General features: G+C 40.4%; 3 protein-coding genes across 6 annotated transcripts; all 3 read left to right on the forward strand.

Annotated features, from left to right (window-relative positions):
* Nucleotides 1-14159: 14159 nt before the first annotated feature.
* Nucleotides 14160-15605, forward strand: s100a11 (S100 calcium binding protein A11). Its single transcript, XM_034160846.1, has 3 exons — nt 14160-14319; nt 14388-14529; nt 15249-15605. The coding sequence occupies exons 2-3, from the start codon at nt 14404-14406 to the stop codon at nt 15387-15389; spliced, it is 267 nt and encodes an 88-aa protein (XP_034016737.1). The 5' UTR covers nt 14160-14319; nt 14388-14403; the 3' UTR covers nt 15390-15605.
* A 12668-nt stretch (nt 15606-28273) lies between these two features.
* Nucleotides 28274-44481, forward strand: s100u (S100 calcium binding protein U). Of its 2 annotated transcripts, none has more exons than XM_034160490.1 (3): nt 28274-28430; nt 34744-34874; nt 39209-44481. In XM_034160490.1, exons 2-3 carry the CDS (start codon nt 34755-34757, stop codon nt 39704-39706), a joined length of 618 nt encoding a protein of 205 aa, XP_034016381.1. In that variant the 5' UTR covers nt 28274-28430; nt 34744-34754; the 3' UTR covers nt 39707-44481. The 2 variants fall into 2 exon arrangements, with proteins under 2 accessions (XP_034016381.1, XP_034016382.1); XM_034160491.1 differs by lacking the exon at nt 28274-28430 and adding an exon at nt 29294-29318.
* Nucleotides 44482-44590: 109 nt separating this feature from the next.
* s100s (S100 calcium binding protein S) lies at nt 44591-49603 on the forward strand. Of its 3 annotated transcripts, none has more exons than XM_034161006.1 (4): nt 44591-44736; nt 47230-47276; nt 47607-47760; nt 47874-49603. In XM_034161006.1, the coding sequence occupies exons 2-4, from the start codon at nt 47263-47265 to the stop codon at nt 48066-48068; spliced, it is 363 nt and encodes a 120-aa protein (XP_034016897.1). In that variant the 5' UTR covers nt 44591-44736; nt 47230-47262; the 3' UTR covers nt 48069-49603. The 3 variants fall into 3 exon arrangements, with proteins under 3 accessions (XP_034016897.1, XP_034016898.1, XP_034016899.1); XM_034161008.1 differs by having other exon boundaries at nt 44645-44736; nt 47230-47280; XM_034161007.1 differs by lacking the exon at nt 47230-47276.
* The last annotated feature ends 14829 nt before the right edge of the window (nt 49604-64432 follow it).

Here is a 64432-nt window from a genome sequence, read left to right on the forward strand (position 1 = left end):
ACATTCGCTGGCGTTTGGCACGTTGGAGAGGTGTTCTCTTCACGGATGATGCGAAGGAGATGTGTTGCACTGCATGAGGCAAATGGTGGTCACACCAGATACTGACTGGTATCCCCCCCAATAAAACAAAACTGCACCTTTCAGAGTGGCCTTTTATTGTGGGCAGTCTAAGGCACACCTGTGCACTAATCATGGTGTCTAATCAGCATCTTGGTATGGCACACCTGTGAGGTGGGATGGATTATCTCAGCAAAGGAGAAGTGCTCACTATCACAGATTTAGACTGGTTTGTGAACAATATTTGAGGGAAATGGTGATATTGTGTATGTGGAAAAAGTTTTAGATCTTTGAGTTCATCTCATACAAAATGGGAGCAAAACCAAAAGTGTTGCGTTTATATTTTTGTTGAGTATATATATATACACACAGTAGTGTGGCATTCACTCAGTGAGTTCGCCAATTTTGTGGAACAAACAGGTGTGAATCAGGTGTCCCCTATTTAAGGATGAAGTCAGCACCTGTTGAACATGCTTTTATCTTTGAAAGCCTGAGGAAAATGGGACATTGAAGACATTGTTCAGAAAAACAGCGTAGTTTGATTAAAAAAGTTGATTGGAGAGGGGAAAACTTATACGCAGGTGCAAAAAATTATAGGCTGTTCATCTACAATGATCTCCAATGCTTTAAAATGGACAAAAAACCAGAGACGTGTGGAAGAAAACGGAAAACAACCATCAAAATGGATAGAAGAATAACCAGAATGGCAAAGGCTCACCCATTGATCAGTTCCAGGATGATCAAAGACAGTCTGGAGTTACCTGTAAGTGCTGTGACAGTTAGAAGATGCCTGTGTGAAGCTAATTTATTTGCAAGAATCCCCCACAAAGTCCCTCTGTTAAATAAAAGACGTGCAGAAGAGGTTACAATTTGCCAAAGAACGCATCAACTGGCCTAAAGAGAAATGGAGGAATATTTTGTGGACTGATGACAGTAAAATTGTTCTTTTTGGGTCCAAGGGCCACAGACAGCTTGTGAGACGACCCCCAAACTCTGAATTCAAGCCACAGTTCACAGTGAAGACAGTGAAGCATGGTGGTGCAAGCATCATGATATGGGCATGTTTCTCCTACTATGGCGTTGGGCCTATATCGCATACCAGGTATCATGGATCAGTTTGGATATGTCAAAATACTTAAAGAGGTCATGTTGCCTTATGCTGAAGAGGACATGCCCTTGAAATGGGTGTTTCAACAAAACAATGACCCCAAGCACACTAGTAAACGAGGAAAATCTTGGTTCCAAACCAACAAAATTAATGCCTCACAGATGTGAAGAAATCATGAAAAACTGTGGTTATACAACTAAATACTAGTTTAGTGATTCACAGGATTCATTAAAAAAAACAGTTTGAACATAATAGTTTTGAGTTTGTAGCGTCAACAGCAGATGCTACTATTATTGTGAACACCCCCTTTTCTACTTTTTTTTTTACTAATAGCCCAATTTCATAGCCTTAAGAGTGTGCATATCATGAATGCTTGGTCTTGTTGGATTTGTGAGAATCTACTGAATCTACTGGTACCATGTTTCCCATGTAACAATAAGAAATATACTCAAAATACTGTATGTATATATATATATATATATTTTTTTTTTTTTTTTTTTTTTTTTTACACAGTTATCCTTTACTGACCGAGTTTCATTCATGAAGTCAGTGGTGTGGGTGCACATCTCAGCTTCGGTCTTGTCAAACAATTTCAATCACTAATGACAAGTATTTTAACTAGATATTTTCCCCTGCTAGACTATATAATATAAAACCAGACATAAGTGAAAAGTTAATGGTCCGTATCCTCGGACGACAGGCATTGCAGGCAACATACACCTGTTTATTGACCAAATGTCACGGACAAAGTGACAAGAATAACCAAAGCCACTTACTGATGAAAGGAATTGTTGTCTCCCTTCTTCTTCTGTTTGTGGCTTTGCCAACATGCACAGCTTTCCAGCATAGGTCTTGACGAGACTAATAACACTATGTAACAAATTTTTATTTTTGTTTTGTTCCTGGGTACACAGTGTGTTTTCCTAACCTGATATGCCTTAAATAAATAGAAAATAGCTGTTATTCACAGCAGTTATCACAGAAGCAAAGTTTTCAAGAATATTCTCGATTCACCTTCACTACTACTGGGTAGTCTTCTAGAATATTCTTTAACTGCTAGAACTGTCCAGAATTTTCTAGAAGTTTCCAGAATTATCTAGAAATTTCAAGAAACTTTTAGAACTTTCTAGAACGTTTAAAAAAATAAAATCGAAGTTTGTGCTGAATGTAGTCATTTTTCCATAGACTTTAGACATAAGCAGTTGAAATATAACACTTAGAAGCCAGGAACAAAAATTGTGTTACATAGTGTTGATCGTCTATGTGCGCTCCCTACTGTGTTTCCCGGATCCAAAATGGCGACCACGCCTCCTTGCCGGGACACGACTCAGTGCAATTGTGGACTCCAGTACTCATCAGTGGCGGGTACAGTTCCACTAATCCACTAACCACTAATTATCAAAGATAATGTTTTCATTATCGGATTAGCTTTTCAGATAACTGAAAACCATTGTTGGACCAATTATCTTCTGATAAGTTTTGGTCTGATAATTTTTGTTTCTGTTAAATGTTTAGTAGTAGATGTGCAATTCTACCTTCTGCAAACAGAGGAGAGCTGGCTCTAGAAGAAACCGCTCTATCTCCTGCAGGCAAAGGAGAACTGGTCACAGAAAAGAAAAAAGCTCTTTTTTTTTTGGACCCCATACTGATACACCGGCAATATCACCCAAGTCATCTGGAGGCATACAGTTTTAACTTATGGTTAAAATTTTAACCAAACTAATTTTGGACAAGTTATTTAAATTAACGTCACATGTGAAGTTTTATGAAGTTTTACCACCAATTATACTTGACTTGAGGGTGCAGGAGCAGAGCGTGCACATTGTGGATCTGCTAAGGCACGTCTGAATAACCCACTCTTTATTTATTAAAAAATTATCTGCACACAGCTTTTCGACCAGGGCCCGGTTTCATAAAGCAGTCTAATCTTTCAGTCAACTAAACTTACTTAGTAAACTACAGTTAGTTGTCCAACATTATCCATCTAATCACTGCTAAACTTGTAGATTAGCCATCTTATGTGAGTGGATGGTTTTCATGGGCATAACAGCTCATGCATGCCATTGCCAAGAGACAGCTCCAATGCGCAACAGTTTTGTTGACTTCCAGGTTGTTTGTTGTTGTGAACTGTCCTGCCTTTGTTTCGTTAACTGGCTTTATTAACATTTACGGACACATACAAACTGCTTAGCACTAAGCCAAGCAGTTTCGCGCTTCAGTTTCTTCTTCACATCTTTCAAGCCTTTTTGTGCACACAACACTGCTCCGCCTAACAGTGACGCCCAGTGGCTAATGTGAAAACAGTCACAAACACATCATAACAGTCGTCGTCTGCTGCATCCATGGCCAAAAGTGAAGGAAGCTCTCTTTTTGAAGGAATATGAGTGACATAGGGGTGCTTTTGAGTGTTCCATCAAGTGTTGGTATCTATAGCCACCAATTTTTGAGGTACAGCACTCAAGTTTTGTTGACTAAAATAAGATTAGCCTCCTCTGTACCAGGCTAAAAACTTTAGTCGCATAATGCGAAACTTTAGCTGACTAAGCACTTTGTGCAATGACTAATGTTAGAGCCATTTTTTCTATGTTTTAAGGAATATGTACATTTATGTAGTTAGAGTTTATATTTAGAATTAATACTTTACAGAATTTAAGTTAATTTAGGAACATAAGAATTATTGCATGCATATTTAGGAATATAAGAATTTATTTAGTATGTAAAGTTTTACATAGATACTAGATACTGTGGCACAATTTGATTGGCTGCTGATTTTATATAAAACCGTCAGGACGCATGAAGAATGTCGGAACAGAAGCTGCGAGCCATAGAAGCATCACAGTCTTTTGACCGTCACATAGCTTAGAGATAATTATGTAGATAGGAGTTAAGATTTCACCTTTTGTTCTGTATGAGTTTAAGTTCCAGTAAAGAAAGACATCAAACTTAAGTTTTGGATTCAAGACTTTTATTTCTGTTGTTGTGTCACGTCTGAAAGTACTTCGAGGCTCAAGGCTAGTGAGTCACCTGCACTCACATAAACGTCAAAAGACTCGCCCAAAACCACGAGGGTTGCCGAGCCACTACGGAGCTAAGCTAACGAGCTTGGAGGAAGAAATAAGAAGCTGGATGCTGCTAGCTCAGTAAGAAGACAGAATGAATTGAAATCGCCTTCAAGGTTTGAGAGGAACTGAAGCATTAAAAGAAACACCTCGACTGCACTGCTGGCTGAAACAAGCTATCCCAGGGTCAGGTCTGATATTCTCTCCTCATTTCCGTTAGCCTGCTATGCTAGTTAGCCCGCTAGCTACCCTGCTAAACTGACTTTGGAAAACTTCCGTAAATGCCCAAAGCAGGATTTCCAGCACAGAGTCATTCATGTTTATGCCAAACGATCTCACCCAAGCAGTAACTCTTTTCACAAGTGTCTGTGAATGTATTGGAAGAGTTTCGAAGCTGTGAGGAATTTGGATAATTGTCACAGTTAATGTGTGAAGATTTATGAATGACACAAGATGGCTGAAACAAATGCAGATGCGCTTAATGACCAGAAGGGGGCTCCAAAGATCACGGAATGGGCTGTGGAGGAGAAAATGAGATTAAAAGATGAGAGAAGGCGAAAGTTGGCACAGCTAACAAAGATAGGAAATGAGATAGAAACATTGAAACAAGATGAAAGCAATGTTGAAAGCTTACAATGGGACATTCTGCCCAAGCTGGAAAGATGTTTTAGAGAGTATAAACGTCCTAATGAAGAATTATGTGAGCTTATGAGTGAAGATGAACAAAATACTGATCAGGAGACATTTCAAAGTAGATGTGAAGAATTAAAGGCATTCATAAATGAACTGTACAAGTGGATTGAAAATGTGAAAACACATTATCATGAGGAGGAAGATGATGTTAGACCACAGGATAGCGTTTCCGTGGCTCACTCAGGAGTCCTGCATCTCACTGATCTAACATCAGCTCAGCGCATTTGAAACTCAAAGCAGAGCATGAAGCACTGCTAGCAAAAGCAGCAGCCCTTGAAAAAAAAGAGCTTGAGCAAGAAGAAGCGCGCTTGAGAACAAGAAAGGAAGAGTTGCGAATTGAAACTGACCTTGCCGCTTCACATGCCAAATTAAAAATTTATGAGGAACATGAAGATGCTCAGGAGTCTATGGATGATTTACTGAACCCAGTAACAAGGCTTAAAGCTGAACCTAAGTATGTGACTGAACGCAAAGAGAAGTTTACTAGCCATGACTATGGACATATTGGAGCTGCAAAGCTACTGCATGATGTCAAGCCTAAATCAGCTGCGCCAGTTGTTTCTTCACAGAGAGAACAAGCATCATACAGGCAAATGACCGACAACTCTCAGAATGCTGATTTCGTTGATGACCTGTATCGAGTGCCACAGCGTCAAAATCAAGTGACTGAAATGCTCATCAAACAACAGTCTGACTCAGCTGCCTCACAGAGACATACCAGTATTCACAGGAGATCCTCTGATGTACAGGTCTTTCATAAGAGCTTTTGAGCACACTATCGACTGCAAGACAGACAGTCAACAAGATCGCTTATACTACCTTAAACAGTTTACGAGTGGGGAACCCCTTGAACTCATTCGCAGTTGTGAGCATATGAGACCAGACAAGGCTTACAGAGAAGCCAGAGCATTACTCGACCGTCATTGTGGCGACGAACTGACAATTGCCAATGCTTATATCAAGAAAGCAATGGACTGGCTGCAGATAAAGCCAGATGACAGGAAAGGACTAAAAAACTTCGCCTTGTTCCTGATTGTATGTAGTAATACAGTGTGTGACGTGGACTACATGGATGAGATGAATAATCCAACCAATATGAAGAACATCTTGTCCAAGCTTCCATTTAAGCTGAAAGAAATGGAAAGGTCATGCCTACGACATTTATGAGAGAATGAGGAAATGAGCCAGATTCCCCGACTTGGTGGACTTTGTGTATCACCAAGCCAAAGTTGTCAGTGACCCACTGTTTGGTGATATCCTGGATGCCACCTCAGGTAAACAGGTAGACACAAAGAAGAAGTCCAACTCAGGGAAAAGAGTCAAAACGAAGCAGCTTCACTGTAAACGTGACTGCTACTGAGAAGAGCGCCACCAAAGGCCAAGCAGAGAGGAAAGCAATTAAGTCAGCCAATGCTTTCCAAAGTCCCTGTTTGCTCTGCAAGAAGAACCATGCACTCAACGTGTGCAACAAGATGAAAGATAAGCCTCTGAACGATAGAATTGACTTCTTGAAGTCACAAGGGCTTTGTTTTAGCTGTCTTACAGCAGGCCACCTGTCTAAGGACTGTAAGAAAAAGAGCTCATGCCCTGATTGTTCCTTTAAGCATCCTGCTATCCTGCACGTTGTGAAGGAAGATCCCACACCAGAAAAGAACAGTGCAGATGACAGCTCACCGAGTACGGCTGAAGTAACGAATGCTTTCGTGTCAGCAGGATGTGGAAGAGGTGACCAAACTGGGGCCGGGAACAATGCGTGTATTCTTCCCATCGCACCTGTGCAGATAAGACGCAAGAAGGGCTCAAGTGTAACCAAAACGTATGCGTTCCTGGATCAAGGAAGCGACGCGACTTTCTGTACTGAGGACTTGGCAAAGAAACTGAACATCCGAGGAAGAAAGACGGAGTACATTCTTAACACCATGTCACAGAAACAGAAAGTGAGCAGCTATATCTTAACAGATCTGGAGGTGTGTGGATTAGATGGACAAGACTACATCAGGCTGCTCAATGTGTATACGCACCCAGACATACCTGCAAAGAGAACCAACAGACCACAGAAGAAAGATTTGGAGAAGTGGTCTTACCTGAGCCGAGTCCACCTTCCAAAACTGGAATCAGAGATCGGCCTTCTCATCGGTTCCAACGCTCACAAGGCTATGGAGCCATGGGAGATTATTAACAGCCGAAACGACGGACCGTACGCCGTGAAAACTGCTTTAGGGTGGATAGTCAATGGACCCATCAGCAGATGCCAAGAGAAAGAACCTGATGATGCTGAGAGACAGAGTTTTTTAGTAAATCGCATCTCTGTTTTGAGCATAGAAGACATGTTGATGAGGCACTATGAAGCTGATTTCCCAGAACGCTGGTGTGAGGACAAGCAAGAGCCATCACAACATGACAAGCAGTTTATGCACACTGTGACGACATCAGCACATCTGACCGATGGCCATTACACCATCAAGCTGCTTCTGAAGGAAGACTCTGTGAAGATGCCATGCAACCGTGGTATAGCTGAGCAACGGCTCAACTCCTTGAAGCAGAAATTTAACAGAAATGCAGACTTCTTTCAAGAGTACAACAGCTTCATGAACAACATTCTGGAGAAAGGCTACGCCAGCTGAGTCGCAGTGATGGAAGAGTGTGGTTCATCCCGCACCATGGGGTGGACCACCTGAAAAAGAAAAAGTTGAGGGTTGTGTTCGACTGCACGGCAACATACCAAGGAGTGTCGCTGAATGACAGACTGCTACAAGGGCCGGACCTTACAAACACACTAATCGGAGTGCTGCTGAGGTTCAGGCAGGAGCCTGTCGCACTGATGGCGGACATCGAATCCATGTTCTACCAAGTACGGGTTCCAGTTGAAGACGCAGATCTGTTGCGCTTCCTTTGGTGGCCAGGCGGCAATCTGAATGAACCAGTGGAAGAGTACAGGATGTGCGTGCACCTGTTCGGAGCCACGTCATCCCCCAGTTGTGCTTCGTATGTGCTCAGGAGAACGGCACAAGATGCAGCTGCAACTACTTCACCAGAAGCCACAGAGACAGTCCTTAACAACTTCTATGTGGATGACTGTTTGAAATCAGTTGCCACTGAAGAGGAAGCTGTGCATCTTGTGAAGGAACTGACGGAGTTGTGTGCCAGTGGAGGGTTCCACTTGACCAAGTGGGTAAGCAACAGTAGGGCCTTGCTGTGCTCCATCCCTGGCGACGAAAGAGCAGCTGAAGTTAAAGATCTGGACTTGCAGCAGGACGAACTACCAGTCGAACGAGCGTTAGGCGTGCCGTGGTGCACAAGTTCGGATAGCTTCAAGTTCAAGATCAGCTGCCTGACAAGCCATGCACAAGACGAGGCATCCTTTCAGTTGTTAGCTCGGTGTATGACCCAATGGGTTTTTTGGCGCCACTGCTCCTACCCATCAAGCTCATTCTGAGAAACCTTTGCAAAGAGAAAACAGGCTGGGATGAGGAAATCTCAGAGAAGCCACAACGAACATGGAAGAAGTGACTAGCGGACCTTGACAAGCTGTCAGAACTCAGCGTGAGCAGATGTTTCAAGTCCAGCTCATTCGGACTCACCAAGGTTGCACAAATCCACCATTTTTCAGACTCAAGTCAAGATGGATACGGGGTTGTGTCATACCTCCTGTTGACGAATGAGCAAGAAGAGAAATGCGTTCGCTTCTTGATGGGGAAAGTCCCGAGTTGCTCTGCTCAAGCAGGTTACGATCCCAAGAATGGAGTTGACAGCTGCAGTGTCTCAGTCAAGGTTGACCGGATGCTGAAAGAACTTCAAGTTCCCTTGACAGATTCCATTTTCTGGAGAGATAGTACGACTGTACTAAGGTACATTGAAAATGACGCTCTTCGTTTCAAGACGTTTGTGGCTAATCACGTCTCTTTCATAGAGAAGCTACCACAAGAGCTCAGTGGAAGTATGTCAACACCTCTCAAAACCCAGCTGATCAAGCTTCAAGAGGCTTAAAGATTGAGAGCTTCATGTCAAGCGACAACTGGTTTCAAGGGCCTTGCTTCCTGAGCGAACCTAACAACTGGCCAGAGCAACCTGAACAGTCTACTTACCTGTCAGAAAGTGATGAAGAGGTGAAGACATCAGCTGCTGTATCGTGCACAAATCCATTAGTCAACAACACAGATCCAGTAAACCAGCTTGTGGAGCATTACTCCAGCTGGTACAGACTAAAGAAGGCAACCGCTTGGATTCTGCGCCTAAAAGAGATACTACAGTACCTGAGTGAGAAAAAAGAATTAGAGAAAGCTGTGAAAGAGTCGGAACATGACACAGTGAAACACAAACCAATAGTTGAAGAACAAATGAACACCTGTAAGAAGAACCTGGAAAAGAGATTGCTCACAGTTGAGTTATCTAGAGCAGAAATGGAGCTGATCAAATACAGCCAGAGACAAACCTATGCTGAAGAAATAAAAGTTCTACAGCAAGGAAACAAGAATGTGAAAAGAACCAGCCCAATTTTCAAATTGGATCCATACTTGCAAGATGGTGTTTTGAGAGTAGGGGGCCGTCTGAACAGATCAGCGATGCCTGAGGAGGCCAAGCATCCTGTCCTTCTGTCTAAACAACACAGAATAGCCTACCTTATTCTCCATCATATCCACCTACAAACCGGATGCGGCGGCAGAAATCTTGTCCTGGCAAGACTAAGACAACAGTATTGGATACCTAGAGCCAATGCAGCAGTGAGAACCGTGATCAGAGTGCAACCTCTGCAAAAGACTGCATGCAAAGGCTGGGGAACAGAAAATGGCAGACTTGCCACAAGACCGACTGCTACCAGACAAACCGCCTTTTACCAACACAGGCATGGATTACTTTGGTCCTTTTGAGATAAAAAGAGGACGGGCCAAGGTCAAACGCTACGGAGTGCTCTTCACATGCTTGACAGTCAGAGCAGTGCATATAGAAGTTGCATACTCCCTCGACACAGACTCATGTATTAATGCTCTACGTCGTTTCTGAGCCAGACGAGGCCAAGTGTCAATCATCCGTTCCGACAACGGCACTAATCTAGTCGGTGCAGAGAGAGAGTTAAGACAATCCTTGAAAGAATTGGACCAGTCTCGCATCAATGAAGCTATGATGCAGAAGGGAGTGCAGTAGATGTTCAACCCGCCCGCTGCATCTCATCACGGCGGCATTTGGGAACGTCAAATTCGTACCGTGAGAAAAGTTCTGCGTTTTGTCGTGAGACAACAATCGCTAGACGATGGACTACAGACTTTTCTGTGCGAAGTTGAGAGCAACATTAATGGGAGATCAATTACCACCAACACAGATGACCCCAACAACCTCGAGCCGTTGACCCCAAATCATCTACTCTTGATGAAGACGCAGCCCAGCATGCCACCTGGTGTGTTTGTTAAAGACGATGTCTATGCGCGGCGCTGCTGGAGACAGATCCAGTATATGACAGATTTATTCTGGAGGAGGTGGACCCAGGAATATCTGCCACTTCTGCAAGAGCGGCAAAAATGGCTTAGATCGAAAAGAAGCTTCAAGGTTGGAGACGTCGTCCTTGTTACTGATCCATCACTGGCCAGGAATTGCTGGATGCTGGGCAGAATCACCAAGGTCATGCCAGACTCCAGAGGGGTAGTCAGAAGTGCTGAAGTCCAGACGAAGACCAGCACCATCCAGAGACCAATAACCAAACTTTGTTTATTGCAGGGAAAAGAATGAAGAAAGAAGAGACTTATCTGATTAGACATATACATACTTATGTAGAACTTATCTGTAGTTTATGAAGATCACACTTACCTGAAACCTGAAAAGACAAGAAATTTAATGATAACTGTGTAAGATATGCAGTAAAGAAGGGTAATGGCTCTGAGTTTAAGTGTAAGTTGATAATTGATATGCTAAGGCCTAGTCAGTTAGGGGCCGGGATATGTTAGAGCCATTTTTTCTATGTTTTAAGGAATATGTACATTTATGTAGTTAGAGTTTATATTTAGAATTAATACTTTACAGAATTTAAGTTAATTTAGGAACATAAGAATTATTGCATGCATATTTAGGAATATAAGAATTTATTTAGTATGTAAAGTTTTACATAGATACTAGATACTGTGGTGCAATTTGATTGGCTGCTGATTTTATATAAAACCGTCAGGACGCATGAAGAATGTCAGAACAGAAGCCGCGAGCCATAGAAGCATCAGTCTTTTGACCGTCACATAGCTTAGAGATAATTATGTAGATAGGAGTTAAGATTTCACCTTTTGTTCTGTATGAGTTTAAGTTCCAATAAAGAAAGACATCAAACTTAAGTTTTGGATTCAAGACTTTTATTTCTGTTGTTGTGTCGTGTCTGAAAGTACTTCGAGGCTCAAGGCTAGTGAGTCACCTGCACTCACAACTAACATAAAAAAAATTAGTCAACTAACTGAGTTTGACTAAACAAGATTAGACTGCTTTATGAAACCGGGCCCTGGTGTTTGCTGGTCTATGGAAGGATCACTTTCTGCTTTCTTGTGGTGGCAGTCTGCCACCACGCTTCATTTCAAGACCAACATGCCTACTGGCGCACAGTTGAGCGTAAGCAAAGAATGTGGGTGCTAGTTGTGAAAATCAGAACTGAACTGATCAGAAACTAGCAACGAGGCTTGCATGTGCTTTGCTGTGTGCTGCTTTGCACCAGATGTAAGATGGAGCCCTTTGTTTGATATTTGCAGAACTACCTGAGCAAATTTAAATATTTGTATCCTGATTATGGTGTGAGCCGGAACGTCCGCATTCACAGGCTTCAACCACTGAAAGTATGTTGTGAAATGTGAACCAACCAGTGCAGCAGTCAGTGAGTGACCTGATAAGATGACGAGCAGGAATGTAAGCAATGACTGAGAACATCACATAAGCGCAGAGAAATGTCATCTGTCAAACATGTGGCTGTGCGCACGTATAACCAAAGCACAAAGTATTTCAGGATGTTTTTGTTTCTCTTTTACTATTATCCTTCCTGGAAGGGAGGTGAAGGGATCATAGTGGGTTGTTTGTTTTTACTTACCTTTGGTTCTTCATGTTAAACATTATTAAAGTCACACAAATCTGAGTTCAAGTTCATATAGAAACAAGGGGAGGTGGTGTGACAAGTAACATCTCCTTTCAATTTAGAACAAAAATGTTGTACAACCCCAGTTCCAATGATGTTGGGAAGTTGTGTAAAATGTAAATAAAAACAAAATACAGTGATTTGCAAATCCTCTTCTACCTATATTCAGTTGAATACACCACAAAGACAAGATATTTAATGTTCAAACTGATAAACTTCATAGACCCAAAAATTGTTTTTAGGTTTGGAGTTCAGAGTCTGTGGACAATAAGAGTCAAGAGGTTTACGGTTGATCTTCGCCATTTTTTGATTTCTTCTACCATTTTTCCTTTTATATAATTATGTTAGTATTTTTGCTTTATGATGTCATACGTTTTTGGTATGGATAGAAGCAACATCACCTTCTGTTTTAGCACAGACGGCAACCACCCAGGCAGACAACCGGTCCATTCCCACTTCTCAGAAGTAACCATCTATCCACAGCAACCAGGCGAAAAATGGGTGTCCCCTTGGCCTTCTCCAGCTGCTGGAGTCTTTGACACGATGCACCTGCGTGCTGGATCATGTGGCTGGAGAACGTGACAAAACCTTTTTTCGCCACTGCAAATTACTGATGGCTAACTCAAAACTTCACCAGGACATTTTGAAACCTTTGTGACATCCACGTTTCGAAACACTGTAAAGGAGCACGCATCATAACGAAAACATCGGAAGCTGCACAACATGGGGCCTCCATAAGTCATCAACTTTTTTAAAATCAGTATTCTGAAATGGCTCAGTTGATGTGTGCCCTCTAGTGTTGAAACACGTTAAAGCACAAGTGAATGAAGTGTTTTTGAATTTCATATTTAAAAGCTACCAGTCAGCACAGTGTTTGGAAAAATCATTTGTGTAAATTTGATGAAAAAATGATTGATTTGGTAATGTGTTTAAAAAATGGAATTACTTATCAAAATATACCTGTTAATTAAATCTTTGCAAAGTAACAATTTGTTCCAGCAATAATCATAAAATATTAAGTTGGTAATCTTAAAATATAACGCAATGCTAAAATACCCTCAGCTGTATGAACATTGTATTTATAATTTGCAGTTAATTAATTTTTAAGATCCTATTGTCTTATAATTTGTACATGTTCAAGTCAAATCATCATTTGTTCATGTTGTGCAAATCAAGGAATATTCGTAGATCACCCTCTGTGCATTTGCAGTTATTAATGAGACAAATTTAACTCCACAGGATGTTAGGTTTGAGTTAGCGAAAGTTAGCATGCAAGCTAACAGCCGAAAAATACCTTGTAAATAACTCCAGAAGTGTTGTCAGGTTACAAAAACAGTGTTTTTGGTTTTAGAAGTGTTTATTTCCCACTAGATTGTACATAATATACAAGAAAGCTGTTAGTAAGTAGCAACAACGGGAAGTAACGTCTCCATGCTAACCTCTGCGAAATAGCTTGTAAATCATTCCAAGGTGTTATTAGGTTCCAAAAACAGCCATGTTTTAGTTTTAGAAATTTTTTTTTTTTTTTTTTTTTTTGCTAGCTTTTACATATTTCTGAAGAGACCAGCGACTGATGTCATGGTGCAGCTCAACTCTGATTGGCTGTCACTCGCGTCACTCAAAAACAAAATGGATCAAATTGAAACAGAATGTGACATTTTAACCTCTTAAATTAGGTCAAGGTTAGCCATCTTTGAACTTGTCCAAGGTCTGTGTCCCAAGAACGTTCACTGTGACTTTCAACAGTCAGGACTGGATTTATGCTGAGCACAGACAGACAGACAGACGGATGGACAGATGAAAAGACTTCTCAATACCTGATGGCCATATTTGATGGCCCTGGGTAAAAATGTACATAAACTAAAATACTTACATTTTTGAGAATAGAACTTAAAAGTAAAGGTTCCAGATTTTTTTCCTCTCCCATCTGCACTGTTTGTGTCGACTAACATCATTTCTCGAGTCGTGTTTTGTATAAACTAATTACTGCTTCGTCAAGCTTGATTCAGTCACTTGATTAGGACGTCCTGACAAAGAGGCTGCATGTAAATCTGTAAACACGACGACTTTTCTGCTACATCATCACTGCAAATTTGCCCTCTGGAGGTCAGGGCGTCGTTTTTGAAGCGGTGTGTGTGTGTGTGCGATGTGAGAATCGGGCTGAGATCAGCATAGGTCGCTGGATGAGGGAGACGTGGGTCCCTGATGCTTTTCCCGCTGATGTCGGCATCGGTGGGCGATGAACACTGGGGGTATATTAGCAGGTGATTGGCACCGTGGAGGAAGCTGGTTCTGGAGCAACACGACAGGTGAGACCCCGGCCTCTCTGTTCTACTGGAAGTAGATGTGTGATGTGGAGATATTTGTTTGATTCCAGGTAATTTCTCAGCATCATGGAAGCTGCCATCGACACCTTGATCCAACACTTCAAAGACTATGCTGGAAGAGATGGATCCTCCACCCTGAACAGAAACGAATTCCACCAACTGGTGGCCGAGCAGCTTTCTAACTTTATGAAGGTATGGCCACAAACGTCCCCTTCAATGCTGCAGCTCCTTTACTGTGAACTTTATGTCTACAAAGGGCGGCAAGCTGCTTTAAACACTTAAGATATGTTACATTTTGATGGAGGGTTTTGAAATCACTGATCTTTCAACATAAGGAAACGTGACCTTTGTTTCTTTATTTATGTGGAATAATAATTTCAAGGTAAAATTTGTCTTCTGTTACCGGACACATTAATCAAGTAGTTTTTTTTTTTTTTTTTATTCATGCCACTTTACCATAAAACATATTTAAATATTAATTAAACCCCAGAATTTTTTTAACAATCTAATGTTTGATTTTTGTTGTTGTTGTTTCTGGAGTGAATAAGCACGAAATCCTATTTGAAAATGGTGAAACATTCCTAAAATAATACAAATTATATTATTTCACTTAAACTGAAATGAAGGTTTATTTACATTTAAAGTCATTTTAAACTTCATATATACTAACTGAATGGGAAAGTCTGTCCAAACTTTCTGCTTGCTTATTTATGAAATTATATATTTATTTAGAGTTATTATTTTCAAAGGTTTTAGGCACACTGAAAGCACTTCAAAGTGTGACCTGGAAAGCGTTGATCATTACTTGAGTGGGCTTTAGTACTGCAGTCGGCCATTAGATGTCAGCGCAGTCTTACAAAGCAGTGATTTTGCAGCTCACAGTGACTTTGGGGCCTCTTCTCTGTGCACAGCCACAGGATGCCAAAGATCCCGGAGTGGCAGATCGCCTCATGAACTCGCTGGACCAAAACAACGACGGGGAGCTGACCTTCTCTGAGTTCTGGCACCTGGTTGGGACACTCGCGAGTAAGCAAGGAGGTTTCAGTCAGTGAAGCCGTGCCTGGTTTTCTGTAAAGGTGTGGCTTTGAGTAGATTACACAGTACCAACGGGGCCAGATGAAACTGTCCGACTTTAAACTTGCGGGCACTGGATTTGTTGTATTGTGGTGGCGGTGCCAAATGTCTAACTGATTGGTTAACCATTTACTGAATGTGAAGGACTCTGTTTGAATTAAAATTTCCATTGTCTTGGACCGTCGGTCACCAGCGCTGTGTCTCCTGTCATTCATTGACCACATTATATGAGGTCGAGCAATTCACATTTGAGAAGGAGTGCTTGATTTCGATAGCGGCCTGTAATTCTATATGCATTACTGCTCCTTCAGTGACACCATCCAGACCATATCTTGTTCCATAGAGCTTCATAACGTCTGGACAAAGCTGCCTGTCTGAGCGTTACGCAGCTGTGATGACAACATGTAGCCCTGTCCTTACTCTCTCTTATTAATGAGGACACATACAACCAAACTGAACACACCCCACTGTGTTTGGAACAACTTTCAAGGTCATTTCAGGGGCGTATGTAGAATTTTCACTTCTGGGCAGGGGGGGGGGGGGGGCTCCTGCAATCATCTGATTTCTTTCTAATCCTGTGCACTCATTGATAATTAAGGATTATTGCATATCTCATGTAATGACCCTAAAGAATGACATATAGTAGAGTATTTTCCTGCGTGATTACTTCTGCGGATGTGATCCCATAGCTCAGGAATCTCCTGTCACACTGCAAATAATTTGAAACCAAAATGAAGACAAACTGCCTTGTGACAGTCCAGGGTGTACCCCGCCTCGTGCCCTATGACTGCTGAGATAGGCTCCAGCCCCCCATGACCCTTGATTGGAATAAGCAGGTATAGAAAACAGATGGATGGATTATTTACAAACTACAAGTCATAAACTGAAGGATTTCCATGCTAACAGCCAAACACAACATAATTTATCGCCTTCCCTGGAAATGGCTGTTTTGACCTTTGATGAAATGTTTACTAGCCATTCAGTATATTTATTTTAACATGTGTAGGACATCAGTTTAACAGAATAGTTATCTTTTAACTCATGGTGACGTAACAGTAGGGGAACGGGTTCAGATGTTGGGAATAATTTAACACCAAATACAAGTGTGTACAACCCATCCAAAACTCTGCTAATGTGGCTGCTCATGCACAGGCTACGTCGAAATCCAAATTTTTTGTTTGTTGTATAGTGCTTTAAATCATTAAAGCGTGTATGCATTTTAATTATAGGAGAATGTGTGTGTATGTGTGTGTGCAAACCTAGAACAGACTTGTTCTCCATTTGCCTTCTCTTACCACCAAAAGCAAGGTTTTTAGGTTTCTGACATGAAGAAACTGGACCACATTAGCAACTGAGCCGTCTGTTCTCCTGACAAATTTGTGACAAAACATGAGAAAAAGTAATGCACAAAGGTGTATCCATATTCGTGCATATTTCTGAGCCGCAATTGAATGAATGAATAAGTTTTATTCAGCACGCACATAAACAAAATACCAACATAAGAATCTCTTACTAACAAAACAAATCAAAAGAACAGAAGAAAATACAATAACTCAAATGATTTCCCAACTGGGTGCGGCCGAAAGGGCTGAAGCAAAAGCTTATAACCCCCCCTCACACACACACACACACACCAGTTACTATACACATTTAAATGCACTCAGAACAAGGTAACAATCAGAAAAATAACATAACAGACGAAAACAATCACTGATATGATGTGCAAATAAACAAAAAGAACCACAAAAACAGCCTAATATAGCGTACTACAACCCCTGGCAAAAATTATGGAATCACTGGCCTCGGAGGATGTTCATTCAGTTGTTTAATTTTGTAGAAAAAAAGCAGATCACAGACATGTCACAAAACTAAAGTCATTTCAAATGGCAACTTTCTGGCTTTAAGAAACACTATAAGAAATCAAGAAAAAAGATTGTGGCAGTCAGTAACTTACTTTTTTAGACCAAGCAGAGGAAAAAAATATGGAATCACTCAATTCTGAGGAAAAAATTATGGAATCACCCTGTAAATTTTCATCCCCAAAACTAACACCTGCATCAAATCAGATCTGCTCGTTGATATTGACCCTACGCCATGACATTGACCCTATGTCTTTTTGCAAGGAATGTTTTCACAGTTTTTGCTCTATGGCAAGATGCATTATCATCTTGAAAAATGATTTCATCATCCCCAAACAGCCTTTCAATTGTCCAAAATATCAATGTAAACTTGTGCATTTATTGATGATGTAATGACAGCCATCTCCCCAGTGCCTTTACCTGACATGCAGCCCCATATCATCAATGACTGTGGAAATGTACATGTTCTCTTCAGGCAGTCAGCTTTATAAATCCCATTGGAACGGCACCAAACAAAAGTTCCAGCATCATCACCTTGCCCAATGCAGATTTGAGATTCATCACTGAATATGACTTTCATCCAGTCATCCACAGTCCACGATTGCTTTTCCTTAGCCCATTGTAACCTTGTTTTTTTCTGTTTAGGTGTTAATGATGGCTTTCGTTTAGCTTTTCTGTATGTAAATCCCATTTCCTTTAGGCGGTTTCTTACAGTTCGGTGACAGACGTTGACTCCAGTTTCCTCACATTCGTTCCTCATTTGTTTTGTTGTGCATTTTTCGATTTTTGAGACATATTGCTTTAAGTTTTCTGTCTTGACGCTTTGATGTCTTCCTTAGTCTACCAGTATGTTTGCCTTTAACAACCTTCCCATGTTGTTTGTATTTGGTCCAGAGTTTAGACACAGCTGACTGAACAACCAACATCTTTTGCAACATTGCGTGATGATTTACCCTCTTTTAAGAGTTTGATAATCCTCTCCTTTGTTTCAATTGACATCTCTCGTGTTGGAGCCATGATTCATGTCAGTCCACTTGGTGCAACAGCTCTCCAAGGTGTGATCACTCCTTTTTAGATGCAGACTAACGAGCAGATCTGATATGATGCAGGTGTTAGTTTTGGGGATGAAAATTTACAGGGTGATTCCATAATTTATTCCTCAGAATTGAGTGATTCCATATTTTTTTCCTCTGCTTGGTCTAAAAAAGTAACCGTTACTGACTGCCACAATCTTTTTTTCTTGATTTCTTATAGTGTTTCTTAAAGCCAGAAAGTTGCCATTTGAAATGACTTTAGTTTTGTGTCATGTCTGTGATCTGCTTTTTTTCTACAAAATTAAACAACTGAATGAACATCCTCCGAGGCCGGTGATTCCATAATTTTTGCCAGGGGTTGTATAGTAAGAAATTACATTGTATTTATAAAGTCTTTAGATGCCTACCAATGTACCAGATGATTTAATACTATCAGAACAACTTCCAGATTCTCACTTCGTACAACTTTATGATGCCACAAGCTGCTTCAAACACTTAAGATATGTTACATTTTGATCAATGGTTTTGAAATCACTGATCTTTCGTTAGATAAGGAAACGTGACCTTTGTTCCAAATTACACATGCTCAGGTAAACCTGTGGGAGGAGTGACTAATGCCAAATGAATCAACAGGAATAAAGTGAGACAAAATTCAGCAGTCGTCATAGAGTCCAGACAGCTGAATGTGTCTTTGTCGAAACCCACTCAGCTGCCAGTAAAGAGCTTTTCCAGGCCGTGTGACTGTGGACACTTACGGATCTCCAGTCGGCTCATGAACGTAGCAACATCAGCCAGTGAAGGAAATACAAAGGTGTAGCCTGTGTGTCCTTAACAACTAGGTGATTTTGGGGGGCACGGTGGATTAGCGGTTAGCACTGGTGCCTCCCAACAAGAATTTCCTGGGATCGCTTCCCACCTGGTCCTTCCTGTTTGGAGTTTGCGTGTTCTCCCCGCGTTTGCGTTGGTTCCCTCCGGGTGTGGGTTAGGTGAATTTGTGACTCTAAACTGACCATAGGTGGGACTGCGTTTGTCCATCGATATGTGTCCCTGCGACAGACTGACATCCTGTCCAGGGTGTACCCCGCCTCTTGCCCTATGACTGCTGGGATAGGCTCCGCATTTTCTATACCCACTTATTCCATTAAGGGTCCTTAATGGAATAAGTGGGTATAGAAAATGAATGAATGAATGAATTTATTTGGCACACACGGAGTCAAAATAACCAGGAAAACTCATAAATAAAACAATTTAACAACGTACCCGTGTGCCCGAAAGGTGTAGGCAGAAGCAAAAGCTTATAAATGCCCATCCCTTTAATAAAACAATAAAATAAAAATGTATACATATGTATATAAAAATATACATATACCCATGATAACAAATACAAAATATAAATTAATCACTGAAGTAAAATTTCAAAACACAAACATGCAAACAGCAATGCATCATGCACAAACCCCCAAACAAAAATCAATAAACCTAATTCAACATGCTATAACAAGTAATTCAATACTTTTTATAGAGCTTTTTAAAGCCAACCAAGTTACCAAATGATTTAATGATATCAAGGCACTTATTCCAAATATTAACACCTTTAAAACAAACACAGTGACTTTTTACAGTAGTTTGAATCTTTGATTTCTCAAATAATAATGTTCCTTACAAAATGAATGAATGAATATTGCACAGTTTGTTTCTTTCTATCTTGGTCTAACCTGTATTAGTTTGGCAAACTTAGGTCCAAAGAAGCATTGGTTAAATTTTGGTGGCAAACCATATCAAGGAGTATATCTTGCCTTTGATCCTGATCCTACTTTGGATATTTGATTGTGATCCTGATTACAACTATCCTTCCAACTTGCCATCTTCAGATTCAAAGATTGCAAGGAAAGTATAACCTCCTTGATTCTACTGGGCAGTCAAGGTCTAACATCGGTGATCAGGATCAATGTTTAGAATGAAAGATGGCAGTCAAAATATACCCTCCTTGACAGAAACTATTGGATAATTAGGGTCTAATTGCAATCATCATGATCAAAGCTCAGCTTCAAAGCTGGCAATGAAAACAGAACCTTGTGAAAGAAGCTATCAAGTAATCAGGGTCAAACTTCAATTATCAGGATAAATGTTACAGGTTCAAAGACGCCAATGAAAACATAACCTCCTTGACAAAATTTATCAAGCAATCGGGTCTAATTTTGGTCATTGGGATCCAAGTTCAATATCAAACATGGCAATGAAAACATAACCTCATGAAAGAAATCATCTGACAATCAGGGACAGTCATCAGGATCAATGTTCAGGTTGAAAGATGGAAATGAAAACATAACCTCTTTGGCAAAATTAATCAAACTGTAGCAGGATGAAAGTCCCGGGTCCCAACTGAAAAGACGTTCCTGCTAGCTTGGCTAACGGGGAGTTCCCCTTTGGCTGACCTGGTAGAGGAACGGTCTTTTGTGCGAGCCGCGTGGGTTCGATCCCCACCGTCGTCCCGGCCACGAAGGTCCTTCTGCTTCAATCTGGTGTCACGAACAGGATGTGGATCACAGAGTATGCTAACATGCACCTGTGACTTCGGGACGAAGTCAAAAATGGTGGGGAGATGTGTAGCAGGATGAAAGTCCCGGGTCCCAATTCAAAAGACGTTCCCGCTAGCTTGGCTAACGGGGAGTTCCCCTTTGGCTGACCTGGTAGAGTAACGGTCTTTTGTGCGAGCCGCGTGGGTTTGATCCCCACCATCGTCCCGGCCATGAAGGTCCTGCTGCTTCAAAACAATCAGGGTCTAAAATTTGATCATCAGGATCAAAGTTCAGCATCAAAGATATGACAATGAAAACATAAGCTCATGGCAGAAGCGATCAGCCAATCGGTTCTTGGGATCAATGTTCAGGTTCAAAGACAGCAATGCAGCACTACCAACCATCCCGCATTGGGCCGGACAGTCCTGTAATTTACCCACCGTGTCTTGTGTCCAATGTGGATGTGTGCAGGACTCCCATTAGCCCTGCAGTTGTGTGGGTACAGGCATGCCCCGGGCCCCCCATAGTTACTTTGTATCCTTGGCACTCGTGGCCATGCATGGGTGTGCCACACTGGTGTGTTCAAATGTTGGCAGGTATGGGCAATGAAAACATAACCTCCTTGACAAAATTCATCAGGCAATCAGGGTCTAATTTTGGTCATCAGGATCAAAGTTCAGCGTCAAAGATATGGCACTGAAAATATAACCTCATGGCAGAGGCAATCAGCCAATCAGGGTCTAACATCAGTCACCAGGATCAATGTTCAGGTTCAAAGATGACAATGAACACATAACCTCCTTGACAAAATTTATCAGGCACCCAGGGTCTAATTTGGGTCATCAGGATCAAAGTTCAGCGTCAAAGATATGGCACTGAAAATATAACCTCATGGCAGAGGCAATCAGCCAATCAGGGTCTAACATCAGTCACCAGGATCAATGTTTAGGTTCAAAGATGGCAATGAACACATAACCTCCTTGACAAAATTTATCAGGCACCCAGGGTCTAATTTTGGTCATCAGGATCCATATGTTCAAGTGAAAAGTTGGTAATGAAAACATAACCAGAAGCTATCAGGCAATCAAACTCAACCTTCAGTGATATGGATCAAAGTTCAGCAATCTGCATCAATAGTGTAGCAGATAAGTGAAACAATCCTGAAAATGGCGATAAAAGCATCAAATTCGGCAGAAATACTCCTCTTTTGAAAAAAACAAATTGGCCACTTGACTTTTCAATTGGTGGTCAGGGAGAGGTCAATTGAAGACTTACACAAAGGTCAAAATTAAAAGATGCTCCAATCATACTGAAAAATATTCCATATTATTTGCCTGATCATGAAGATTCCAAAAACATATAGTTTGGACTATCTGTGACTGAATTCTATGAAGTTATGGGATAAAAACAGCAAGAATGGCGACAAAGGTCAGTGTAATTTTGTACAGTGGTCAAAAGTTAAAGTTGCTCCAATTTTGGTAAAAAGTGATGCAAATTATTGGTTGAGCTAATAGGATTAATAAATGAAATAGTGTTGACAGTGTTGAATGTTTGGTCTCCAAAGTAAAGATCAAACAAGATCTACGTCTGTTGGATTCTATGACATGACATATCAATCAATCAATCAATCAACTTTTTTTTTATATAGCGCCAAATCACAACAAACAGTTGCCCCAAGGCGCTCTATATTGTAAGGCAAGGCCATACAATAATTATGAAAAACCCCAACGGTCAAAACGACCCCCTATGAGCAAGCACTTGGCTACAGTGGGAAGGAAAAACTCCCTTTTAACAGGAAGAAACCTCCAGCAGAACCAGGCTCAGGGAGGGGCAGTCTTCTGCTGAGACTGGTTGGGGCTGAGGGAAAGAACCAGGAAAAAGACATGCTGTGGAGGGGGGCAGAGATCGATCACTAATGATTAAATGCAGAGTGATGCATACGGAGCAAAAAGAGAAAGAAACAGTGCATCATGGGAACCCCCCCCCCACAGTCTACGTCTAAAGCAGCATAACCAAGGGATGGTCCAGGGTCACCTGATCCAGCCCTAACTATAAGCCTTAGCGAAAAGGAAAGTTTTAAGCCTAATCTTAAAAGTAGAGAGGGTGTCTGTCTCCCTGATCTGAATTGGGAGCTGGTTCCACAGGAGAGGAGCCTGAAAGCTGAAGGCTCTGCCTCCCATTCTACTCTTACAAACCCTAGGAACTACAAGTAAGCCTGCAGTCTGAGAGCGAAGCGCTCTAATGGGGTAATATGGTACTACGAGGTCCCTAAGATAAGATGGGACCTGATTATTCAAAACCTTATAAGTAAGAAGAAGAATTTTAAATTCTATTCTAGAATTAACAGGAAGCCAATGAAGAGAGGCCAACACGGGTGAGATATGCTCTCTCCTGCTAGTCCCCGTCAGTACTCTAGCTGCAGCATTCTGAACCAACTGAAGGCTTTTTAGGGAACTTTTAGGACAACCTGATAATAATGAATTACAATAGTCCAGCCTAGAGGAAATAAATGCATGAATTAGTTTTTCAGCATCACTCTGAGACAAGACCTTTCTGATTTTAGAGATATTGCGTAAATGCAAAAAAGCAGTCCTACATATTTGTTTAATATGCGCTTTGAATGACATATCCTGATCAAAAATGACTCCAAGATTTCTCACAGCATCACTAGAGGTCAGGGAAATGCCATCCAGAGTAAAGATCTGGTTAGACACCATGCCTCTAAGATTTGTGGGGCCAAGTACAATAACTTCAGTTTTATCTGAGTTTAAAAGCAGGAAATTAGAGGTCATCCATGTCTTTATGTCTGTAAGACAATCCTGCAGTTTAGCTAATTGGTGTGTATCCTCTGGCTTCATGGATAGATAAAGCTGGGTATCATCTGCGTAACAATGAAAATTTAAGCAATACCGTCTAATAATACTGCCTAAGGGAAGCATGTATAAAGTGAATAAAATTGGTCCTAGCACAGAACCTTGTGGAACTCCATAATTAACTTTAGTCTGTGAAGAAGATTCCCCATTTACATGAACAAACTGTAATCTATTAGACAAATATGATTCAAACCACCGCAGCGCAGTGCCTTTAATACCTATGACATGCTCTAATCTCTGTAATAAAATTTTATGGTCAACAGTATCAAAAGCAGCACTGAGGTCCAACAGAACAAGCACAGAGATAAGTCCACTGTCCGAAGCCATAAGAAGATCATTTGTAACCTTCACTAATGCTGTTTCTGTACTATGATGAATTCTAAAACCTGACTGAAACTCTTCAAATAGACCATTCCTCTGCAGGTGATCAGTTAGCTGTTTTACAACTACCCTCTCAAGAATCTTTGAGAGAAAAGGAAGGTTGGAGATTGGCCTATAATTAGCTAAGATAGCTGGGTCAAGTGATGGCTTTTTAAGTAATGGTTTAATTACTGCCACCTTAAAAGCCTGTGGTACATAGCCAACTAACAAAGATAGATTGATCATATTTAAGATTGAAGCATTAAATAATGGTAGGACTTCCTTGAGCAGCCTGGCAGGAATGGGGTCTAATAAACATGTTGATGGTTTGGATGAAGTAACTAATGAAAATAACTCAGACAGAACAATCGGAGAGAAAGAGTCTAACCAAATACCGGCATCACTGAAAGCAGCCAAAGATAACGATACATCTTTGGGATGGTTATGAGTAATTTTTTCTCTAATAGTCAAAATTTTGTTAGCAAAGAAAGTCATGAAGTCATTACTAGTTAAAGTTAATGGAATACTCAGCTCAATAGAGCTCTGACTCTTTGTCAGCCTGGCTACAGTGCTGAAAAGAAACCTGGGGTTGTTCTTATTTTCTTCAATTAGTGATGAGTAGAAAGATGTCCTAGCTTTACGGAGGGCTTTTTTATAGAGCAACAAACTCTTTTTCCAGGCTAAGTGAAGATCTTCTAAATTAGTGAGACGCCATTTCCTCTCCAACTTACGGGTTATCTGCTTTAAGCTACGAGTTTGTGAGTTATACCACGGAGTCAGACACTTCTGATTTAAAGCTCTCTTTTTCAGAGGAGCTACAGCATCCAAAGTTGTCTTCAATGAGGATGTAAAACTATTGACGAGATACTCTAACTCCCTTACAGAGTTTAGGTAGCTACTCTGCTCTGTGTTGGTATATGACATTAGAGAACATAAAGAAGGAATCATATCCTTAAACCTAGTTACAGCGCTTTCTGAAAGACTTCTAGTGTAATGAAACTTATTCCCCACTGCAGGGTAGTCCATCAGGGTAAATGTAAATGTTATTAAAAAATGATCAGACAGAAGGGAGTTTTCAGGGAATACTGTTAAGTCTTCTATTTCCATACCATAAGTCAGAACAAGATCTAAGATATGATTAAAGTGGTGGGTGGACTCATTTACTTTTTGAGCAAAGCCAATAGAGTCTAATAATAGATTAAATGCAGTGTTGAGGCTGTCATTCTCAGCATCTGTGTGGATGTTAAAATCGCCCACTATAATTATCTTATCTGAGCTAAGCACTAAGTCAGACAAAAGGTCTGAAAATTCACAGAGAAACTCACAGTAACGACCAGGTGGACGATAGATAATAACAAATAAAACTGGTTTTTGAGACTTCCAATTTGGATGGACAAGACTAAGAGACAAGCTTTCAAATGAATTAAAGCTCTGTCTAGGTTTTTGATTAATTAATAAGCTGGAATGGAAGATTGTTGCTAATCCTCCGCCACGGCCCGTGCTACGAGCATTCTGACAGTTAGTGTGACTCGGGGGTGTTGACTCATTTAAACTAACATATTCATCCTGCTGTAACCAGGTTTCTGTTAGGCAGAATAAATCAATACATTGATCAATTATTATATCATTTACCAACAGGGACTTAGAAGAGAGAGACCTAATGTTTAATAGACCACATTTAACTGTTTTAGTCTGTGGTGCAGTTGAAGGTGCTATATTATTTTTTCTTTTTGAATTTTTATGCTTAAATAGATTTTTGCTGGTTATTGGTGGTCTGGGAGCAGGCACCGTCTCTACGGGGATGGGGTAATGAGGGGATGGCAGGGGGAGAGAAGCTGCAGAGAGGTGTATAAGACCACAGTTCTGCCTCCTGGTCCCAACGCTGGACAGTCACAGTTTGGAGGATCCAAGAAAATTGGCCAGATTTCTAGAAATGAGAGCTGCTCCATCCAAAGTGGGATGGATGCCGTCTCTCCTAACAAGACCAGGTTTTCCCCAGAAGCTTTGCCAATTATCTATGAAGCCCACCTCATTTTTTGGACACCACTCAGACAGCCAGCAATTCAGGGAGAACATGCGGCTAAACATGTCACTCCTGGTCCGATTGGGGAGGGGCCCAGAGAAAACAACAGAGTCCGACGTTTTTGCAAAGTTACACACCGATTTAATGTTAATTTTAGTGACCTCCGATTGGCGTAACCGAGTGTCATTACTGCCGACGTGAATTACAATCTTACCAAATTTACGCTTAGCCTTAGCCAGCAATTTCAAATGTCCTTCGATGTCGCCTGCTCTGGCCCCCGGAAGACAATTGACAATGGTTGCTGGTGTCGCTAACTTCACATTTCTCAAAACAGAGTCGCCAATAACCAGAGTTTGATCCTCGGCGAGTGTATCATCGAGTGGGGAAAAACGGTTAGAGATGTGAACGGGTTGGCGGTGTACACGGGGCTTCTGTTTAGGGCTACGCTTCCTCCTCACAGTCACCAAGTCAGCCTGCTTTCCCGACTGCCCGGGATCTGCCAGGGGGGAACTAACGGCGGCTAAGCTACTTTGGTCCGCACCGACTACAGGGGCCTGGCTAGCTGTAGAATTTTCCACGGTGCGGAGCCGAGTCTCCAATTCACCCAGCCTGGCCTCCAAAGCTACGAATAAGCTGCACTTATTACAAGTACCGTTACTGCTAAAGGAGGCCGAGGAATAACTAAACATTTCACACCCAGAGCAGAAAAGTACGGGAGAGACAGGAGAAGCCGCCATGCTAAATCGGCTAAGAGCTAGTAGCTACGCAACCTAGCGGATTCCTAAAAACACACAAAGTGAATAATGTGTAAATAATTTAGAGGTGATTCAGCAGAAGGAGTGCCTTAATTAAGGCACCAGACAGGCCATGAAGCAGCACAGGCAACGCACGACAACAGCGAACGCACGACAACGGTGCTAAAATAAAATAAAAATCGACTAAACACGCTGTGGAGCAGCACAGGTAACGCACGACAACAGTGCTAAAAAAAAATAAAAACGAAAGCGTTAGCAAGCTAGTTAGCTTGCCAACGCTGATGAAAGTTAGCTGATAAAAGTGCTCCGTCGCGATGTTTCGACCGTTAGAGGTCTTCCTTAGGCGTTGGAGCACAGTGAAAAAGTAAAAAAAAGTAAAAAAGTCTTGAAAAAGACTGTTAGTTCAAAGTCCAAAGCAGCAGGTAGCAGTCTCTGTGTAAACAGTCCCAACAGAGAGCCAAAATTCTGATGCAACGTCTTCCTCCTTCCTCCGCCTAGAACTCATGTTACCCCGTAACGTGCTAAGTAAGTATGATACATGGTCCAAACTATTCCTTTTAAAAACCGTGTTAACTAGCAATTTGCATCACTTTTTACCAAAATTGGAGCAACTTTAACTTTTGACCCCTGTACAATATGAAACTGACCGTTGTCACCATTCTTGCTGTTTTTATCCTGTAACTCCATAGAATTCAGTCACAGATAGTCCAAACTATACCTTTTTGGAATCTTTATGATCGGGGAAATAATGTGGAATATTTTTCAATATGATTGGAGCATCTTTTAATTTTGACCTCTTTGTAATTCTTCAATTGACCCCAATTGACGGATTGAAAATTCAAGTGGCAAATCGTTTTGTTTTGTTTTTTCAAAAGAGGATTGTCTGAGGAGTATTTCTGCTGAATTTGATGCTTTTATCACCATTTGCAGGATTCCCCTCTAAATATTCTCTTATCTGCTGCACTACAAAGAAACTAAACTGTCAATTGAAGCTGTAATCAAACATCAGCTGTAACCACGCAGGAGTTATTTCTGGTGACGTTTGTTGGTGTACAGATGAGATTTTGTAAGATCTCGAATGATAAAAAACAAACTTGGCGGGTCTGTATCTGATTAAGTGAAATACTTTCGACAACCTATTGATCTTTGTTCGGATGAAGTCATCCCACCGGCCCGGTGTCTGTGCGCATGAAGCAGTTCCAAACCGCAAAGCCTGGATAGTTGACGTGAAACTGCGCAAATCACATATGACGCGCAACAGCTGTAATTATGAACCAAAGATAATTCCAATAAAAACCAAACACGAGTGTTTTAGTCGCGCTTTTGAGTCGCTTTTTCCTCTTTGTTATTTTTTCGAGCTGGGTCTTCTTCCACACTTCTCCCTCTGACTCTTCCAGGTACACGCCCTTTGACTTGTCAGGGTGGGGGGGGAACTTTTAAGGAAAGAAAAAAAAAAAACTCACAACTAAATCACGGAAGAGATTCAGTCCTGCTAGTTTGGCAACTTCTCTGGGTTGAAAGCGGCGCAGAAGAGCGCATAAAGGCAGATTTGCGCACTCTTCCAAAACTTCCTTTGTCCGGCAGACGCGGTATACGGTGAGTTTGAAAGCGCATTTGTGAATTCTTAAAAGAGTTTGTCCTCCGCGCGAGCGACTCGGGAGCTTTTTTTTTTTTTTTGGTGCCACGTTTCGATCCCGGAGTCCGAACCGTCTGACGGCACCAGGTCGCCTGCAGGAACCCCAACACTTTACTAAGCTGCAAACTTTCTGAAAACTCTCATGTGATACTGACAGTTATGGGGAAAAAAAAGTTTTTTCTTTTTCTTTTTCTCCCCACTTTCTTGATTTACTGGCCGTTTTGTGACGTTTGGACTCTTTCGCGCGTAAATGTTTTAACGTAAATCATCTGTCAATTAAATTAAATGAATAAAAATGGGGAGGGGGATTGTGGGCCTTGCACAGTTATTTAGTTATTTATTTATTGGGGGGGGGGATGAAAATCCTCCGTTTTAATTCGGATGGCCGGTGTTTGCCTTGTGGGTGAATTTTTGCGCAATCGTTTTCCAGGCTGGTTTGTGGCGTCAGTGACGCGCCACACACAGACTCCTGCTCTTTTTTTTCCTTTCTTTTTGTTACGTATTTGAGGTTAAACGACGTCGTGCGCGTCTCCTCAACCCGACTTGTTCCCCTCTTAATATTTTATTGCACACGAGCGGTAGTATTGTCATGACTTTGCGCACGAACCGGATCACATTCGCCTCTGTTTGGAAACGCAACTCCTTTTGGGGCTGCGGAGGGAAACGCGAAACCTCTGGTTGTAGGTCCCAGTGTTTGAATTATTTGTGTACTTTTTTTTTTTTTTTTGGCCCCGTGAAGTCTAAATATACGTTTGTCCGGCTCTGAGTGTGACACGATCTGACCCGAAATCTTTGGAGTCATTTGGTCGAAACTAGATCACGTGCTTGGATTTTGTCCGTTTGTCCAGGTAAACACAACAGGTCACCAAGTAAATAGTGGACGTGAAGGTGGACACGAAATGGACCGTCTAAATTTATTGGTTTTGCTTGTTTTTGATAGATTTGGAGGCTTTGAGGCCCCCACACATATGCAGGCGGGGGGTGTGTCACCATGAGAAGAGGAGAAAAAATAAAACGTCCCTTACTCTTTCAAACATGGGCGGCACTAGTTTTTGTTTTTTTTTATGGTGGGGCAGGTCAGGGCTATTTGGGGAAACACAGTTTGTAGTAAATATGCAAATTTGTAAGCCTTTATGACCACTGGTTTTTAATCTGTTTCTACCTAAACAGCATACACAAAAATAAAAGCATATTACTTGTTTACTTTACACCATCTGTGATATCTTTGTGGTGTTATTGTGAGGACTACTACACTAGAAAATGTGTTTTTGCTTTATTATTATCCTGGATGAGTATTGATTTGTGTTTTTTTATGTACATTTGTTATTGCTGCCAAATAAATCAAATTAAAAACTGCTACAAAACCTTGTAAATTTTAGGAAATCAAGTTGGCATCAGTTTTAGACATTCTCACGGTCAACAATGATGATTTTTAAAACAAACTCGGAAATGTTTAGGCAAATAGAGGTGTTTTATTTTAAGTTGGCATTTTCAAAATGGTCACTGAGGCATCAATAATTTATGGAGAAGGACTTTAAAACTTAGTGACATCACTGCAAATCAACAGACTGCTTTTACCTGCAGACTTGTGGTTGTTTTTTTTTTTTTGTTATTATTATTATTATTCTGGGACCATTAAAATCCAGGTTTTGACTTTTCACTTTATGTCATAACTGTTTGAATTTGGAGCCCCAACTGGAGAACTCAAACTCTGGAATTTCACAGCCAAATAAAGGTATTTTACTCTTCTGAAATAAAAAGTACTGCAAATATTACTAACACAGAGTGTACGTGTAGACTGATTTTGAAATTGCTCTCAGTGTTTGTGTCTGTGCACTCAGATTATTAACACCTACTACAGCTGCATATCTAATAAAGTCCTGAGCGAGTTTTTATACTGTGAGTGTAAATATTCCAGAATAGCAACCTTTTTTTATTGCATGCCTGAATACTACCAGTGATGACTCTTAGTCAAGCATCTTACACATCTCCCATGATGCCGGGGAACTGGAACATTTTGAGGTTGGAAATTGGAAATTTTGACATCCCATTTAATCTGGAATGCGGCATAATAATAGTGGTTCTTGCTAAATCACATAAACTGCACATACTAAGGATGACACTTGTGACAAGATCCAAATGCAAATACGGAAAACTTGTGGAAACTGTTCATGAAATTATACAGTTAATAACCAACTACACAGTCAGGATAAGTGCTGTTCAGGCTTTCAGAATGTTCTCAGTTTTTAATGGAGTTTTAATGAAGATACGATGATCTGACTTACTGAAGATGTTAAGAAGACCCCGCCCAGCTAACCTTCTGCTCTGGGTGACCTCCTGACCTAAATAATAAGTCATCTGGTGTCTGGCGGGTGCCTTGAAATCTCTTGTTGATCATCTCAAAGTTGTGGGTTCCTCTGACAAGTAATGTAGGACTGTTGCTATGGTGATGGTCTCCCCACCCACCCATTTTGACTATTGATGTGTTAAGTTTGGTTAGTTTGAGCAGATGTTCTGACACTGGTTATATCCCCTGCACCTACTTTGTTGGAGCACGTAGGGATTCATAAATGCACTTTATGGGTGGTTGATCCGTGTCCGATACATAGATAATATCTCACGGTTGCTGTGGACACCGTAGGTACTAAGGCACAGGATCATTCCGAGGCTGAAAGCAGGATTTTGAATTCTGGTGGTGGGCTTCGGCCAACTCAAACCCACTCATGAGTGCTGCCTATGAACAGAGGTTGTTTTAGAATGTAATGCAAAACAACATGATTTAATGGTTTACGGAAGTGGTAATTTGCCGTTATTGTATGAATTAATCCTTGTTTTTCTTTCTGCTCTTGTTTGCTGAAGGCTGTATTACCAACCAACCAGACGCTTCGTCATCACCTGCAGATCACTTTGACAGTTAACAATTTGGTATATAAATGGTCCGAATTACTGTATTTTTGTTGGAACCAATAGAAATGTCTTAATGTTGCTTGGTTTGGTATCTCCCCCCCAAAGAAAAACAATATAAATATATATTTAAAAAATCAGTTAATATTTATTTATTTGCAAAAAAAAAATGGTTATTTTTACATTTTAGCTGGTTTAAACCAGTATACTATTGACTTAGAGCAGTTTGAAAGTGGCAGTTTCGGTCTGTTTTGAAAAATTCACTTTAAAAGTACTTTAATTCAGTTTGATCTTTTGAATAGAACAGAAACAGATAAAACGGACTCTCTAATTTAGCCAAATAAAAAGCCGTTAGAAGTATCACCATTATTTTCGAACCACCTACAGTGGTGTTCATAAGGTGTTTTGTCTGTTTTTTAGATTATAAAACAAAAATAGTACAAAAAATTAATAAAATGCTTCTAAATATCTAATTAATATAAAGAGTCATGGGCATTATATCCAGTTTAATGGTTATTTATGTGTCTTTGGAGTGAAAATCTTTAATGGTTATCTATAGTGAACCTTTTGTTTTTGTTTATATAATAATGCGTTGTTGATCCGTCTATTATGTTGCTGTAAACCTACAAAGTAATCCCATTTTTCTTTATCAGAAAAGGTCAGTTGTTTTCTGTCATAATATTTTAATAATTCATTAAGACAAGAAACTAACTTTTTAAAAATTTGTATGTTTTAAATTTCTATTTTACTCTCCAACTAGTCAAGCAAAAAGCACATTTGAGCAGGAACACCGGGGCGTGTAAAGCTTCTGCACAAACAGAACCAGATCAAAATTAATTATCTGCTTTTGACTTGTTTAAACACGTACAAAGAGCTTTGAACCAGTTTAGCCAAAATAAAGAGAAAAGGGAACAAATTCTCACGAGCTCAAAATGTGCCGAGCCTTTCTTTCTCTGTGACCTTAAGCGTTTTCTGAAATAGTTGATTGTTTTATTGATAACTTGATCTCTCGTGCTTGTGTGTGCAGACTCATTTGTGCCGGAGTCATGGTCATTATTATGTCAGGCGGGTGAAATGTTAGAATTTATTGGAGCGACGCTGCGGTGACGGAGCTCGCCGTCTCTCGGTATAATGACAGGCATGTGTGGCAGCTGTCCTTCACTTGGAGTAGAGAAACCCGGCTGCTCAAGTGTGACGTGATCTGTAATTGAGATATTTAGCTGCCGCCGCCTGCCAGCGGCCGCTCAAACTTGCACATTGCAGAACTGACAGAACTGCATCCTGTTGTTGAAAGGAGGAGTGTATTTTCTCACCAGAGCAAGCTGGTGTTTACTTTGCTCCGTTTGAACGCTGAAGCTGACAGACGAGTACGATTGCCTCAGATGTGTCATCTCGCTGCTTTGGGGCAAACTAGCACCAGAGTTGGCCTGTATATTCCTGTTTAAAGTGATCTATGCATGTGGCAATGAGTAGAATTCCTGCAGGGACGCGTCACCTACTGATTTTTAACAATTGCTGGAAAGTCTCCAGAAGCTTCTTACAAGCATAAATCAAAATATCTGCTTAGACTCTTTACATATATAGCTGCTTGCATGTGCTGAGCAAAACTTCCAATGGAACAGGAAGAGTGAAAGGCATCAGAGGGGCGATGCATACCCGCAACACGCACATAATGCATGTTTTGGAGTGTAGTGATGCCGTCATGGTGACACTTACACCACATAAATACAAATGTTTAGCTGATCAGTATAAGGTTCGGATCATGTCTCTCACCCTAGTGGGTGTGGAGAAATCCTGGAAAAAGATTTCAGACTTGTATGCACGCTTGACCTTTGGCCAGCCTACTCCAAAAGTTAAGCATTTGGAGACACTCATCCAAGGAGAATTCCTCCCAAATTTGGCAAAAATCTGCTCACTCATTTCAAAGTTATTTTGTACACAGACAGACACACACAAGCAATTACACTATCCTGCACTGCTGCTGGTGTGCATGATAAATGTGACACAATCATGTGCAACACGTCTATATAACTTTTTTATGACTCCTTTATTGTTCATTGGAATTCTTAAGCATTTTTGTTTTTTGTGCCAAGAATTCTCTCCTGGGGGCAGCATGTTGGCTTAGTGGTTATCACTGTTGCCTCACAGCAAGAAGGTCGTGGGTTCAATCCCCACCTGGGCCCTTTCTGTGTGGAGTTTGCATGTTTGCGTGGGTTCTCTCCAGGTGCTCCAGCTTCCTCCCACATCCAAGGACATGCAGGTTAGGTGGACTGGAAACTTGAAATTGTCCGTAGGTGTGCGTGAGGGTGTGAATGTGTTTGTTTGTCTGTATGTGGCCCTGCGACAGACTGGCGTCCTGCCTCACGTCCTGTGACTGCTGGGATAGGTTCCAGCAGGTATCAAATTTGTGCGCAGCTCATTGGGCACAGATAAATGACCAAGGTTGCGGTTCACACTAAATTTTGGCACAAATTTCATTGTACAATTATGTCAAATGAAAGAGAAAGGATAGCTGTCATGCACTTTGGAATGTTGTGGAACCAAGTTGCATCAGAGCTCTATGTCGGTACGTTGACTCATTCAGGGTGTGGAGTCGATAGGGGGAATAGACGGCGCATATGACGACCATGTGTAAATACATTTAGTTCATCCAGATAAATGCTTTAAGTTTGTGGAAAAACTGCAACAATAACATTTATTATTTTCAGAAGTTTTGGCTCCACAATGGACAAACATACCCATTTGTACTGTGTAACATTTCTGCATTTTATGACAAAAGTCAGTTTATTAAAATTCTGCTCTTTAATCCCTCAGTAGAAACAGACTTTGGACCTGTGAACTGTATCTCCACAAAGTTTGGTATGAATCCATCAAAGGACATGAGAGGTGCAGCGAAACAGACAAACTTTGCCCAAATCGTACTATGATGGATATAATGTGTGAAGCCAGTGGTTTGACAACATGGGTATAAAATCGAGGATGGGACAGTGTTGGGCAACAAAAGTAAAGTCTTTGACAGACAGAGACATGTTTTCTGAGAGCAGACGTGGCTCGGTAATCCCTTTGGTAATCTGAAGCCCAGTGCCTCTGTACCTTTGGGAGATCAGATGACCGATCAAAGATCAGAATGCCCATTGTGCGTCACAGCTTGTCTCTCAATTAGACTCCCTCTCACCAGCTCACGTCACTGTCCGTCCCTTATTGCACCCTCACACTCAACACCTGAAATGACACACACCAGGAGTTTCTCCATTTCATTTTCCACTAGGGTTTCTCAGCATGTGTACATTTGTTGAATAATGATCGCAACGCCAGCAGTAAGTTTATGATTCCAGCAAGCTCTGACAAATTTCTTTCTCTCCTTCCCAGACGGAGGAGTCATGGAGGACGCCATTAAGACGGTGGCAACAGTGTTTGTGAAGTCATGCAAAGGAAAGGACGGTCTAACCGAATCCAATTTCCAGAACTTAGTCAAGAACCAACTCTCCAACATTATGACGGTCAGGAATTCTCAATGAACAGGATGATAGTCTTACATTTGTGCAATATGTGCTATGTATATCTGGGAACCAGTAGTGTGTGCTAGCTAATGGCTAGTTAGCAAAGCTAACATTATCATTAGGGGTCCAACCCCGGCGGAGTTGGGGACAGCGGTTGCAAAGCAGTGCTATTCCAAGTCCCAGCAAGGCTGGGAACTCTATGGTTTTTGTAAAGCCTGGTTCACACAGCAAGATTATAAAGTCAATAGGTTTTCGAAAGCTGAGACCTCACACATGGCGATTTAAAAAAAAAAAAAAATCATAGATATAACAGTTGTCGCATGGTAAAGACAACCCACCACACACGAACAGATTTCACTCACGAACATTCCCAGGTCAGACGGGAAATCTTGCGAAACCTCTCGAGATCAAACATGACTTCGGAGGAAACAATTTTGGATTCCCCTCCGTGCTTCCCTCACCTTGCTTTCTGATTAGCTACACGTCACATTCAATGTTAGGTTCAACAGGCTCGTTTGTGCACGGGGCACACCCCACACGCTGGGATATCGGAACAAAGACAATCCGACGTGTTGAATATTCACAAGGTGAGGTCTAACAGACTACAGCACTCTTAACACACCACACACTGAACGAATCTCATCAGATTATCTTCAGAGCCATCACCATAGTCGGGGCTTCCTTAAGATTGTCGGAAGGAGAAGAAATCGGCATCATTATCTTGCTGTGTGAACCAGGTATTAAGATTCCCACTAAATGCAATAATGCAGCCTAGAGCCCTAGACCATAAAAGGTGGAGAAATGCCATTTTCAGAACTGGTACAAAACCCATGAGCATAATTCAGACACATAAATTTAAACAAATCAGCCTCTAGGGGACGCTATAGCAGTATGTTTGCATTTTAATCTATAACTCCCAAATTGTATATCGCACATTAAAGTACCTTATATGGATGCATTCACTAGCTTGAGTTGAATCTCCTGAGTTTGGCCACGCCCATTTTCACCTGGTTAGTTTTTTTCACAAATTAGCAAAATATGCAAAACTGGCTTTTTGAAGCACAACCCGACCATTGCTCTGATCAGCATCAAACTTTGCACACTGAATCTGCTGGACCTCAGAAGCTTAATTTATTTAAATGAGTTTGATGGGCCTCAAACAACCTGAGAAATTAAGGATGAACTTCCTGTTACAAACATGTGACACAGGAAGTTGGACTTCCCTTCGTAACGGTAAGTCCAGACTGCACAAACCTCATGTGGCTGATGCAAAATAGTATGGCGAGGCAGCCTGATTAAAATAGGTTTCATTGGACACTAGGGGGCGCCATCAACCTCTACAGTTTGTCTCAAAATCGGCTAATCTGTGTTGTACTAAGTTGGACATGGGTAATCTTGGGACAGGTCTTACACACCAGGTCAAGGTAGGGCCTTAACAGATATGATAGTGTTTTGTTTTTGTTTTTTGTTTTTGCTTACAGGTGGGGCTATAATAAAGAAAAAATACATTTTTGACCAAAAGTCCAACACTGTACATCGTTCAATCAACATTCATACATCAACAGATTCTTTGGAGTGTGACATAATTTTGATCGTTACCACTCTTTGCAAGTGCTAATCTAGGGACAAGTTAGAGCTTAAGTTATTAAAAGGAGCATTATAGCTCAAAAGATGCCAACTTTATGAAGAACAGTCCACTAGGAGTCAAAAAGTATGACATATCTTTGCAACAGTGTGTCATATAAACATGGAACTTGCCACAAGGATACAGAAGAACATGCAAAGACAGTGTAAGAAATGTATTAAACGTGTGTCAACAGAAGAGACTATAAATGCAAAAAGAATAATCTGAAAGAAATGTGCACAGAATTGCACAAAATTTACGTGGTATGATCAAGGATCCTGTCTGAGTTGAACCCTACAGTTTGGTGATGATTGCATAAAGTGGGCATGTCTCATTATGCAAATTACTCTCAAATGCCTCCCCCCTCAAAATTTCCAAAATTCACCAAAAATAACCTTTTTGTCTTACAGTGCTGAAACCTTTTAAGCATATCCAGTGAATAAAGACTAAACTTTCATACACTTATACCTATGGTATATTTAATATCCATCATTCTATATTTTTCAAAATATGAAAAATCATATTGAAATTAATATTTTTCCGAAATAGTGATTAATTTCCTTTTACATTTGGTCCAACTTTAATATATATATATATATATATATATATATATATAATATATATTTAATATGAAAGGGGGGCTGGCCCACACCATATAGCTTAGCAAGCTGAAACTTTTAGGGGTGATAAAGATCTGTTCATGATACTCATATACCAAGAATTATATTTATTCACCTGCAGCTGGTGCTATAATAAAGAAGAATGCATTTTGGCTTTAAACTCCCACACTGCGTCAGTCAACAATCAAACCGTCAATCAAAATTCATGTGTTCTCACATTCTGTTATGTGTACTATTGGCTATGCCCATTTGTACCTTTGCATTTTAAAGCAAAATTGCATCAAATATAAAACCTACTTTTTCAGCCTCTGTTTTGGTCATGAGTGTCATATGGACATTCATGTGCTTACCTTAAGATGATTAAACCCAATAAACATGAAACATGGTACAATGACAGAAAATGAATGAAAAGCTGCCTGCCAAATTTCACAGTTGTCAGTCACAATTTGGTGCCAAAAGTGGGGAGTAATAATCTGAAATTAAATGCATAGAAATGAATGAAATTCATTTCTCAACAACTTACCCATGAAAGACCAGCAGTGTTGAAAGAATTTTTTTTTAAAAAGCATTCAGTATGAATAGTTTCAAATTACACAGACTGAGCACTGCAGATGCAATATTTGCTCTGAGTGCTCATGGAGAAGTGCAGAGAAAGCCAGAAGGAGTTGCATTGTTTGTTTGTGGAGTTAAAGAAAGCTTATGACTGAGTGCCAAGAGAAAAAGGTGTGGTATTGTATGAAGAAGTCTGGTGTGGCAGAGAAGTAGAGGAGAAAGGCGCAGGATATGTACAAGGACAGTCACCACGTAAGTCTGGTGTGCTTGAGGTTCCTTGTTATAACCAAAATTCCTGAGGAAGTTTTGTTTTTTTTTTCTTCTGACCACTGTTCCAATGTTCTTGCTCAGGGGATGGTTCAGGTTACACCTTATTCAGAAGAAGCACCTTTCAGTGACTGATATTGTGATTGTCATATTTAAAAACAATTCAGCTCAATCACCTTTGATCATTATATGCATCATAAAGACAATATTTCTATCAGTCTTGTTGCTGTTTGGTAGAACACTTGGTTGAACAGATATGAAGGCAAATTAGAGTTTGGATATTGCTAAATATAGACTGACAGATTGTATTATAGTGCAGTTAGTATCTGGATGCACAACACTTTAGCCACATGATTGGGGCAAAGGCTGTGATTCACTGTACATACTGGAAAAGTATGGACATCTTAGTTAAATTTGGTCCTCTTGGCGGCAAAGGTGGGCGCCATCGCCCATGTGGTTCTGGGGGTCATGCCCACATATTACAGCTGCATCGTTATGAGTCACATGGTCCTGTCAGGGGATCAGGAGGCGGTCCGTGTATAGGGCTTGGGTCCCGTGTATACCTGGCAGGTCTAGATTGCTGATTATCTTTTCAGCTGACTGAAAACCATTAGCAGACCCAAGTAGCTTGCACTAAGTTGAAGTTACGCTGACTTTGTCTTTAACCATCAAATGTTTATCACACTAAAATCATATGTTTGTCCCTGTTGAAGCTTATACATACACTAATCCAGTAAGTCAAATCAGCACATGGTGTGAATGCAAGGAGGTGAAGGAGCAGGAGGTCAACCCAGAGTAAATGCATTATTTAAATTCCTTTCCATGTGTATCTTCATTTCTTAATATTTCTTATTGCTACTATTTAATTTCATTTGTTCATTTAGTCATCATCCGATCATGGCATGCTATACATTTTTGGGATCCTCCATGTTTACACTAAAACATAAAAATTTCAGCTCTTTAGTTCTGTTTCTCAGGGTTTTGGTGTGCCCCCCCCCCCCCCCCCCCAAAAAAAAAATTAGACCAAAGCTAAAAGCAGTTATTGTTAGCCTCTGCTAAATGTCTTTGCAGTTTAGAGTTTTTGAAGTTAAGTTTTCAGTTAGCAGATTATTGGTTATGAAAGCTAACTTTGACGTTAGCTGTGCCCACTGCTGGGAACCACCCATATCAATATTGTTACATTTTTTTGCCAGTAGTTTTAAAGAATTCACAGCACCTGACATTCTTGTTGTTATGTATTATGATGGTTGTCTTTCTGTGCATGTGTCCAGAATGCGGATTCCAAAACCGCAGTGTCAAATTTGAGACAAGAACTGGATGCCGATCAAGATAAAAAAGTTAGCTTTGAGGAGTACATGAAACTGATTGGCTACCTGGCTAACGCACTCAGCGAGCAGCGTACCAAGGCGAATGAGACCGTCCAAAAGGCTGAGACGGAACCACAATGTACCTCGTCTTCGCAACCGGAAAACAACCAACAGGGGAAAGAAGATGCAAAGGAAGAGCCTACAAAGGTAGAAACGAACGCCGAAGCGAAGCCTGAACCAGCCAAGGAGACGGAGAAGCCTGCAGTGGCGGCAGGTACAGTGTCGGTGGGGCTACCGGACAAGCCGGCAGCGGCGACTGTGGAGATGGTGATATCAGTGGTGCCAACAAATGAAAATATAAAGGTGGAAGAATCTGAAAAAGCTGAGATTGCTAAAGAAAAGCTGGCTACGGCAGTGGAGGAGGAAGGAGAAGGGGAGAAGACGGATGAGGCGACATCCTAGGGGACAATTCATTCCTTCACCCATGACATCCAACACTACATACTGTGCAACACAGTATTAAAAATGCATAATTTGATAAGCCACTAAAGATTTTATATATATTTTTTGTTCAAATCCACACTACAAACCCAGGAGGGGGAAAAACACCACACTTCGCTACATGATAAATTGCATGTACATGACAGTACAACTACCTTTTTGTACCACTATGTTCATATGTACAGCATGTGCATTTAACTTGCAACATGTTCACTACCATTTGCACGCTGGATTCCTGTGGAACCTTAAAAGTTTACTGCAAAACATGATTTAATTACATGTGAACAAAGTACCACTGCACATAACAATACTGCAACAAGCATTGTAGTTCGTATCCCTTCTTTTTCCCCACATTTGTCCAGTTCTGTCCCTCCTTTCTGCACATTTTGGTGAGTGCACGAAGCTCAGGCTTCATTGCATCACCATTATACACTTTTTTTTTTTTGCATGGATACAAAACCTGTCAGTAAAAGTGAAACATTCCTTCTAACCCACTGCTATGGAGCTGATTTGGCATGACAATAAACTAATTGTTTTGCTGAAGCATTGCATTGCTTTTAGCACATTGTAATTGTGTACTTTATGCACTGCTGCACAGTTTTGTTTTTTTATAATCTCTCTCCTCGTGAGTGTTCTCCTTCAAGGTTCACTTCATCTAGAACCTGGGTTCTCATGTCTTGGTCGGCCTTGAATTAGGAAGTGGAAGATCAAGTGTGGTTGGGGCTTAATTATTTAAGGTTGTAGGAGGGAATCCACACCAAAGGATGTTTGAAAGATCCCAAAATAGTTCTGTGGGAGAGGATTGTCCTTTTAAAAATATTTTCTGGTGCTTTAGAACTGAAAACATAACACACATGTCAATTGTCATCTCAAACACCTTAAAGTACAAAGTGCACTAATATGAGGATCTTGTGTAGGATCCTGTTTTGTAGTATTTGGAAGTGAATTTTCTGGGAATTACCAGGTTTGCGGATGTGGCGCATATCACCATTTTTATACGTTAGGTCGGTTTGCCTTGGCACGTATTGACAGGCCTTTTTAAAGGAACCGCTAACCATGGTTTGTGTTAGCATATTTGGTCATGCTAATAATGGGCAACCCAAAGTGGTTAATGCTAACTATTGTTGACTTTAATGCAACATTCCAGACCAATTAGGACATCCAAATGTCCCAGTTGATAGTTTCTGCTTCTGACATCAAAGCGTTCCACCTCTTTGAGCAAAAAAAAGTAACTAAGACAAGTGTGTGAATGAGTGTTATTGCTACAAAGATATTTACTTATATGAACCGGTTCCACAAAACTTGGTTGTTGAAAGGGGGAAAGCAAATAAATTATTACGGTTAATTCTGTACTGTATTTCCAATTTAAGTAACCTAAGATTTTTGGGGCCCTGCGACATACTGGCATCCTGTCCAGGGTGTACCCCGCCTCACCCGCTATGACTGCTGAGATAGGCTCCAGTCCCCCATGACCCTTAATTGGAGTAAGCGGTTGAAGATGAGTGTGTGAGATTTTTGGGGCTAGTTATGTCTAGATTTAACATTTCATTTTTAGAACTATTGCACTCAGCGCCTGTGTGTTTATAAGGGTTAATATCCTGAAATTATTTAAATTAATGTTGACTTATTGACCTCTTTATTTGTAAGCCTATCTACCATATGTAGCATGCACAGATAACTGGCAGTGTACTTATACACGCTCAAAAAATGAAATGCTATTTTTACTCTATATTATGTCTACTAGTCCCACAAAACCTAATTGTGTTTTTTTTTTTTTTTTTATGCAATTAATTGGAACTGTTTACTTTTCCTGTTAAAACAACCAACATTTGTAGGACCAGTTAACATAACTAGATTTAAGTAAATATTACAATGCTTTATTTCAATCTCTTGTTCTAAAATGCCTTATTTGGCTGAATGAGGATAATGCAAACATTTAGCTGTTTGATGCTAACAGGTTAATGCTAACTTTGAGACATATTGTGACCGCATACAGTATGTTCATGCTGACCACAGTGTCTTTCTTTCTTTAGCCTTTGTCGAATGCACCCTGTCAACATAATGTCCGGTATAAATACCAGCAGCAGTCCATTCGGGACATTTGGCGCTTCCTGGAAACTTTTCATCTCTGAGCTGATGCTTTCTGTAGTAGCACTGGATCAGGGTATTGACATAAAAACATCTCTGCAGAAAGCTAAACTTCTTAGTTGACATGGTGGTGCTGTGCCCCCCCCCCCCCCCCGGAATGAAACTTTCTTTCTCCGCCCATGCTAAAAATTGTTTATAGTCAAATACTGTTTTTTTTTTGTTTGTTTTTTTTTCCCTGCTGGTTTACAGCAGCACTCTGTTATTGTGTTTTCTGTTGCCTGTCACACCCTTGCGCAGTTTAAAAACCAGTCTATGTTTGACCTGCAACTGGATCCTTAAATTCCAAGCGCTGGGAAACAACTGGATTATGTAGTCATTTGATGTCTCATCACACCCAAAAAAGCAAACAATCAGATGAAGGTAATCCTGAGCTCAGAGGGCTCGTTGAGAAGGAGAAGCAAACAAGAATACTGAGCCATAAGGCGTCAGCCGCACATTACTCTGCATGCTCCTCTAACATATCTACCACGTATTACTCTGGTGTATTGTTTAAACTTCATACGGCCTTGAATATATCACAAGACTTTAAGATTTAACCCACTAATTAAATCTTGTTACACAATATATGATGTTTATTGTAAATCTCGTGGTTTGCAAGTCTCGTAATCGATAATGCAGCCATGAGGAAAAGGCTCACATCTGAGGCCTACTGTAGACCCGTGACCAGCCAGGTGCATCATGCTGAGGCACGTTTTTGGCACACCTGAACACGTGCGCTGTAAAAGCACCTGGGCTTTCAAACCACTCTGAAGCAAAGGGGCAAGACAAATAAACCCGGATCACGTGCTCACCCCGCATGGCGGTGACACTCCCATTGTAAATACGCTCTTATTTACACTGCTCAATCTTTCAGCGCACAGTATACTTGTAGTACGCTCTGTAACCTGCATGCAATATGGTTACTAACAAACACCATCTTATTGGACATTTTGGGCTTTTTAGTCGGGGGTTTTTTCTATAATGTTTTTTTTATGACCTTGTTCTTACGGTACTTTATTCTTACGGAAAATGTTTGTAATTCTAGTTGCATATCAACACATTTTTGCACTGTCTTGCAGAACATAGGCGCTTGCATCTTTTACACTTGCAAGCTGTTTTGCTGTTCCATAAGCCATGCATAACATTTCTTCTTAGAATAGCCCATTTTAAATGTGATCTTTGTATTGTTCCTTTGTATTTAAGAAATAAAGTTAAAAACGGGATTGGAGAAGTCAAAACACACCTTTTTTCCCATGTTATCTGGCTTGACCTGCATCAAATATTATTCTGTCATGATGCTTGTTTTTATTGCAGTTTCTTTGTCAACAGAATCTCTCAAAAATATGTTTCAGTGAAATTCAGAGATGAGGTAGACATTGTATCAAGGAATGACTAAATATTTGCATACATCAAATCAAGAGGCACATCCCACCTTGTATCTTTGTTCCTCTTTTCTTTGATCCTGTACTCTCATCCTGGATTCCTTTGATTATGCAATTACGCCTTTTTTTTATCTCAGATTTTGATGTATTTTCCTGTAATCCCTAATTTTTGATCTGTGATTCTGACACCTTTGATCCTGTAATCACAAATCTTTGATGTGTGATGCTGATTACTTTAAGACTGTAATCAGAATCTAGGTTCATTGATGAAGATCAAATCTCAGTGAGGAAGATCAAAGCCCTTTTTAAAGATCTGTTGCTGATTTTTGACCGAGAAACGGCAATGAAGTCATGTCTTCAGCAATCAGGATCAAAAGTCAGGATTAAAGGGCAGCAGTGAGGATCAAAGAAAGGGCAAGATCAAAGTGCTTGGAGACCACACCATCATTTCAAAGTATAAGATAGGTAGAGAAAAAAACTTACATGGGCTTTTAAACCTTGATCATTGACTGATGCTAACCAAATTGAAAGTGTTTTTTCATACACACACCCAATGTACCTGCCAAATTTGATCAAAATTGGATTAAGAGTGCTTTAGATGGCTTGAGATCATGTGAACAGAACTGTATTGTATCTTGGCAGAAGGGTGCACTTGCTGAGTGTCCTTGTAGTTACACAAAGTATTGTTATTACCACTAATCCTTTCTTTTGCCTCAGAACAGCAGGTGGATAAAGCGGCAGATAAACTTCCACATACTGAAAAGTGAACCGTTCCTTTTTTTTTCTTTCCCTGCAGAATCTGGCAGTAGTAGTAGTAGTAGTAGTAGAAGTAGTAGTACAGCTTTACCATGTGAACCGCACCCAATGTAAACGTGTAGACTTAAAAACATGCTGGAACTGAAGACGGCAGGGAGTGTTTTATTGCCACACAATACGTCTCATTCATTCCGATACCCAGAACAAGATAAAACTCTTGACTTAAAGTACGTGCAGCATGCGTGTCTTTAATTATAAACATTTTCAGAATATTCTGCAGGATTTTATCAGCAATGTGTAGGCCTACATCCTGCACAAACGGCAGTTAAGCAGTATTTCAGTGCACGGCCATGTCCAGGAAAACCCACTACGCCTGTATTTCATATGAGAGGTCTAATTTTTTGTTTGTGGCCTTATCTTTGTAACATGTACCAACTAATACTGAATAAAACTGTGACTATACCACTTTTATACAGGCTCTGTCGCTTCCTCAAATCAAACTGCAGTGTTGCGTTTCTGCAGTGACGGGGCCAGGGGGTGGGGGGGTGCACACGGTGAGAATGGAGACATTGAAGCAGTATGTTTGGGGGAGAGGCGGGAAGGTGGGGCAAAGGAGGAGGGCAGGTGATATTTAAACCACCTGGCTAGCTGTCTCCCATCCGTCCCCGCGTTGGCTCCATTCTCTTGCATCTCTTCAAAGACAGGAAGCCCTCCATCAGCACTCAGGTGAGACAGATTTGTTGGTGGTTCACCTTCAACTCTACATCTGCATTTATTTGTACTTTAACAGCTGTCAAAACAAGCAAAAACAACAAAATATCAAAAAATTTAAATTTATTTTTTAAGTATGCAATCTGGATTAGTTTGGTTATTAAAGGTGATTGATGTGGGGACTGCAGCAGAGTAAAATATATGTATTACATTATTCTGTAGGAAAGTATGAATTCTGTCGTGATTATATCAAACTGTTCATTATTGCGCCAGTTCAAGAAAATGTTAACGACAAGCCCTCGAGATGACTTGTACGTTATGCATAAATTCCATACTCAGTATTGTGTTACTGATTGCATTTTCGTCTCCATGGTTTCCTATTGTTTTGTGTCAGTCATTGAGTTGGATGACCCCTATAGATTTTCCGCCTTCAGTGTCCACTCTCTTTTTGTCTCCGCTGAGTGCAGCCCTGACCCGTCCCTCTGCAGAATGATGAGAGACGATAAAATATGACTCACGGTAGCATCTCGGTCACCTTTTGTTAAAGCTAATAAATCATGCAAATGATGATTGATTGGTTGTCTCCATCTCAGTAGAGATGAGGGTCCTAAATCTACGCACGAGAGAGGAAGAGCGTTTGAGGGGCTGTGAAAGGTGTAAATCATTCTTAGACTCGCACATGCATAAATGCTCCATCTCACATATACGTATTCCCTCTCTCACATGCATATATTGTCTTTCACATGCATATATTCTGTCTTTCACACGCATGTATGTTCCCTCTCACATACACATTCCTTCTGTCATATACATGTATTCTGTCTTTCACACACATATATGCTCCCTCTCACATACAAATTGTCTCTTGCATGCGTATATGTTCCCTCTCACATACATATTCCCTCTCTCACATGCATATATTCTTTCACACACGTATGCTCCCTTTCACATACATATTCCCTCTCTCACATGCATATATTCTTTCACACACATGTATGCTCCCTTTCACATACAGAGTCTCTCTGTCACATGCATATATTTTATTTTTCACATGCATATATGATCCCTCTCACATACACATATTCCCTTTCTCACATGCATATATTGTCTTTCACCTGCATATATTCTGTCTTTCACATGCATGTATGTTCCCTCTCACATACACATTCCCTCTGTCATATACATGTATTCTGTCTTTCACACACATGCTCCCTCTCACATACATATTCCCTCTCTCACATGCATATATTCTTTCACACGCATGTGTGCTCCCTCTCACATACAGAGTCCCTCTGTTACATGCATATATTCTGTCTTTCACATGCATATATGATCCCTTTCACATACAGCCTTCACATATACTTGCCTCATACATATTTTCTCACATCTATTCCTACTCGAATATAAATACATACAGTATGTGCTCACATGCGTGCATATATACTTTCTCTCGCGCACATATATTTGACAATATATGTGCACAAGAGCTAGTATCTATGTAAAACAGGAATAGATGCATGCGAAAGGGGAATATATGTGCATGTGAAAGTGGGCATACATGAATGTGAACGATAGAATAAATGTATGTAAGAGGTGGCTATGGTGCAATTGAAGGGTAAATATGCATATGTCAGAGAATATATGTGTGAGGGTAAGAATAAATGTATGTGACGCTGAAATATGAGTATGTAAAATAAAGACTATATATATATAATATATGAGAGAGCAGACTATATGTTGAAACTGGAATATGTACATGGGGAAAAGAATTTATTAATGTGAATGTTTGAATAAATGTGTGATAGGAACAATGTGAAAGGTAGAATAAATCTGAGTAAAATAAAAGTATGTGAAAGTAAAATAGAAGTATATGAAATGGGAATGTGTATGTGAAAATGGAATATATGTATACGAAAGGTGAAAATATGCATGAAAACAGGAATAAATGTGTGAAAAGTAGAATAAATATATGTAAGAGCGAAATATATGTATATGAAAAGGGAATAGGTATGCGAGAGGAAGAATACATGTATATGAAACTGTAATGCATATGAAAGGGGGATATATATATATGTAAGTGAGAGGAAGAATAAATGTTTGCGAGAAGTGGAAAACATAGGAACAGGAGAATATGTATAAAAGGAATAATACATTTACAGTACGTGACAGTCTAAGAAAAACATTGTGGCTCGTGCAGCCCCTGTATACTATATCTTTTGACAAGTTTGCAGTTTTCTTCTTGTTTGCATTCTTAATAACAATGCTACATGGTTAACAAGGTGCAAATAAACTCAGCATGCTCTCACTGATGGTGCATTTTTAACTCTTTTGCATCTTACCAATTTAGCATCTATTAATGATGAACCCAGAACTCTGATATGAAAAATGACTCAACATCTGCCGTGTTGTTATTAGGTCATTGTCAGCGGTCATTTCTAGTGAATAACAAATCTCACGTGCACAGCGTGCTGCATTGACAGTGTCCTATGTGTATCTGTGTGTGCACAGTCTCTCCACGAATCCAGCACAAGAAGTTCCAAGATGCCGGACACAATGTGTGTAAGATTTTTCACAAAGCTTTTCCAATGCTTCATTTTTTTCCGACTTTCCATCCAAACCTCTGAAAATTAAAACCAAGTAAGGTCACGCACCACAATAGTTAAATCTGGGTCAATAACGGCCTCTGCGTTATTCAACCCTTTTTGGAGGAATGGTAAACCATGTAGGCTCTGTTTTTCTTCCATCCCTCCATCTGCCTATCCAGCTATGACTTTGTCTTGGAGGTGGCTTCACCCCTGGGTGCTATGTGGCCGCACATGCAACCAGGGGTCTGGAGCGGGCATGTTGAGATAGGCGCTGACCTTTTTGACCTGATGCCTTTCCAGCATGTCCAAGGATCCCTCTTCCGACCTGGAGAGCGCCATGCAGATGCTGATTAAGACCTTCCACAAGTACTCAGGAAAAGAAGGGGACAAGTACACGCTGAGCCGGGGTGAGCTGAAGGACCTGCTGTTAGAGGAGCTGGGAAATTACTTAGGGGTAAGCAGCACACGGTGCAAGTATGCGCTCATATGCTCGTACGCACAAGTGCAGACAAGCCTGTGCACGAGCGACAACACATTCTTAACAGCTTCTAATTCTCTTTCTCAAAGAACTCTAAAGATAACGAAGGAGTGGAGAAGGTGATGAACGACTTGGACGCCAACAATGACGGGGAGGTGGACTTCACCGAGTTCATCATACTGATGGGCGCCCTAACAGTCGCCTGCAACGACTTCTTCCAGGAGTTCAAGCCAGATGAAAAAGCAAATAACAGAAGCAAAGGCGAGGGGGCGGAGAAGAATTGAATCGGTGAAGAAAGTAGGAGGGAGAGGTGCAAAGGGGGAGAGGAGGAGGAGACAGAACAATGTATCTCTGCACACCGAGATACATTTTTCTTGTATGCTGTTTCTAAACAATACAACTACATACATGAACATGTGAATGAGGGGATTGTGGCATCGCAGAATACTTCCGCAACTATTTTCCAGACAGTAGCTTATCCAGAAGTACTTGCCCTGTTCTGAAAACAGAGTGTGACTTCATATACAGGGTGTATTTTCCATTTAAAGGGGTCATATTATGCTAAATCTAGCTTTATCTGTCCTTTCCAGCTAAAGATAGTTGGAGGTTTGTGCGCGACATCTGCAAAGGCCCACCCTTATGGTGTTTCATTTTATGGACTTGTGCTATTATAGGCAAATCTTTGGTCAGAAACAGCTCATTCTAGGCTCGTGTTACATATGTAATGGAAACGTCTCTCTGAGACACATCCAAAAGGAAGAATGAGATGCCTCTCAGGCAAATGAGGGGGTGTGGCTAAGAGCAGGTCATTTCTCTTTAAAGCAACAGGCACAGAATAATTATTTATTTATTTTCCCAAAAAGTGCATCACCAGTGGTAGGCACAGCCAACAGAAAAATTAGTTGTATATCACGCTAAACTGCTAAAACATTTAGCTGAAGCAACTGCTAACCCTTAAGTTTTATTATATGAATTTAGCTTTGGCGTGGTGTTGTTGTTTTCTTTAAAACCCAGAAAAATGCCACTAAAGAGCTGAAATTTTAACATGTAATTTGAACATGAAAATTCCGTAAAAGGTTTAGCATGCCAAGATCTGGTTATAATCAATATGTGCATAAATCAAAAGAACAAATGAAACTGGCCAGCAGTTTACATTCAGCATGGAGTTTATTCTCAATATAGAAGGTACAATATATGAATAAGAAATTTTAAAAATACATGTGGGAAATAATTTTAATAATATAATTTGTTTACACGGGCTTGTCTTGATTTCATGTTTTTTTGTCTTTACACCATGTGTCTATTTATCTTACTGAATATGTGTATTTAAGCTCAAACAAAAAAAGTGTGATTTTTGCATTTCGACAAAGTTTTTTTTTTTAAAGTAACCTTTATTCAAAAAGTGTCAGCTGACTTAAAGTTAGCAAAACAAAATTTTGTGTAAGCTAACTGGTCCACTAATGGTGTTCAGAGTTAGCTGAAAAGCTAATCCACTTGTGGAAAAAGTTAACTTCTCTAGTTAGCTGTTAGCTGATTAGCCGAGCCGTGCTCACCACTGTGCGTCACTTCTGTGTCTCCAAATGTTGTTTGGACACAAACTTTAATATCTGTTTTCAAAACACACAGTGACCTATGTTAGCTTGCAAAAGGTAGCTAATCTGACCCCTTTAACCTTCTTTAGGCTAAAACTCAGCCATTTTGACAGTTTCTTTTAAATTTCTGAGAAAAGAGGCTGTGAAGTTTGATTATATATTAACATTATCACAAAATGCTGTGTACTCTGTAGGATGTGGTTGTGGTATGTCCCTATTCTTGCACCAGTTTTGTAGGGTTTCTTTTTTGGGGGGGGGCAATAAGCAATGGATTCTTCCAAACATTAAACGTGGCATTAAACAAAGTGATTAATTGTGGTTTCATCTCTTGGATCACATGTGATAGATTCATCAGAGTGACAGGAATGAGTTTGTACACCTGGAAATCCAGTTGAATAGTGTGAAGAGAAACTGTGTCAGCAAAATGTGCAAGAGAGGCGGAAAGTGTGTGTGTGTGTGTGTGTGTGTATTGGGGATTCCCACCGCGCAAACTGCTCCAGCTCACAACATCCTGCCAACAATATCCTGCAAGTCTTGTTCCACTAGATATAAGCTGACCCAGATGTTTGACTTGGATCTGCATGGAAAACTTATGAGAAAAAAAAAAGGGGGGGGGGGGGAGAAGAGGAAGCAAGAGGGTGTGAGAGTCAATAAAGCCTGTTTGTGTGGGTCCAGCTTATGGAGTCCATCAATGGTATAATCATCAAGGAATGCTCATGTCGCCATGACCTTTGAACGTTTGCTGTTGTCACGCCAGTAAATCAACTTTTTATTTCTTTAAGCATTTTTTTAAAATTTGAAAGGGTGGGTAGTTTGGGGATCGAGCGGTGGCTCTGTTGTCGTTGTTGAAGGATTTCGTCACTTCTGGGAGTAAATGTTTGCACACTGATCAATTTTACCGCCTAAACTTCAGCCGAGTAACAAACGTCTGTGACAGCAGGTTGAGAAAACAGACTCGTGCTGATCTACACCCTCTGATTGGCTGATTTAAATATGTGCGCCAACAGGTTAGTAGTCAGGTGACCAATTCAATACAAAAACTGATCTGAAGCCAGTTGACCCAGTTTTCGGCTGCAGGGAAGTGAACACCTGTTACAGCAGTTAACCGCTGTGTTGTTTCGTAAAGGTTCACGTAAACGACATACGGAGGAGGATTTATGTGGACGAATCCCACTTGGCAGCAAGTGTCACATAAAAGTGAACTGACAATCTGAACATTGACATGAGTTTACAAAGTAACATGAAACTAATTTGTAGCTGTAAAGTGAGGTGACATGTCAGTGGGAAACGCATGGCAAATCAACAAAGAAGAGTGCAAACTTAAGCAGCACAGTCTCCCTCTGACACATAAATACACAGCATTTCAATACCACTTTTCCATCTGATGGACACATTTAATCCGCTTTACACTGATGCCTCACATTCAAACAGGTGCTCAAGTACACATTAAAATTAACTTGGGGATTTATGACCTTGCACAAGGACGTAGCAATTTTTCTCACTGAGCGGGAAATTTATTCTTTGACCTACAGGTCAGAAGTCCATTTTTAAAAACTTTGGACCACCACTTTCCCATAATAACAATAAAGCCAAAAACCAAATTGTAATCTTTGGTTTACTCCAGCAGACCCACCACTACTATGTCATTGCCGGATCTGGACCAAAGTACACTCTAAGCCTTGATCTTGAAGCTTTGATCCTGATTAATGATCTTTCATAATTTTCCTGACTTTTGATTATGATTTCTGAGCTTAGATCCTGATTGCCTAAATTTGATCTTAATGGCTAACTTGATCTTTAATCTAGATATCTGAATTTTAATCCTGAGTGATTGTTTTTGACCCTGATTTCAGACTGCTGATCATGATCTCCAGGCTTTGAGCCTCATTGTAAAACATTGATCCGGATTACTTATCCCTTATCCTGATCTTTGATCCCAGTCGCTTGCCTTTGATCATGTTCCTGACTCTTGAACTTGATTGCTGGACTTTGATCCTGACTGCAAGGACTTTGATTTTAGTAACTGCCCTTTGAACCTGAACAGAATCAAATATCAAATATAAAGGATCAAAGTCAGGATCTAGCCTTTTATCCACATTTACTAAACTTTAATAGGTTCTTACTGAGCCTGTTCTCGACTCCACCAAGTTTCAATAACATAATTTAATTAGATTTTGTGTGATCCAGATAAAAACAAACCAACCAACCAAATGATAAACAAATCCTGATGCTCCTTGTTGATTGATATAATAAAGCAAAGTGTTGAAGATAGAAATCAACTGGAAAGGCGCTCAGAGAGTACACACCCCAGCCAGCGGAGTATGGTTGCCTTCTGCAATAATGAATGTGGCTTTTTCTCATAAGATATTTGTAGTCATAAGCTTGAAATGTTAAAGAAAGTGCTCTCCAGCCCAGTGATCAACATCCATCCACCACTTTTTGACATATATTGAGATACAGTGTCTGTAATCAAACCCACATCACATAACCTCTGACCTCCTCTGACAGATGCAAAGGTATGAGGGTTTTTCAAAAAGTTCTCAGTCTCACCCAGAAAACATCACAACACAAAGATTTCTGCACATAACTTCAGCGCAGTTGATGCACTGATGCTCAAGCTTCGCTATCCCTTCGCAGAAAAAAGGTCATATCGTCAGTCTCCATGTTGTATGGCTGGGGGGCCTGGCTGCCTTTTTGTTTCTGTCTTTTGTTTTTCCTTCCAGGTGGCTTGCATTTGGAACTGAGTGGCTGTGTTGCTGAGTTTATCAGGACCTCACCCTGATCACCTGAGGCTGATCACCTGCGGCTCATCAGGACTCACAGCTGTGGTGCATCTGCATGGATTGGAACATGGTGGCATTTAAGACTGGAGTGCACAGTGTGTATTTGCCAGAGACTTGACCTTGTGACCAGACGGGTGAGATCGTCGTCTCGGGAGCCATCTCATCATCAGTGGATGCAGAGAACGTCCAGGTTTGATGCACGGTCTGTGAAAGAGGAGGGGGTGAGGTCTCACGCTCGTCAGCACACTTCCTGAGGTACGTTAGATTTTGTGACTAACATTTATACAGTCAGTAAATGTGGTGTCCCTCACACCTTTTTATATTGAGCTGTATGTTAGTCATGTATCGACTTCCACTGCAGTGGAGTTTTGTGAACTGGATGTTCCATGCCTGCAGGTTGGGAAGTTGATTAGTAATCAAGCCAGGAAGTGTTTGCTGTTTGTACACCTTTAAGTGTTCTCTCTGTGTGTAGAGTGTGGACTCACATAATGGTTCCTTCTTTCACAGACTCGGTTTGTTGCGGCCACCTGGGGGGTGTCGGCGGGGTCCTTGAGTCCGAACAGCTTCTGGCTCCGGACCGTTAGTGCTGCTGGGAGCGCACCACGCCAGACCGCACTTTGTTTTTTATGTATCACTGTTATGTATTAAATTCAGTTAGCCTTTGTACCGTGCTCTGCTTATTTCATACTGGGTCCTTCAAACGCTGGTCGGTTCTCCGAGCTGCGTCCGACACATAACACTCCAGATGCCAAGAACTTTTTCAAGTACCCTCATAGTTGCTGCAATGAAGAAAAAACATCTAAATAAATTTTCGTGAACTTTGATGGAGAGTTGGAGCATGGATCCTGATCATTATATTTTAGAGCAACACTGCATTTTTACCTGAGCTCATCAAATATGACCATCGGGTATGGCAAAGGCTTTGTGTCCATCCGGCTGGCCGTCTGTCTGTGCTCAGCACAAGTCCAGTCCTATTACTGTCAGAGGCTTCAAATTTACTTTGGACAAGTTCAAAGATGGCTAACCTTGACCTATTTTAAGAGGTATTTAAAAAGGTGTTTCAATCTGTTTTGTTTTTGAGTTTTGGGGGGGTGACAGCCAGTCATGATGTCAGTGGCTGCTGTCTCCAAAACCGCTTTGTTTTGTGTGTTTATATACATGTTTCTCATATATTATATAAAAGTTACACTTAGATTTAAAATAAACACTTCTAAAACTGAAAATGCTGTTTTTGAAACCTAATAACATTACTTTGCAAACATTAGCATTGTGACATCATAGGCTGGTAGCTAGCTGGAAAACTCAGTTTCATTTGTGTGTAAATATATGTTCTTTGTCATATATTATGTAAAAGATAGCGAGAAATAAACACTTCTAAAACTGAAACACTGTTCTTGTAACCGGATAACACCTCTGGAGACATTTACAAGACATTTTGCAGATGTTAGTGTGCATGCTAACTTCCGCTAACTCAAAGCTAACTTCTTATGGAGTTAAATTTGTCTCATTAATACCAGCAAATGCACAGAGGGTGATCTACAGATATTTCTTGATTTGCATAACTTCCACTCTTGTCAAACGTTCATGTATACACACACACACACACACAAGGCCTCCTGCAGATGCCATTAAAACATAAACATTGTTTTTGATCGAATGATTGACAGAGGAGCTTTATTGAACATGTACAAATTGTACATAAGACAATACAAATTACGTATAATGGCCGAGGGTATTTTAGCATTGCGTTATATTTAGATATTTTCATTAAATTCTCAGGAAGTCATGTATGGATAGGGTAAAAAAGCCCTTTGTCTGTTTAATGTTTTAATACCTGTGTAAGATGTACAGTTTGGTGCAGATCTTCTAGCTATCTGGATCCAATTGAACAGAATGCACCTTTTACTGTGAAAGCATTTTAGTTTTTAGTTTTTTCCCACATAAACATATAAACGACCCCCTGTGAGTGCTTGCTCACAGGGGGTCATTTTGACCGTTGGGGTTTTTACGTAATTATTGTATGGCTTTGCCTTACAATATAAAGCGCCTTGGGGCAACTGTTTGTTGTGATTTGGCGCTATATAAATAAAATTGATTGATTGATATAAAATGTTGATGGAAATGTATAGGAAAGTAGTAGAAGTTGTACTCCAATGAATGTCCTTCTAGTCTAGTTTTGTTTGTTTTGTTTTTTGTTTTGTATATGAGCCAGTCAGAGGGAACACTATTTAGCTAAATGCCATCAGCAAAAGGTGCCAACAAAAAATTGTGAAAGGTGTTGCAAAATTGTTGCCAGTGGTTTTCAGTGACATTAAGCAGATTTATCTGTTTACAGCTGCCGTAAAGTCACAGAATCAGCATTCTGGTCCATTTCTGGTTTGCAGAATGTTACCTGGGGATGCAATGTCACATTCCGTTATCACTTCTGATATTTGAACAGGTGTGTGTGGGCCACGCCTATCCCAGGTGCTGTAATGTCTGTTCATAGTCACTCTTATGCCTCACAAAGACCTCTTAAATATGTGGAATTCCTCACTAAACTTTCTGTTGGCATGCTAAGAACTGCAACAGTCCAGCTGTTTAATATGCAAATTATGTGTATGCAGACACACCCCCTGAGATCCACCTTCACTCTGTGGTGGAAAGACAGAGACATGCCCCTTCTCAAAAGGGTGAGATGGTATAGCTATTTGCAAGTCCTTTTCATGTAAATCAAGAAATGGGTCAATTCTTGAAGATCTGCATGCATCGCCCCAAAATCCTTTCTGCAGGGTTTTGAGGACTTTTTTGAATGTACAACCCCTGGCAATAATTATGGAATCACCGGCCTCGGAGGATGTTCATTCAGTTGTTTAATTTTGTAGAAAAAAAGCAGATCACAGACATGACAAAAAACTAAAGTCATTTCAAATGGCAACTTTCTGGCTTTAAGAAACACTATAAGAAATCAAGAAAAAAAGATTGTGGCAGTCAGTAACGGTTACTTTTTTAGACCAAGCAGAGGAAAAAAATATGGAATCACTCAATTCTGAGGAAACAATTATGGAATCACCCTGTAAATTTTCATCCCCAAAACTAACACCTGCATCATATCAGATCTGCTCATTAGTCTGCATCTAAAAAGGAGTGAACACACCTTGGAGAGCTGTTGCACCAAGTGGACTGACATGAATCATGGCTCCAACACGAGAGATGTCAATTGAAACAAAGGAGAGGATTATCAAACTCTTAAAAGAGAGTAAATCATCACGCAATGTTGCAAAAGATGTTGGTTGTTCACAGTCAGCTGTGTCTAAACTCTGGACCAAATACAAACAACATGGGAAGGTTGTTAAAGGCAAACATACTGGTAGACCAAGGAAGACATCAAAGCGTCAAGACAGAAAACTTAAAGCAATATGTCTCAAAAATCGAAAAATGTACAACAACACAAATGAGGAATGAATGGGAGGAAACTGGAGTCAACGTCTGTGACCGAGCTGTAAGAAACCACCTAAAGGAAATGGGATTTACATACAGAAAAGCTAAACGAAAGGCATCATTAACACCTAAACAGAAAAAAAACAAGGTTACAGTGGGCTAAGGAAAAGCAATTGTGGACTGTGGATGACTGGATGAAAGTCATATTCAGTGATGAATCTCGAATCTGCATTGGGCAAGGTGATGATGCTGGAACTTTTGTTTGGTGCCTTTCCAATGAGATTTATAAAGATGACTGCCTGAAGAGAACATGTAAATTTCCACAGTCATTGATGATATGGGGCTGCATGTCAGGTAAAGGCACTGGGGAGATGGCTGTCATTACATCATCAATAAATGCACAAGTTTATGTTGATATTTTGGACAATTGAAAGGATGTTTGGGGATGATGAAATCATTTTTCAAGATGATAATGCATCTTGCCATAGAGCAAAAACAGCAAAAACATTTTTTGCAAAAAGACACATAGGGTCAATGTCAATGAGCAGATCTGATTTGATGCAGGTGTTAATTTGGGGGATGAAAATTTACAGGGTGATTCCATAATTTTTTCCTCAGAATTGAGTGATTCCATATTTTTTCCTCTGCTTGGTCTAAAAAAGTAACCGTTACTGACTGCCACAATCTTTTTTTCTTGATTTCTTATAGTGTTTCTTAAAGCCAGAAAGTTGCCATTTGAAATGACTTTAGTTTTGTGTCATGTCTGTGATCTACTTTTTTTCTACAAAATTAAACAACTGAATGAACATCCTCTGAGGCCGGTGATTCCATAATTTTTGCCAGGGGTTGTAACTGCTGTTAAACATGCAAAGTACCCGCTATTGCATGTACAGACTGATTGATGTACATTCCTGAAGTATCCTGCAGATGCCAGTGTTCAACAGGTGGCATCATAGCACATGATCATACAGACTCCACTGTTGTTTTCAAACAGGTTTGCTATCACTAATTTTCAATACTCAGGAAAAGTTTTGGTGTCACCACCATACGTTTTATCCATCGTTTAATTTGGATTTTACTCCCCTGTTCTATCTTGTCCTATATTTGGTGATGGAGTGGGCATCATGCTGTTGTTCCTAGCTTAAGTAGTTTAACTGACGTGAAGGTGGGTGTCGCATCCAGGAGGGGGCAGGCAGTTCTATGGAATATTACAGTGATTTCAAAATGTGAAAGGTGCAAAAGATGGAGAAAGTGAGTCATTTTTGCACTAATGTATCAACATGCCATTGCAACATGGCGGCCTCCATGAGGGGGGCCACTCCTATGTAGCTATGAAAGGCTCATTCTAAGGTCATGAAAACACATCAATTCATTGTTACAGGTAATTATTGTACAAATAATTAATATTTATGAGTTCCATTGAATGAATGAAAAAAAGCATTTAGTATTTGTTTTATATGATGGCAAAAATAGATCCTTGCAGTTTGATATTTTATTAATTTGTAAATAACAGAAAAAGGACTTACATTTTGGTGATGTGTGTGTGTGTGTGTGTGTGTGTGTGTGTGTGTGTGTGTGTGTGTGTGTGTGTGTGTGTGTGTGTGTGTGTGTGTGGTGTGTGTGTGTGTGTGTGTGTGTGTGTGTGTGTGTGTGTGTGTGTGTGTGTGTGTGTGTGTGTGGTGTGTGGTTTGACATCCAAAACTCTTCTCAGTCAACTTGCAAAAACAGTCAGATAGTTCAAAAACAATTCTGACGTTGTAGTCCGTGATGCCGTGCACTGACTTTGTGTACAGACTGCCATCCAGAAAAAAAAATCGCATCAGAAATTTGTCCAGCTTTTCATCCTAACTTCATCTTCTTCATCCTAACAGCTCTTCTTGCCTCCAGACGGCTTACAGCATAGTAGATTTGTTTTTTTTTTCCCTAGAAGAATGAGCACTGTCAATTAGCTTGTTCAAATCGTCGTCCTTCAGCAAAACAAACTCCGCCATGTTTAGCTAAACGCCATCCTCACTAGTGTGGTCGCAGCGTGCAATGGTACAAAATGGATAGAACAGAATTTGCATGGAAAATGGAACCAAATTTGCACGGTAAATGCAACGCAACACAAATGGGACGAATAATCACGTGACATACAAAGCACCAATCAAATGATAAGGATCTACTGAGCTGTTATATAATCACAAATGAACAGATGGTTATGAATGTTATATTACATTTCTGCTAATAATCTCCCCTAAATCCTACACACTGTAGCTTTAATCCTAGACTGAATTACTCAAAACTGACATCCTGTTCAGGGTGTACCCTGCCTCACACCCTATGACTGCACACCCCCCTCGCCCCATGAACCTTACTTGTAGAAAGCAGGAATAGAAAATGGATGGATGAATTACTCAGTATACTATTTGGTAAAATAGAATATTTTGACGTTTTTCCAGTTCACTGGACATTTCAATAATATATTATACATCCTTCATGAATTATGTTCATAAACAGGAGTTTAACTCTCATGCACATATTCCCTCTTATGCTACAGTGAAACCAAAGGATAAATAAACAAATGAAGAAGCAGCTCGATGTGTTTCATGCAAACAGTATCTAACACATGCCTGACCTCACCGGGTCACCTGTTTCAAAGAAAACAGCTGGAGTGGATGCTGAATGCCCACGCATGGCAGGTGCTGCCCGTGTGAGGACAGGAGATGAGCAACACAAAGCCAAGCGATGTCACAGGCACACAGCCTGAAGCATCTGATAAGGACGACAGCAACACTTCAGTTACCAAAAGAGCAGGTCAAGCGACACTCAGATGTCAACCTACCACATCTATCAGAGTCAGGCAGTGAACATGTCAATCCGTCATGCAAGCCTGAGAGGAGTAGGCCATTACGTGAGAGTAACAGGGCGTCAAAATGAAATTATTCATTCAGGTATAGCTCAGGTTGGGCGCCTGCATCATATGATGATTAGTGTCTTGGTGTAGCGATCTCTTGGAGAGAATTTGAGAAGCCCCGCTTTGCTCAGGTTCATGAAATCCATCTTGATAAAAGGCTGCAGGGAGACCTTCTGGCTGCTCCTCAGTGCCAGTGAGGATCAGGAGCCCTGCTGTATGAATTACAATGCAATTACACAGCACTCGCAATTCATGAAGATTATCAGTTGTAATTTTTTTTTTCATTTTGTTTTTGTTTTGGTTTTTTGTTTTTTTGTTTCACTGCAAAAATGAAAAGCTTACCAAGTATATATGTGCCTAATTTCAAGTCACAATATCTCATCGACACTTAAAGCTACAGTGTGTAGGATTTAAGGGCATTAATTAGCAGAAATGGAACACAGAATTGATACCATCTGTTCATTAGTGTATAATTAATTACCTGCAACAACAAACTGATGTGTTTTCCTATAGGCTTATTTTAACTATTAGAGAAAAAATTACTCATAACCATCCCAAAGACGTATCGTTATCTTTGGCTGCTTTCAGTGATGCCGGTATTTGGTTAGACTCTTTCTCTCCGATTGTTCTGTCTGAGTTATTTTCATTAGTTACTTCATCCAAACCATCAACATGTTTATTAGACCCCATTCCTACCAGGCTGCTCAAGGAAGCCCTACCATTATTCAATGCTTCGATCTTAAATATGATCAATCTATCTTTGTTAGTTGGCTATGTACCACAGGCTTTTAAGGTGGCAGTAATTAAACCATTACTTAAAAAGCCATCACTTGACCCAGCTATCTTAGCTAATTATAGGCCAATCTCCAACCTTCCTTTTCTCTCAAAAATTCTTGAAAGGGTAGTTGTAAAACAGCTAACTGATCATCTGCAGAGGAATGGTCTATTTGAAGAGTTTCAGTCAGTTTTAGAATTCATCATAGTACAGAAACAGCATTAGTGAAGGTTACAAATGATCTTCTTATGGCCTCGGACAGTGGACTCATCTCTGTGCTTGTTCTGTTAGACCTCAGTGCTGCTTTTGATACTGTTGACCATAAAATTTTATTACAGAGATTAGAGCATGCCATAGGTATTAAAGGCACTGCGCTGCGGTGGTTTGAATCATATTTGTCTAATAGATTACAATTTGTTCATGTAAATGGGGAATCTTCTTCACAGACTAAAGTTAATTATGGAGTTCCACAAGGTTCTGTGCTAGGACCAATTTTATTCACTTTATACATGCTTCCCTTAGGCAGTATTATTAGACGGTATTGCTTAACTTTTCATTGTTACGCAGATGATACCCCACTTTATCTATCCATGAAGCCAGAGGACACACACCAATTAGCTAAACTGCAGGATTGTCTTACAGACATAAAGACATGGATGACCTCTAATTTCCTGCTTTTAAACTCAGATAAAACTGAAGTTATTGTACTTGGCCCCACAAATCTTAGAAACATGGTGTCTAACCAGATCCTTACTCTGGATGGCATTACCCTGACCTCTAGTAATACTGTGAGAAATCTTGGAGTCATTTTTGATCAGGATATGTCATTCAAAGCGCATATTAAACAAATATGTAGGACTGCTTTTTTGCATTTACGCAATATCTCTAAAATCAGAAAGGTCTTGTCTCAGAGTGATGCTGAAAAATTAATTCATGCATTTATTTCCTCTAGGCTGGACTATTGTAATTCATTATTATCAGGTTGTCCTAAAAGTTCCCTAAAAAGCCTTCAGTTAATTCAAAATGCTGCAGCTAGAGTACTGACGGGGACTAGAAGGAGAGAGCATATCTCACCCATATTGGCCTCTCTTCATTGGCTTCCTGTTAATTCTAGAATAGAATTTAAAATTCTTCTTCTTACTTATAAGGTTTTGAATAATCAGGTCCCATCTTATCTTAGGGACCTCGTAGTACCATATCACCCCAATAGAGCGCTTCGCTCTCAGACTGCAGGCTTACTTGTAGTTCCTAGGGTTTGTAAGAGTAGAATGGGAGGCAGAGCCTTCAGCTTTCAGGCTCCTCTCCTGTGGAACCAGCTCCCAATTCAGATCAGGGAGACAGACAACCCTCTCTACTTTTAAGATTAGGCTTAAAACTTTCCTTTTGCTAAAGCTTATAGTTAGGGCTGGATCAGGTGACCCTGAACCATCCCTTAGTTATGCTGCTATAGACGTAGACTGCTGGGGGGTTCCCATGATGCACTGTTTCTTTCTCTTTTTGCTCTGTATGCACCACTCTGCATTTAATCATTAGTGATCGATCTCTGCTCCCCTCCACAGCATGTCTTTTTCCTGGTTCTCTCCCTCAGCCCCAACCAGTCCCAGCAGAAGACTGCCCCTCCCTGAGCCTGGTTCTGCTGGAGGTTTCTTCCTGTTAAAAGGGAGTTTTTCCTTCCCACTGTAGCCAAGTGCTTGCTCACAGGGGGGTCGTTTTGACCGTTGGGGGTTTTACATAATTATTGTATGGCCTTGCCTTACAATATAAAGCGCCTTGGGGCAACTGTTTGTTGTGATTTGGCGCTATATAAAAAAATTGATTGATTGATTGATTGATTGATAGGCTTAGAATATCTAGTTGGGAGCGGCACCCCCACATGGAGGTTGCACTCTACCTTTTGCAACACAGCCAGAAAACTGAAGAAAAAAGAAGAGGAATCAGTGGTTGCTCCTCTATATGCTGTCTACTTGTTGCTTATCACAAAACAAAGCAAAGGATCATGAATGCCCTTCATCAAAGGTGGCATAATGCAATCTACAGGCCCACCACTAGATGGCACTAAATCCTGCGCACTATAGCTTTAAGTTCTTTCAACATCTGTGACGAGTCAGGGTTCCACTATCACAGGCTACACAGTAAATTTTGCAGAGTAAAATTTACTCTGCCAGGATAACATTTGATCCAAGTCCAGATAGAGTTAAATACACTCTATTATAGAGTAAAATCAGCTCTACTGCCTTGTCAAATCACATTTTTCAACTCCAATAACAGCATGATAGAGCTGATTTGACACTGTGATAGAATTAATTTAGCACTGTGATAGAGTATATTTAACTCTATTTGGACTGGGACCAAATGTTATCCTGGCAGAGTGTATTTTACTCTGCAAAATTTACTGTGTAGTAACTGCTGTGGACTCCACCCAGCCCAGGCAAATGTTGTGTTTTCAGAGCATGTTTTGCTTTGGTTAGTATGACTAAAGCAGATGGACACCCCGCCGAGTCTGTCTGCTTGAGGTTTCTTCCTATAATCCAAACACCTGAGGGACTTTTCCTTTAGCATTGTCAACACTGTTCTTGCTCATGGGTGAGTAAGGTTTAAACCTTATTTTGTGATTTGGCACTGCATAAATAAATTGAATAGAACTGAAATCGAGATGTCTCCAAGACGTACAGTCAAAAACAAGTTTTATAGCTTACTGAAATTTTTACCAGTGAAGTGATTAGGTCTTATATTAACCATCGATTAGATGTTCACTCACTCACTCATCTTCAACCGCTTACTCCAATTAAGGGTCACGGGGGCTGGAGCCTATCCCAGCAGTCATAGAGCGTGAGGGGGGTGTACACCCTGGACATGACGTGAGTCTGTCGCAGGGCCACATACAGACAAACACACGCACACCTACGGACAATTTAAAGTTTCCAGTCCACCTAACCTTTGGATGTGGGAGGAAGCCAGAGCACCCGGAGAGAACCCACACAAACACAAGAAGAACATGCAAACTCCACACAGAAAGGCCACGGTTGGGAATCGAACCCATGACCTTCTTGCTGTGAGGTAACAGTGCTAACCACTAAACCACCGTGCTGCCTAGATTAGATGTTCTGAGTAGAAATTCAACAAATATGCTTGGAAAGATTTTACATTTTTGCAGTGATCATATAGTTCATGCAGTAAATTGAGGGATGAGATTGCACAATATAATTGATGACTCTGGGTTTACGTAATCTACCCTGTGGCTCACTTTCCTTCGTACGTTAAAATATGAACGCTTTGTCATCAAACTGAACCCAAGCTTGACCGTGTCCTCTGCCAAAGTCAACTACAGCCCGTAGCAGACATCAGCCTCAGATAACAGCAAGGCGGTAAAGGAGAGGGGCGAGTGATACGTAAGAAGGAGGGAAGAAGAGCGCCACGGTGTCATTTGCGCTTTTTTCCCTTCACATTAAACATACTTGACGGGTGTAATATAATCCTCTTACCGCTTGTCCGTTTTTAGTACTGCATTTACCTCAGATTGACACGAGGCCTCTGAGTGCAAGTACGTAAGCCATTTGTCCTCAACAGGATCCGTCCTCGGGGCTGAACCTAATCTCACCGTACCTTTAACCTTTTCATTCTACACCCTCATAATAATCTCTTCTCCTGACTACAGATTATCTAACGACATTCAGGAGATTATCAGCATATTATACATGATAAGTGACATACTGTCAAAATGGTCTCATTAAAGCTACAGTGTGCAGGATTTAGGGGAGGTTCCTGGCAGAAATGGAATATGTTCTATGGAACTGGTTCCCTCTACAGTGTCACTGCTTGCTATGGTGAAGCAAATAACAGAATATCCACAGAGGAATCTTCCAATAGGTTTAATAAATGGAATATTTTTGACTGTGTTGAATGTTTGGTCTCCAAAGTAAAGGTCAAACAAGATCAACGTCCACTGGATTATGTTACCCTGTAGCATGATAGGATACATGGTGCAAACTATTCCTTTTAAAAACCCAATTAACTCAACCAATATTTTGCATTACTTTTACCAAAATTATAGCAACTTTAACTTTTGACCCCTATACAAACTGAAATTGACCTTTGTCACTATTCTTGCTGTTTTTACCCCATAACTCCATAATATTCAGTCATAGATAGCCCAAACTATACCTTTTTGGAATGTTTGTGACCAGACAAATAATGTGGTATAGTTTTTAATATTATTGGAGTATTTTTAAATTTTGACCCCTGTGTAATTCTTCAATTCACCCCTACCTGGCTGCCTATGGAAAATTTAGGTGGCTCACATGCTTTTACAAAATAATAATGTCTAAGGAGTATGTGTGCCAAATTTGGTGCTTGTTTTCAGAAATGAACAATTGTTATAGTTATCTGCTCCACTACTGATGCAGGCTAACAAGTTTGGGAACCCTCATTTTTGTGAAAAAGAGGATCATTCATATTGGCAAGGGAATATGAGTTGTCTGCTGAAAAGAAGCAAAAACATGAAGGAAACGAAATTGACACTGGCAGTGGTGTAAAGCAATGTGCAACCTCACCACTAGATGGCACTAAATCCTACACACTGTAGCTTTAAGAGTCGTTCAACATCTGTGATGGGTTGAACATGCAGGATTTTTCATCATAGTCTGTCGAACACTTTGCTGTTTTGAAAAGCAGATTTGCACGTATATTGAAAGACAGTGAAGACAAGCAGTGAAAAATGTCCAGTGGGTGTGTCTTTTCACATTTCTTCTACCTCACTCATCTGCCAAAAATGACAAACTGACTTCCTTTAAATCAGAGGGAAAACAGGGGGATGGCAGGCCTCCAAAAAACATGAAATAAGACCAAATGTAACCTCAGTTATGCTTTACTATTATCATAATATCATCCAGATTGATGGTGTTGCATATCAAACTTGCCCACAATGTTTCACCCGACAGAAAAATTAAAGGGGCTCTATTATGCAGCTTATCAGCGGCGGCTCCAGGTGGGTTTCTTGGTGGTGGTGGTGATGAATGGCAGAAATTGTACATTTTAAGTGTCCACTATATGTGTGTTGTTAAGACACACACACAATAGATGATGCCCCTTCCCCCACCCCCTTTTTTATTGGCATGTCAACACAAAATTCATTCCAACAAAAGTGAATATCTGAGCTGTATTTTTTAATAATAATTTTATTGTA

The sequence above is a fragment of the Thalassophryne amazonica genome, chromosome 20, assembly GCF_902500255.1.
Source record: "Thalassophryne amazonica chromosome 20, fThaAma1.1, whole genome shotgun sequence".
NCBI lineage: Eukaryota > Metazoa > Chordata > Actinopteri > Batrachoidiformes > Batrachoididae > Thalassophryne > Thalassophryne amazonica.

Coding starts and splice junctions, on each gene's coding strand:
- s100u (XM_034160490.1), top strand. CDS start 34,755: ATGGAGGACGCCATTAAGACGGTGGCAACAGTGTTTGTGAAGTCATGC. Junction 34,875..39,208: donor AACTCTCCAACATTATGACG/GTCAGGAATTCT, acceptor GCATGTGTCCAG/AATGCGGATTCCAAAACCGC.
- s100s (XM_034161006.1), top strand. Junction 47,761..47,873: donor AGCTGGGAAATTACTTAGGG/GTAAGCAGCACA, acceptor TCTTTCTCAAAG/AACTCTAAAGATAACGAAGG.
- s100a11 (XM_034160846.1), top strand. CDS start 14,404: ATGGAAGCTGCCATCGACACCTTGATCCAACACTTCAAAGACTATGCT. Junction 14,530..15,248: donor AGCTTTCTAACTTTATGAAG/GTATGGCCACAA, acceptor CTCTGTGCACAG/CCACAGGATGCCAAAGATCC.